Here is a 72,089-nt window from a genome sequence, read left to right as displayed (position 1 = left end):
GAAATATTCATATCGTATGCGATTTGAAAATGTGTGAAATGAAAACCTGATCAGAACTTCTTGACATATGGGACAAATTATGAGAAGAACATGACAAGTGGGACGTACACACAAAACTGAAATTCAAAAGGCCAAAACTAAAACTGGGCCAAATGTATTTGGGCACTAAAAAGCCAGGGCCCAAATTATAATGATACAAAAAAATTGAAAAAAATAATAAAGTGGCTGTAAATAGGCTAAGGCCCAAAAAGAAGCCCAATAAGAAAAAGCCCAAAAAAATAAAATCAGCCCATGTGATCAATTGAAATGGGTTGGGCTGATTTCAGCCATGATGTTTTGATTTCGTCGTAATTTTGCCACGTAGGACTGAGTTTGATTGCCAGCGATGATTTAGGATCGTCGTAAAGTTACGACGATCCAGGAATCGTCGTAAAGTTACGACGATTTTGACCAAAATGTCGTTGCTGTTCATTTCCGACGCTCCGTTTCCGCCGCTTGGTTTTTCGTCGTGCGATCGTCGTAAATGAAAAACCGTGACGATGTAGCGACGAAAAAATAGCGTCGTGTACTAGCATATTCCTTGTAGTGAGGGCTACGACAAAAACTGGACGCACTTCGTGTACAAAACGGACAATCTATCTCGAAGTATCACGGTTTCGAACGAGAACTCATCTCTTACAAAGGGATTTCATTTTTTTGAACTTATTTGAACTCCATACTTTTTGTGTGTTCAAAATTCACCATTCAAAGGCACACCACAAAATTTCAACAATTTTCGACTTCATTTGGTATTCTTCGTGCATTTACTTTTTTTTTACCTAGTTGACCCCGAAATTGAAAAGCACTACAAATGAACTCTGAAAATGTTGAAAGTTGGCATGCTATCATCATTTCACCCACATAGCATGTGTTAAAAAGTTGAGAGGGCTACGACAAAAACTTGATGCACTTCGTGTACAAAACGGACAATCTCTCTCGAAGTACCAGGGCTTCGAACGAGAACTCATCTCTTACAAAGGGATTTTATTTTTTTGAAATTATTTGAACTCCATACTTTTTGTGTGTTCAAAACGCACCATTCAAAGGCACATCACAAAATTTCAACAATTTCTGACTTCATTTGGTATTCTTCATGCATTTACTTTTTTTTGAGCTAGTTGACCCTGAAATTAAAAAGCACTACAAATGAACTCTGAAAATGTTGAAAGTTGGCATGCTATCATCATTTCACCCACATAGCATGTGTTAAAAAGTTGAGAGGGCTACGACAAAAACTGGATGCACTTCGTGTACAAAACGGACAATCTCTCTCGAAGTACCAACGTTTCGAACGAGAACTCATCTCATACAAAGGGATTTCATTTTTTTTATCTTATATGAACTCCGTACTTTTTGTGTGTTCAAAATGCACCATTCAAAGGCACATCACAAAATTTCAACAATTTCTGACTTCATTTGGTATTCTTCGTGGATTTACTTATTTTTTTTTGAGTTAGTTGACCCTGAAATTGAAAAGCACTAGAAATGAACTCTGAAAATGTTGAAAGTTGGCATGCTATCATCATTTCACCCACATAGCATGTGTTAAAAAGTTGAGAGGGCTACGACAAAAAATGGATGCACTTCGTGTACAAAACGGACAATCTCTCTCGAAGTATCAGGGTTTCGAACGAGAACTCATCTCTTACAAAGGGATTTCATTTTTTTGAAATTATTTGAACTCCATACTTTTTGTCTGTTCAAAATGCACCATTCAAAGGCACATCACAAAATTTCAACAATTTCTGACTTCATTTGGTATTCTTCGTGCATTCACTTATTTGTTTTTGAGCTAGTTGACCCTGAAATTGAAAAGCACTACAAATGAACTCTGAAAATGTTGAATGTTGGCATGCTATCATCATTTCACCCACATAGCATGTGTTAAAAAGTTGAGAGGGCTACGACAGAAACTGGATGCACTTCGTGTACAAAACGGACAATCTCTCTCGAAGTATGAGGGTTTCGAACGAGAACTCATCTCTTACAAAGGGATTTCAATTTTTTGAACTTACTTGAACTCCATACTTTTTGTGTGTTCAAAATGCACCATTCAAAGGCACATCACAAAATTTCAACAATTTTTGACTTCATTTGGTATTCTTCGTGCATTTACTTATTTTTTTTTAGCTAGTTGACCGTGAAATTGAAAAGCACTACAAATGAACTCTGAAAATGTTGAAAGTTGGCATGCTATCATTATTTCACCCACATAGCATGTGTTAAAAAGTTGAGAGGGCTACGACAAAAACTGGATGCACTTCGTGTACAAAACGGACAATCTCTCTCGAAGTATCAGGGTTTCGAACGAGAACTCATCTCTTACAAAGGGATTTCATTTTTTTGAAATTATTTGAACTCCATACTTTTTGTGTGTTCAAAATGCACCATTCAAAGGCAGATCACAAAATTTCAATAATTTCTGACTTCATTTGGTATTCTTCGTGCATTTACTTTTTTTTTTGAGCTAGTTGACCCTGAAATTAAAAAGCACTACAAATGAACTCTGAAAATGTTGAAAGTTGGCATGCTATCATCATTTGACTCAGATAGCATGTGTTAAAAAGTTGAGAGGGCTACGACAAAATCTGGATGCACTTCGTGTACAAAACGGACAATCTCTCTCGAAGTATGAGCGTTTCGAACGATAACTCATCTCTTACAAAGGGATTTCATTTTTTTTATCTTATATGAACTCCATACTTTTTGTGTGTTCAAAATGCACCATTCAAAGGCACATCACAAAATTTCAACAATTTCTGACTTCATTAGGTATTCTTCATGCATTTACTTAATTTTTTTTGCGCTAGTTGACCCTGAAATTGAAAAGCACTACTAATGAACTCTTAAAATGTTGAAAGTTGGCATGCTATCATCATTTCACTCACATAGCATGTGTTAAAAAGTTGAGAGGGCTACGGCAAAAACTGGATGCACTTCGTGTACAAAACGGACAATCTCTCTCGAAGTATCAGCGTTTCGAACGAGAACTCATCTCTTACAAAGGGATTTCATTTTTTTGATCTTATATGAACTCCATAATTTTTGTGTGTTCAAAATGCACCATTCAAAGGCACATCACAAAATTTCAACAATTTCTGACTTCATTTGGTATTCTTCGTGCATTTATTTAATTTTTTTTTTGAGCTAGTTGACCCTGAAATTCAAAAGCACTACAAATGAACTCTGCAAATGTTGAAATTTGGCATGCTATCATCATTTCACCCACAGAGCATATGTTAAAAAGTTGAGAGGGCTACGACAGAAACTGGATGCACTTCATGTACAAAACGGACAATCTCTCTCGAAGTATGAGGGTTTCGAACGAGAACTCATCTCTTACAAAGGGATTTCATTTTTTGAACTTATTTGAACTCCATACTTTTTGTGTGTTCAAAATGCACCATTCAAAGTCACATCACAGAATTTCAACAATTTCTGACTTCATTTGGTATTCTTCGTGCATTTACTTATTTTTTTTGAGCTAGTTGACCCTGGAATTGAAAATCACTACAAATGAACTCTGAAAATGTTGAAAGTTGGCATGCTATCATCATTTCACCCACATAGCATGTGTTAAAAAGTTGAGAGGGCTACGACAAAAACTGGATGCACTTCGTGTACAAAACGGACAATCTCTCTCGAAGTATCAGGGTTTCGAACGAGAACTCATCTTTTACAAAGGGATTTCATTTTTTTGAAAATATTTGAACTCCATACTTTTTGTGTGTTCAAAATGCACTATTCAAAGGCACATCACAATATTTCAATAATTTCTGACTTCATTTGGTATTCTTCGTGCATTTACTTTTTTTTTTGAGCTAGTTGACCCTGAAATTAAAAAGCACTACAAATGAACTCTGAAAATGTTGAAAGTTGGCATGCTATCATCATTTGACTCAGATAGCATGTGTTAAAAAGTTGAGAGGGCTACGACAAAAACTGAATGCACTTCCTGTACAAAACGGACAATCTCTCTCGAAGTATGAGCGTTTCGAACGAGAACTCATCTCTTACAAAGGGATTTCATTTTTTTATCTTATATGAACTCCATACTTTTTGTGTGTTCAAAATGCACCATTCAAAGGCACATCACAAAATTTCAACAACTTCTGACTTAATTTGGTATTTTTCGTGCATTTACTTATTTTTTTGAGCTAGTTGACCCTGAAATTGAAAAGCACTACAAATGAACTCTGAAAATGTTGAAAGTTGGCATGCTATCATCATTTCACCCACATAGTATGTGTTAAAAAGTTGAGAGGGCTACGACAAAAACTGGATGCACTTCGTGTACAAAACGGACAATCTCTCTCGAAGTATCAGGGTTTCCAACGAGAACTCATCTCTTACAAAGGGATTTCATTTTTTTTGAACTTATTTGAACTCCATACTTTTTGTGTGTTCCAAATGCACCATTCAAAGGCACACCACAAAATTTCAACAATTTCTGACTTCATTTGGTATTCTTCGTGCATTTACTTATTTTTTTTTTGAGCTAGTTGACCCTGAATTTAAAAGCACTACAAATGAACTCTGAAAATGTTAAAAGTTGGCATGCTATCATCATTTCACTCACATAGCATGTGTTAAAAAGTTGAGAGGGCTACGACAAAAACTGGATGCACTTCGTGTACAAAACGGACAATCTCTCTCGAAGTATGAGCGTTTCGAACGAGAACTCATCTCTTACAAACGGATTTCATTTTTTTTTGATCTTATATGAACTCTATACTTTTTGTGTGTTCAAAATGCACAATTCAAAGGCACATCACAAAATTTCAACAATTTCTGACTTCATTTGGTATTCTTCGTGCATTTACTTATTTTCTTTTGAGCTAGTTGACCCTGAAATTGAAAAGCACTACAAATGAACTCTGAAAATGTTGAAATTTGGCATGCTGTCATCATTTCACCCACACAGCATGTGTTAAAAAGTTGAGAGGGCTACGACAAAAACTGGATGCACTTCGTGTACAAAACGGACAATCTCTCTCGAAGTATGAGCGTTTCGAACGAGAACTCATCCCTTACAAAGGGATTTCATTTTTTTGAACTTATTTGAACTCCATACTTTTTGTGTGTTCAAAATGTACCATTCAAAGGCAAATCACAAAATTTCAACAATTTCTGACTTCATTTGGTATTCTTCGTGCATTTACTTTTTTTTTGAGCTAGTTGACCCTGAAATTGAAAAGCACTACAAATGAACTCTGAAAATGTTGAAAGTTGGCATGCTATCATCATTTCACCCACATAGCATGTGTTAAAAAGTTGAGAGGGCTACGACAAAAACTGGATGCACTTCGTGTACAAAACGGACAATCTCTCTCGAAGTATGAGGGTTTCGAACGAGAACTCATCTCTTACAAAGGTTTATTAAAATTCTTTTTGCATATTTGAGAATTTGACAAAACTATGAAAATGAGAAGTGTTTGAAATTGAATAAATAATTCAAAACTAAAAGGTTTAGTACATTCCATACATGCATTACATAAAAGGTTTAATACATTATTACATTATTGCACCAATATTCCTATCTATTATTTCTGTTTTCTTCTGGGTCGTAGCCATGGAGAATCTTCATCATTCAGTAGGATGCTTGGGGTTAGTTTTCACTTTGAAGGGCGGAATTTCATGAAACTTATTATAATCTACTGACATGTCTGTCTTGTCATCTACTCCCACGATGTTTCTTTTCCCTGAAAGAACTATGTGGCGTTTTGGCTCATCGGACGATATGTTCTTTTGCTGATTTATTTTTCTCGTTTTTGTAGACATGTCCTTCACATAGAAAACCTGAGTGACATCGTTGGCTAGGACAAATGGTTCGTCCATGTACGCAAGATTGTTGAGATCCACTGTTGTTATGTCGTACTTTTGGTCTACAACTACCCCGCCTCCTGTCAGCTTCACCCATTTGCACCGAAACAAAGGGATCTTAAAAGTAGGTCCATAGTCAAGTTCCCATATCTCCTCTATGTACATGTAATATGTTTGCAAACAGTGCTCATTCTCGTCTGTTGCATCAAAGCGGACACCACTATTTTGGTTGGTGCTCTTTTTATCTTGGGCAACCGTGTAAAATGTATTCCCATTTATCTCATACCCTTGGAAAGTACATATAGTCGAAGATGGTGGCCTGGCCAAACAGTACAGCTGATCTCCAACGGTGTCGTCATTCATGAGATGTGTCTGCAACCAACTACCGAAAGTCTTCTCGTGTTCCCCTTTAATCCAAGAGTCAGCCTTCCCCGGGTTTTCGGAGCGTAGAATATTCTTGTGTCTCACGATATACGAAGCCACCACGGTGGAATTGTGTAGAACTGTGTAGTGTGCTTGAGAGAAAGAATGCCCGTCCATACATACTTTTGCTTTCCTTCCTAGTGTGCCTTTTCCTGTCAGCCTACCCTCATACCGAGATTCAGGAACACCAATCGTCTTAAGGTCAGGAAGAAAGTCCACACAAAACTCAATGACCTCCTCTGTTCCATAGCCCTTGGAGATGCTTCCTTCTGGCCTAGCACCACTATTTCTTTAAGACTCCCATGAACCTCTCGAAGGGAACATATTGTGTAGAAACACAGGACCAAGAATTCTAATCTCTTCGACTAGGTGAACTAGGAGGTGTGTCTTTATACTGAAGAAGGATGGCGGGAACAACAACTCAAAGCTGACCAGACATTGGACCACATCAATCTGTAACCCTGATAGACTTTCTCGATCGATTACCTTCTGAGAAATTGCATTGAGGAATGCACATACCTTCACAATTGCCACGTGAATATTTTCCGGTAGAATTCCCCTCAATGCAACCGGAAGCAATTGCGTCATAAGCACGTGGCAGTCATGAGACTTTAGGTTTTGGAATTTTTTGTCTTTCATATTTACGATTCCCTTTATATTCGACGAGCAGCCAGTCGGGACCTTGATACTGAAAAGGACTTCAAAGAAGACTTCCTTCTCTTCCTTAGTAAGAGCGTAGCTGGCACGCCCTTGAAACTGCCCTGGATGCATGCCATCTCTTCCTTTATGACGTTCCTGGTCCTCCCGTGCTTCCGGTGTATCTTTTGACTTCCCATACAAGCCCAGGAAGCCTAGAATATTAACGCAGAGATTCTTCGTCAGGTGCATCATGTCGATTGCCGAGCGGACCTCATGGACTTCCCAGTAGGGTAGCTCCCAAAATATAGATTTCTTCTTCCACATGGGTACGCGCTTATCAGGGCCGTTAGGAACAGGTTGGCTGCCAGGACGCTTTCCAAAGATTACTTTTAAATCTTTGACCATATCAAATACTTCAGCACCAGTACGGATGACAGGCTTCCCCCGGGGTTCTGCCTTGCCATTGAAATGCTTGCCTTTTTTCTTTAAGGGATGCTTGGGCGGAAGAAAACGACGATTGTACGGGTACACATTCTTCCTACATTTGTCCAGATATATACTTTCTGTCTGATCCAAACAGTGCGTGCATGCATTGTATCCCTTGTTTGACTGTCCTGAAATGTTACTAAGAGCCGGCCAATCATTGATGGTTACGAAAAGCAACGCTCGAAGGTCAAATTCCTCTTTTTTGTGCTCGTCCCACACAAGTACACCTGGTTCGGCCCACAGCTGTAAAAGTTCATCAACTAATGGCCTTAGGTACACATCAATATCGTTGCCGGGTTGCTTTGGACCTTGGATAAGCACTGGCATCATAATGAACTTCCGCTTCATGCACAACCAAGGAGGAAGGTTGTAGATACATAGAGTAACGGGCCGGGTGTTGTGACTGCAACTCTGCTCCCCAAAAAGATTCATGCCATCTGTATTCAGACCTAACCATAAGTTCCTTGCGTCAGCTGCAAATCTCGGGAACTCTCTCTCGATTTTTCTCCACTGCCGACCATCAGCGGTGTGCCTCAACTTATCGTCTTTCATACGATCTTCCATGTGCCATCGCAACAACTTCGCATGATCTTTATTTCTGAACAGACGTTTCAACCGTGGTATTATAGGAGCATACCACATCACCTTGGCAGGAACCCTCTTCCTGGGTGGCTCGCCCTCAATATCACCAGGGTCATCTTTTCTGATCTTATACCGTAATGCAGTGCATACCGGGCATTTATCCATATTCTTGTACTTCTCACCGCGGTAGAGGATGTAGTCATTAGGGCATGCATGTATCTTCTGCACGTCTAATCCTAGAGGGAAGACAAGCTTCTTTGCTTCGTACGTGCAGGCGGGCAATTCGTTCTTTCTTGGAAGCATCTTCATCATCAGTACCAGCAACTTTTCGAATGACGAGTCAGTCACACCGGTCTCTGCCTTCCACTTTAGCAATTCCAGTGTGCTACCCAGCTTCTTCTGGCCATCTTCACAAGTTGGGTACAACAATTTGTTGTGGTCCTGTAACATCTCCTCGAACTACAACCTCTCCTTTTCTGTGTCGCAACCTCGCCGTGCATCAGAAATGACCCGGCCAAGATCATCAGCGGGCTCATCTGGTTCCCGTTCTTCATCCTGATCTTCTTCTTCATTGTCTTCCATTGCGGTATCAGCATACTCAGGGAACATAGATCGGTAGTTTTCATCATCGTTCTCTTCTTCTTCATCGTCGTCTTCCATCATAACCCCTCTTTCTCCGTGCTTGGTCCAAACATTATAGCCCGACATAAAACCGGACCGAAGCAGATGGCTCTGAATGACTCTTGAGGAAGTGTAATCCTTCTCATTCCGACATTCAACACATGGACAAAACATAAAGCCACCACCATGCTTGTTCGCATCGGCTGCATCTCGAAAAGAATGCACGCCTTCTCTGTAAGCGGTTGTGCGTCGATCACCGTACATCCATGGATGGCTCATCTGCGTTATACGACAGTATATCAAATACAATCACGATCCTAGAAATTAGTACCGCACAGTCTAAACGAGGAAATATAGTTGCTAACCTTTTAGAATAAGTAGAAATAAAGAGGAAGAGGTTTAAGCGTGGCTCAGGCATCTCATATCGTAGTTGTGTTCGGTGAACTGAAGCGGCATCGCTCTAACACACATTTCAACAAACACCTCTAGTGCATAAAAAAATGGAGAGCTAGCACACACCCACACTCTTCCATCCAAGAAAAATGCAAGGAAGAGGGGAGAGGGGGGCTGTGCTATAATATAGGCAGAGGACTTTAGTCCCGGTTTGAGACACAAACCGGGACTAAAGGTGGCGCACATGAGGGCTGCACACCGCGTAGCCCTTTAGTCCCGGTTTGAGACACAAACCGGGACTAAAGGCTCCTTACAGGCCGGGACCAAAGCCTCGTGGGCGGCATTGCGAATTGGGGCGACGTGACCGGGCCTTTAGTCCCGGTCCAGAAGGAGGCCGGGACTAAAGGGTCCAGGCCAAAGGCCCGTTTTCCACTAGTGAAAGGAGCGCTGCACGCGCCGGTTAGCAAACTTTGCGTGTAACCGACGCGTGTGGCAATAAATAGGCTTTCCTGTGCCCGTGCTACACCGCCACCTTTAATACTTCGGCCTACTATGTGGGCATCGTGTCCACCCCTTGCAAGGTGATGATGATACAAACACCTCTAGTGCATAAAAAAATGGAGAGCTAGCACACACCCACACTCTTCCATCCAAGAAAAATGCAAGGAAGAGGGGAAAGGGGGGCTGTGCTATAATATAGGCAGAGGACTTTAGTCCCGGTTTGAGACACAAACCGGGACTAAAGGTGGCGCACATGAGGGCTGCACACCGCGTAGCCCTTTAGTCCCGGTTTGAGACACAAACTGGGACTAAAGGCTCCTTACAGGCCGGGACCAATGCCTCGTGGGCGGCATTGCGAATTGGGGCGACGTGACCGGGCCTTTAGTCCCGGTCCAGAAGGAGGCCGGGACTAAAGGGTCCAGGCCAAAGGCCCGTTTTCCACTAGTGAAAGGAGCGCTGCACGCGCCGGTTAGCAAACTTTGCGTGTAACCGACGCGTGTGGCAATAAATAGGCTTTCCTCTGCCCGTGCTACACCGCCACCTTTAATACTTCGGCCTACTATGTGGGCATCGTGTCCACCCCTCGCAAGGTGATGATGATACAACGAATGGAAACCTGAGTCACCAGGCCAAGGTAATCACCTAAACTGTAGGAGTCAAAGCTGGGCCGGCCATTCTACTTATTTCTTCTTTTTTCAAAAACACTAAAAAGGTGAGACAACTCGGATTCGACCCCCCCCCCCCCCAAATCCCAATTTATGAACGAGGAGCTCTAACCACCATGCCATAGCCCTTCTAGTCTGCTAAATTATTTCACTTCCGCATTTTATTTGGTTTCTTTAGGTTCCCCAAAGCCAAAATTTGGGAAGCTTCCACAAGGTTCCAAACCGGTTTTCACGGTTCGTAGTTTAGTTTATGGACGGTTTTATTCAGAAATTTTATTTTTCTTCCTTCCATTTTTTTAAAATGCGTGTTTTTTAACGATTATTTTCAAATTATATGAACATTTTTCAGATTCCATGAATTGTTTTCAAATTCGATGATATTTCTTTAAATCGTTATACTTTTTCAGATTATATGAATTTTTTTCATATTCGGTGAACTTTTTAATTAATCGTCAAACTTTTTTGAGATTACATGAATTTTTTTCAATTCAATGAACTTTATTTCAACTAGACATTTTTTCGAATCAATGATTTTTTTTCTAATTTTTACGAACTTTTACAAATATTCTATGAACTTTTCTGAATATCGATGAATTTTTTGAAAATAATGATGAACTTTTCGAAAATTGATGAACTTTTTTTGAAAATGGATGAACTTTTTCAAGAGTTGTGAACTTTTTTGCAGTTCTATGAACTTTTTCTAAAATCGAGGAACCGTTTTTCAAATTGATGAACTATTTTGCAAAAATTCTGAACATTACTCAAAAGCAATGTACTTTTTTATATTGGCGATCTTTTTGTTCTAATTTGTTGTTGAACTGTTTCAAAATCGATGAACATTTTGCAAATTTGTGAAAATTTTCAAAATTTTGTGAACTTAATTCTTATTTTGCATAAATTTAAATTCGTGAAGTTTTTTAAACTCACGGTTTTTAAGTTTGGACAAATCTTTTCTATTTTATTAACTCTTCTAATTCATTTTTTTGTATTGTGCATTCATATTTTCAAAAAAACATTTTCTAATAAACTAAAATGCATAATAGGACATTTTGTCTTCAGATTAAACAATAAATGGAGTTCGGCGTAGTGACTGTGATCGAAGCTTTGGCTACACGGAATCAGATATCGAATCCTGGCTACACCATATTTTCAAAAAAAGATTGCGATAGGCCTTCCACGGTCCTCGTTGTGTTCCTGGGTTGGCCAACTAGACAAGGCGTGCGAGCCCTAGTTCGCTAGCCGGCGCCGCGCAGGAGCTCGCTGTTGTGCCACCCAACGGAGCTTGAGAAAGATATCGAATTGGGGCATTCTTTTTAGGGATCCCAAAATTTATTAAATTTAACCGAACCAGACTAATGTGGCCGGCCCAGCTTGGTTCGGTCCAAGTAATGTGACTCTAGTCTTGTCAAATATATAAGGCATTCTAAAATCACTAATTAAGCAATACTTTTTTCAGGGTCACTCCCACCTCTTTAGATTGAGTTATATTGCTATTGTTTTCCTGCATGTCAAGTATATGTTTCTATGACTATGAGATCATGTAACTCATTGACACCGGAAGAATACCTTGTGTGTATCAAACGTCGCAACGTAACTCGATAACTATAAAGGTGCTCTACAGGTATCTTCGAAGGTGTCCATTGAGTTAGAATGGATCAAGGTTGACATTTTTCACTCCTTATGACGAAGCGGTATCTCGGGGCCTACTCGGTAATACAACACCACAACAAGTCTTGCAAGCAATCACTACTGGAATTCAGTTTTTTGCCGTCTGCCACATCTTTGCCATGTGCTGGCTGATGGCAAAGAGTGTCTTTGTCGTCAGCTGCCACAAAGCAGACGACAAAGAACTGGTTGATGGCATAAATGTCTTTGCCATCAGTCACTTCTTTGCCGTCAGCCGCAGACGACAAAGATTAGGCAGCAGACGACAAAGCTTTGGACTGGGCCCACCTCGCCGAGGGGATGTTAGGTCAAACTACAGTCCCTTCTTTGTCGTCTGCTAGCGGACGGCAAAGAGTCTGGAGGCAGACATCAAAGAGTCTAGACCCTTTGCCGTCCGTCCGCAGACAACAAAGCCTTAGTATTCTGTAACGGCTGTCCCGCCCCCACCCTGGCCTTCTCTCTCTCTCTCTCTCTCTCTCACTACTGTGTAACGGCCGTCCCTCCTTCTCTTCTTCTCTTTCACTCCTCCCCTGACGGCCACCGCCGCCACCACCTTCGCGCCGCCGCCCCCGGCGTCGCCCCGGTGCCCCACCGCGCCCCCTGCCGCCGCCGCCCCACCGCCCCCGGTGCCCCACAGCCCCCCGGCGCCGTCGCCCCACCGCCCCCAGCGCCACCACGCAGCCCCAACACCCCCGGGCCCGCCTCGCCGCCCCAACACCCCGGCCCCGCCGCCCACGACGCCACAGCCGCCCCTACCAGTGAGCCCCCACACCCCCACCCCTATATATGGATGTGTGATTCCGATTGCTTTGCTAGTTGTGGATTGTGATAGCCCCTTCGGTTAACAAATTGTGTGGCATGCTAGCAAGAGCTATCGGTGAAAATGGATGGATCGATGGGTGAACAATCTCTTTGTGGCACGATATTTTCTACTCCCTCGGTCCCAAAATATAAAATCTTTTTTACACTAGGGAGTAGCTTCTTATCACACCTCCTCATGAATCATGGGACTGGATGACCAAAGAGTCATGTTGTATTTCCACAGAAAAATTGTCATTTGACACTACAAATTGGCATTGATTATATACACTCTATAAAGAAATTTTCATTCCAACGTTCTGAAAATGACACTCAAAATGTTCTTGGAATTGCTTGCGGTATATAGATTTTGTTGAGATTTGGTTATCCGGAATATGAATATGAGATCGAAAAATGTAAATACATATGCTTTATTGAACTTGATTATAACTTTTTGTAAAATATTTATAAAGTATAGTATGTAGCATTTTCCATGCATGTTGAGAGAAATATAAGTAGTGGAGTTCATGAGGTGGCACTACTGGAATTCCTATATTTGCCGTCCGCCAAATCTTTGCCGTCAGCCAGCGGACGGCGAAGAACCTCTTTACCGTGTGTTGGCAAAAAACAGACGGTAAAGAGGAGGCTGATGGCAAAATAAATATTTGCCATCAGCCACCTCTTTGCCGTCTGCTGACGGACGGCAAAGGTAGGGATGGCCGACGGCAAAGCTGTCCCACCCCACCCCTCCTCTCTCCCCATCCCACCCCGGCCCCACCCACCCCTTTGCCGTCTGCCTGAGTAGCTTTGCCGTCCGTGGCTGACGGCAAAGGGGATCAGTGGCAGACGACAAAGGAGATGGACCCCCGAAAAGTTAACGGTCGCCGCGCGCCTACCTCTCTCCTCTCTCCCACGCACTCTCTCTCCCACGCGCTCTCTCTCTCTCCCACGCACGCCCTGCGCCCCCCCCTGCGGGCCTCCTCCTCCTCCCTGCGCCCCCAGCGCCGCCGCCGCCCCACCGCTGCCGCCGCCCCACCGCCGCCGCCTCCCCCACCTCCCCACCGCCGCCCTGCGACCCCCCCCTACGGGCCTCCTCCTCCTCCCTGCGCCCCCAGCGCCGCCGCCGCCCCACCGCCGCCGCCTCCCCCCCACCTCCCCACCTACACACCCCACCGCCGCCCTGCGCCCCCCCCTCCACCGCCCTCTCCTCCACTGCCGGAGCTCGGTGAGTCCTTTTTTCCTTTTTTTCGTTTAATTCATTAATTAGGTTAGTTAGGTTAGTTGTTAATTACCTATTGTTAGTTAGGTTAGTTAGATTAGTTGTTAGTGGTTACGTACTGGTAATTAGGTTAGTTAGGTTACTTGTTAGTTGTTAGTGGTAATTAGGTTAGTTGTTAGTGGTATTACCCCTCGAGCTAGGTTAGTTGTTAGGTTAGTTGTTAATTACCTACTGTGTGTTAGGTTAGTTGTTAGGTTTGTAGTTGACCGTGTAGAGCCCTCCGGTCGCCGCCTATGCTTGCACTAGCCACAACGTTGGGGAACGTCGGTGAGCTTGTCACGCACCTGCCATGGCTACTATGCCATCGAGCTCACGTGCTGCAACAACAATGCTGCTGCAACCACCCCCATGCAGGTCGGTGCAGAAACATTACTGTTGGGACCACCCCCTTCAGGCACCGGTGATATTCGACTTCAACACCGAGGATATTACAACAGCTCGCAATAGTAGTTGTCGCACCGACACGACATCTCTACGACACCCCTGACACCCGTCACGATGCCCCGAAGCCCCGACACGACCCCCCGACACGACATCTCGACGACACCCCTGACACCCGACACGATGCCCCGAAACCCCGACACGACGCCCCGACACGACATCTCGACGACACCCCGGCATGAAATATTTTTTTATGGAACCTGGAAAGTTTTATAAAGTAGTATAGGTAACCTGGAAAGTTTTATAGGTAACCTAGAAAGTTTTATAGGTAACCTAGAAAGTTTTATAGGTAACCTCGACCCCCGACCCCCGACAACACTCACCCTCGACCCCGGCCCCCTACCCCGATCCCCGACGCCTGCGCCGTGGTGGCTGGTAGCGACTGTTGGGGCAGCCCCCCCAGCGGCGCGGTGGTGGCCGGCCACACCGGCCAGGGAGTGCCCGCGGTGTGGTAGTGTTGCAGCAGCAGCTGCGGCGGCAGTGGCGGCGCCCCTTCGTGGAGTGGCTGGAAGGCCGGGGTGGCCCACGACAGCGACGGCGGCCTGTAGGTAGTGGGGGCGACGCTCGGCGGCGGGGGTTGGGTCCCAGCGGGGCGGTGGTGGTGGTTTGCGGCAGTGGGGCGGTGGTGGTGTTGAGCGGCGGTGGTGGTGGAGGGAGCGACATGATCAGCCTGGAATCTCTGGATACCAAATTGGTAGGACTAGGGTTCCTACCGGGCCTCCGGCGTAGGTTGTAAGGGCAGGGAGGAGGGGAGCGAGGGCTGGAGCGGACGCGCCGGTGAGATGGCGCCGTCGCGGCTAGGGTTAGGTGCGGCGGAGGCTAGGGTTTCGGCTCCTTGGAGAGCCGGGCAACAGAAGATAATATCTATATATTTTAATATTTATTATTCATGTACATATTATTATTCATGTCAGTCATTCAATTTTTTTATGTTGTACTAATTTCTTTTAATCTTTATCATGGCAGGTGTTGAAAGATGGTGGGCGCGGGTCCAGAGCGCTCGACGGGTTCTTCCCAGGCGCCCCGCACGAGGGGTGGTACTTCCCTTCCACCCCTATCTCTCCGTAGAGCCTTGGCAGACAGTCTTTCGACACCAGCCGGGGGTTCTTCTTTGTCGGCAGCATTGCCCGCTGGTAGAGGTGCTGGTCGGGTAGGGAAGAAGGGGAAGGCTACAGGGAGAGGTGGTGGCCGCGGAAGATCCAGGAGGACTGTTGAGCCGTCCTCGCCACCACCACCAGCTCATTCACCCGAGCATAGGACTAGTATGGTCGACCCGTTTGCGGAGGAGGCTACGGGGACTCCGGTCCAGGAGCCTGGTGTTCACGGGCATTCGTCCCATGAGACTCCGGTCCAGGAGCAGCCTCGGGTCGAGGTGCATTCAGCCCAGGAGCAGCCGGAGGAGACTACGGTTCCGGAGGCTTCACCCGACGTGGAGAGGTCCGGATGGGAGCCTTGGCCGGATCGTACCGAGTTGCCGGATTGGACCGAGGGTCCGGGTGGCTCAGGGTGCGGGGATGGCGGGGATGAGCTTACGGATAGCGAGGGCGATGTGCAGGTGGACGGGGCCCTGACTACCGTGTACAAGCGTGGTAGTACACGTCTCCCGGTCGCCCCGGCTACCCGCGAGCAGAGGCCGGTGATAAAACCTGAAGGAGAAAGGTAAGTACATTTACCCTTTTTTTAGCTTTTGCCTTCAAGTTTGTTCAAATATCTAATGCGCTGACCTTATCATACTGCAGGGGATGGGTACACCCTCTTGGAGTCCGCAGGCCGAACTCCGTCCTTGGTGTGCTTTGCCGGACAAATTTCCCAGGGTTTGTCATGTTGCCTGGTGAGGGTCAGGTTCCTACACTAGGATTTACCTGGGAGCACTACCAGGCTGCGCAGGCCCCGCCGGAGGAGATTATAGATGGTGTCTTGTGCCACACGAGGGCCGAGATGGTGATCAGGAGCTTTTGGGTAAATTATCCTTTTACAGAATCTAAAATTAAGCATATACCTCATTATTGTACTAATCGGTGTTTTCACGTTTGATTGCAGACCTTCTATAGGTGTGAGGATGGATATGAGGAGGCAGCGGCCAGGGTTCTCGAGGTCGAGTGTAGGCAGTTACTACAGAACTTGCGCCACGAGGCTCGGCCGCAGGCTATTCGAGATTACTACGCCACGCGTGGTATTAAGAAGGAGAAGAAGGATTGCCGCGGAAAGTTTCTGAAGAAGGAGCAATACATGAAGGTAATTACCTATTCTTAAGTCCTTCTACGTAGTTTTCTTGATTTCATTCATAGGTGTAGCGCTGAAAATTCTTTCTAATAACTTACAGGTGCCCCCGAGATGGTGTGCGGATAAGATGGATTGTTGGGAGGCGTTGATTGATGAGTGGTGCACAGGCAGCTGGCGAGCCGTCCACGATAATGCGAAGGATCGGCGTAGCCAAATGGTTGGTGTGCCACACCATCAAGGCAGCGCCAACTTACTTCAGTTTGAACGAAACTGGGTATGTGATTTGCTTCATGATTCATGCAATTCATTCTTATGCTAATATTTTGTTCCTCTCTTTTAGGCGCATCACAATAAGACTGAGATGCCACACTTGTACGACGTTTATGGCATGGCCCATACTGCCTCGTACAAGAAGGCGAAGGCATTCTCTGAGTCTGACCTGGATGATCCCAGTAACTTCACCAACATATCATCCCACCAGAAGCTCGTGGCATACAGGGACGCGGGGAAGGCTACGAAAGGGGATGACTTTAACCCTAGCCAGGAACCTTTGGATCCAGAGCTGGTGATGATATCTGGTGGCGGGAGGCCCCATGGCTCGATAGCCATTGGAGATGGGATAATACGTTGTCCACTCACTCTTCCGGAGATCAAGGCGCGCCAGTCGAGCAACTGTCCTGAGATAACGCGTCGTCCACGGCCAGTCGAACTTGCCATCGAGGTTAGTTGTACGGACTAAGAACACTTTCATCCATTTCATTATGTGTGTCACCATAGATCATTACTGTGGTAACGAGGAATGGTTTTTCAGGCTGCTCTTCAGAAAGAGAGAGCGGCAAACCAGGCTGCTCTTGAGAAAGAGAGATTGGCAAGCCAGGCTGCTCTTCAGGCTGCTCTTGATGAGAGGGACCAGAGCACGACACGATTGCTTGAGGAGGAGAGGGCCCGGAATGAGGCGGGTCAACGGGCCCTGTACGAGCTTTTTGTGGTATGTTTTTTTTCACATTAGCCAAATCATGTGTGTAATGTCTGTTTCAATACTAACTAATACGACCCACTCTTCAGGGTCTGTGCGAGAAGAGCGGTCAAGTCCCTCCGCCGATGCCCGTCTTCTCTTCGATTGGCACGGTGAGTTTCATTATAAACTAGTATTAATAATTGAGTGTCATCATGCTAACTGAGACATTGCAAAATATCTTTTCTGCAGAATAACTCCCGAGCGGCATCGCACGACCCTTCTCCAGGGCAACCGTCTCCAAACGAAGCCGGCGCGAGCAACCGTGGTGTTTCTCCTCCTTGATGACCACTACGGTAAGTTTCTCCTCCAAACTTAGCTTGTTTCCTCTAAAATGAGATAATTAGCCAATTTAGCTCCAAGAAGACATAATTAGGTAATTTAGCTCAAAAAGACATAATTAGGTAATTTAGCTCAAAAAAGACATAAAGAGGAGGAGGAGGAGGCCAAGGCCAATTTGGCGTCCCAGCCGCCAGAATGTCATCGTGAGGGGCGTCGAAGTCCCGGATATGCCTGGCGCGTGGCATGCCAGGGCTTGGAATCGGTCGGCGTAGTCCTGGACCGTTGAGGTAAACGGTAAGCGGCCGAGGGCTGCCAGTCGGCTGCCACGGATGGGGGGGGCAAATATGAGGATTTTACAACCTGAATACCAAGGGACCACTATTAGAAGAGACCATAATAAGTAAATGCCGGCGCCATCTTTGACTTTTTGGATGGTCGGCGGCGCCATAAACTCGATAACCAGCACCGCCATAAGCAAGTTGTTTGTTTATTAGATCTTACACGGTTGTGAGACGGGACGTCAAGTCAACCAAGTACGTGTGTGTTCATAGTGTCCCCGGCACCTTCCTCATAGCTGAGTATGGATGCTGAAGTTAGCTGGAGTGTGGGTCGAGTGCGTGGTAGATGGAACTCCTATTTACCGCATTTCTTCTTACACTTCCAACTTGAAGAGGAAGAAGCATCTCTCTATGCATTTTCAATAGATAGGAAAAAGGATCTTGACCTGAGGCCTTCGACCAAAGAAAGGGAGACTTGGCGAAGTCACAGGTGGTTTTCCGTCCCTAGATTCATGGAAGGAATTTTTGAAGTTTGAGTGAACAAGGAAAGTAAGGAAATCGGGAAAGGTCTGATACAAAAGAAAGGGTTGCAAGGCTTAACGATTTAGAATATAACTGTTGAGGTGTCACTTGTTCCCCTAGGGCAGGGGTATATGCATGTAGCTTTCTTCTGTCACTTCTTTCAGATCAATGAAGTGTAAAAGTAATAAAGGGACCCTTGTGTACAAAGAAAGTTGTCACTCCAAGAACTCGAAGTCAAGCATGTTAGGGAATATCCAGATTAGTCTTCAACTAGAGAAAGGATAGGAATATCCTTTGCTGAGTTTTCTTCTCCAGAGGATGTAGCGGTAAAAGATTATATTATTTTCACGATCTAGTTACGTCTTTCCTCTCCCTATCTAAAGAGCACTATTAACATAGACCCTCTCCTGACTCTCTATCATTTTCAGAAAGTAGAAGATCCTTCTCTCTATTCTACTATCCGATCTCGTATGTTGAATTGATCAGAAATATGGTCATATCTTCGTTATCCCAATAGTAAACCTTCTTACTTCTCTTTGCATATCGAAAGACGCAAAAGATCTATTATTAGCTTATATATAAGTTGTCGAAGGTCCGTAAAAGCCTTGATGAGGAGAAGATGATATTGGAGTTGGATGTTGCCGAGGTGCGTGACGATCACAAGATCAAGATGAATGCAATGCACTTGAAGATTAGAAACATTAGAAAATATGCCATAATAAGCTCCTCCTCTTTCTTCTTCTTCTCCTCCTCCTCCTCCTCCTCCTTCTTCTTGATTTCTTCTTCTTCTCCTCTTCCTACTCTTTCTTCTTCTTCTCCTCCTCTTTCTTCTTCTTCTTCTACCATAATAAGCTCAAAATGAAAAGAAAGAAGAAGAAGAGATGAAGAAGAAGAGAAGAAGGAGAAGGAGGAGGAGGAGGAGGAGGAGGAGAAGGCCAAGGACCTTCTATCCTTCTCCTCCTCCTCCTCCTTCTTCTTGATTTCTTCTTCTTCTCCTCCTCCTCCTCCTCTTTCTTCTCCTCTTTCATATTATCCTTGCTTTAATTAACCCAACAATGACATAGTTAGCCCATTTAGCTCCAAAATACCGTAATAAGATCAAAATGGCATAAGAACCTTGGTTAGCTCATGAATATTATATACTTAGCTTCTTTTCCTCTAAAAGGACATAATTGGAATATTTAGCTCAAAAAAGACATAATTAGGTAATTTAGCTCCAACAAGAGGAGAAGAGGAGAAGAAATAGGCAAAATGAAAAGAAAGAAGAAGAAGAGATGAAGAAGAAGAGAAGAAGGAGGAGGAGGAGGAGGAGGAGAAGGCCCCTGGCCTTCTCCTCCTCCTCCTCCTTCTTCTTCTTGATTTCTTCTTCTTCTCCTCTTCCTCCTCGTTCTTCTTCTTCTCCTCCTCTTTCTTCTTCTTCTTCTACCATAATAAGCTCAAAATGAAAAGAAAGAAGAAGAAGAGATGAAGAAGAAGAGAAGAAGGAGAAGGAGGAGGAGGAGGAGGAGGAGAAGGGAGGAGGAGGAGGAGGAGGAGGAGGAGGAGAAGGCCAAGGACCTTCTATCCTTCTCCTCCTCCTCCTTCTTCTTGATTTCTTCTTCTTCTCCTCCTCCTCCTCCTCTTTCTTCTCCTCTTTCTTCTCCTCCTTCTTCTCCTTCTTCTTCTCTCTTTTTTCTTCTTCTCCTCCTCCTTCTCCTTCTCCTTCCCCTTCCCCTCCTCCTCCTCCTCCTCCTCCTTATTGTTTTTCTTCTCCTTGTTCTCTTATTGCTTCTTCTCTTTATTCTTCAATTTAGCTTATTTGTCATATATGTTGTTGTTCTTCTTCTACTTACTTTCTTATTCCCATTTTGCAGATTGGATGTACTACATGCATGGAAGCTGGCGTTGGAGTGCTTTAGTTTTCTTTTTTATTTGAGTTGATGAACAATGTGTTGGTTCTTTGTATGTGTTGATGAACAATGTGTTGATGAACAATATATGTGGAACTATATGTATATATATATGGATGAAACTTTGTATATGTTCGTTTCTTTCAATATATGGATGTCCATTGATGAACAAATGACATTGGTGAACTTTATATGTATATCATATATGTGTTGTGAACTATATATCATATATGTGCTATGAATTATATATATTATTGCTGTGAAATAACATAAAATAAAAAAAACAGTGACAATATGGGCTCTTTGCCGTCTGCTGGCTGATGGCAAAGGCCTTTGCCATCAGCCAGCAGACGGCAAAGGTGCCACATGGCACCCAGCTGTGCTTCCTGGGCAGTAGCAGCTGGCCATATAGGCTCTTTGCCGTCTGCCTGCTGGGGGGGGCAGACAGCAAAGAAGAGGGCACAGAGGAGGGGCAGGAGTGGAGAGAGGGGGAGGGGAGGACACGGCAGACGGCAAAGATATGCAATAGGGCAGACGGCAAAGATTGACCAGCAGGCAGACGACAAAGGGCCTCCGTTAACCCCTAACGGAGGCAACGCCTCTCGGCTACCGTCTCAAGCTCTTTGCCGACCTCAGGGAAGCTGACGGCAAAGACCTTTGCCGTCCGCTTTAGGGGGGCAGACGGCAAAGAATGTCCTATGCCGTCGTAGGCTGACGCAGAAAATTTGCCGGCCGTGACAATCTTTGCCGTCCGTGGTACTGTCTTTGCCGTCCGGGTATTTGTCTTTGCCGTCTGTGATGGCAGCCGGCAAAGAAGGTGCTTCCTGTAGTATGGTATGTATGGTCAAGTGACATGTGTTCATATTGAGACAAATAAAAATAGTATTGCAAGGATCAACTATATATATATATATATATATATATATATATATATATATATATATATATATATATATATATAGTATGTGGACCCTAGCTGCATATAGGTGGTTACTAAAAAAACCAATTGTAGGAATTATAACATGTCGCTTGTTTTAAAAATTATGGCAAAGATATTGAGATCAGTGGCGAATATAGAAAAAAATGGAGGGGGGGCTGAGCTGCCTTAGAAGTGCAAATTTGTATTAGGCTGAGCTAAAAAATGACTAGATTGAACTTTGAGACTAGTAGTAAAAATTATTTTAGCAGTGATGGAGGGAGGGCGACTCAATGTCAAGGGAGCCCTCTAGTTGGGTTTATAAGGCGGGCACATGTTTTTAGGTCGTCAATTTGACTAGGGAAACATATGTTATATTTTACAAAAATATATTTTTAGATTCGTTGTCAAATGATGACTCTAACCATATAATTTGTGATGCATATTATATATTTTTTATTAGTTAAATCAAAGTCCTAAAACCTCATGTGTGACTTATAAACCCAATTGAGATGCAACCTCCGCTCTAGGTATAAATGTGCAACTAATATCATCCAATAGAGATGAAGAAAATAACAAAAATAATTACACAACAATGACATAAGATTTGGAGTTCAAACTGGATACACATGCTCTAGTAAAAAAGTTATGATGTAATCATTGTGAATAGTTAATGGATACTACTGATAGCAGATTTTAGTTTCTTGGCAGATTTTAGTGATGATGATTATTAGTTTGTAAGATTCACAACTTAAATTATATATGTACATATTATTATTCATGTCAGTTATTCAATTTTTTTATGTTGTACTAATTTCTTTTAGTCTTTATCATGGCAGGTCAGCAGGTGTTGAAAGATGGTGGGCGCGGGTCCAGATCGCTCGACGGGTTCTTCTTTGACGGCCCGTGCGAGGGGTGGTACTTCCATTCCATCCTTATCTCTCCGTGGAGCCTTGGAAGACAGTATGACGACACCACCCGCAGATGCTTCTTCGTCGGCGGCATTGCCCACTGGGAGAGGTGCTGGTCGGGTACGGAAGAAGGGGAAGGTTACAGGGAGAGGTGATGGTCGCGGAAGAGGTAGGCGGACTGTTGCGCCGTCCTCGCCACCACCACCACCTCATTCACTCGAGCACATGACTACTATGGTGGACCCGTTTGAGGAGGAGGCTACGGGGACTCTGGTCCAGGAGCCTTGGGTGTACGGGCATTCAGCCCATGAGACTCCGGTCCAGGATCAGCCTCGGGTCGAGGTGCCTTCGGCCCACGAGACTCCGGTTCCTTAGGCTACGTCCCAGGAGACTCCTGCCACACACGCTTCAGCCGACGTGGAGAGGTCCGGATGGGGTGCCTGGCCGGATCGGACCGAGGTGCCGGATTGGACCGAGGTGTTGGATTGGACCGGGTGGCTGTTATGTTGATGGCGGTGATGAGTTTACGGATAGTGAGGGTGGCGTGCAGGTGGACGGGGCCACCGTGTACAAGCGTGGTAGTACACGTCTCCCAGTCGTGGCGGCTACCCGCGAGCAGAGGCCGGTGATTAAGCCTGAAGGGGATAGGTAAGTGAATTTACTCTTTTTTTAGCTTTTGCCTTCAAGTTTCTTCAAATATATAATGCATTGGCCTTATCATACTGCAGGGGATGGGCACACCCTCCTGGAGTCCGCAAGCTGAAGAGCGTCCTTGGTGTGCTTTTTCGAACAAATTTTTCGGGGTTTGTCATGTTGCCTGGTGAGGGTCAGGTTCCTACACTAGGATTTTCCTGTAAGCACTACCAGGCTGCGCAGGCCCCGCCGAAGGAAATTATAGATGGTGTCTTGTGCCACACAAGGGCCGAGATGGTGATCAAGAGCTTTTGGGTAAATTATCCTTTTACACAATCTAAAATTAACAATATAGCTAATTATTGTACTAATTGGTGTTGTCTCGTTTGATTGCAGACCTTCTATAGGTGTGAGGAGGGATATGAGGAGGAGGCGGCCAAGGTTCTCGACGCCGAGTGTAGGCGATTATTACAGAACTTACGCCACGAGGCTCGGCCGCAGGCTATTCGAGACTACTACGCCACGCGTGGTATTAAGAAGCATAAGAAGGAGTGCCGCGCTCAAAGCCAAAGTATCTGAAGAAGGAGCAGTACATGAAGGTAATGACCTATTCTTAAGGCCTTAGCACTCAAAATTCTTTCTAATAACTTATAGGTGCCCCCGAGATGGTGTGCGGATAAGATGGATTGTTGGGACGCGTTGGTGGATGAGTGGTGCACAGGGAACTGGCGAGCCGTCCACGACAATGCGAAGGATCGGCGTAGCCAAATGGTTCGTGTGACACACCATCATGGCAGCGCCAACTTACTTCAGTTCGGACGAAACTGGGTATGTGGTTTGCTTCATGATTCATGCAATTCATTCTTCATGCTAGCTTGAGCCCCTTACTAATACTTTGTTCCTCTCTTTTAGGAGCATCACAATAAGACGGAGATGCCACACTTGTACGACCTTTATGGCATGGCCCATAGTGCCTCCTACAAGAAGGCGAAGGCATTCTCTGAGTGTGACCTAGATGATCCAAATAACTTCACCAACATATCATCCCACCATAAGCTCGTGACATACAAGGACACGGGGAAGGCTAGGAAAGGGGGGGACTTTAACCCGAGCCAGGAACCTTTGGATCCAGAGCTCGTGATGATATCTGGTGGCGGGAGGCCCCATGGCTCGATAGCCATTGGAGATGGGATAATACTTGTCCACTCACTCTCCCGGAGATCAAGGCGCACCAGTCGAGCTCTTGTCCTGAGATAATGCCTCGTCCACGGCCAGTCAATCTTGCCATCGAGGTTAGTTGTACGGACTCAGAAAACTTTGATCCATTTCATTCTGTTTGTGACCATCGATCATTACTGTGGTAACGAGGAATGGTGTTGCAGGATGGTCTTCAGAAAGAGAGAGCGGCAAACCAGGATGCTCTTGAGAAAGAGATATTGGCAAGCCAGGCTGCTCTTCAGGCTGCTCTTGAGGAGAGGGACCAGACCATGACACGATTTATTGAGGAGGAGAGGGCTCGAAATGACGCGGGTCAAGGGGCCCTGTACGAGCTTTTTGTGGTAAGTTTTTTTTCCACATTAGCCAAGTCATGTGTGTAATGTCTGTTTCATTACTAACTAATACGACCGACTCTTTAGAATATGTGCGAGAAGAACGGTCAAGTCCCTCCGCCGATGCCCGTCTTCTCTGCGATTGGCACAGTGAGTTTCATTTCAATGGTCATTATAAAGTAGTATTAACAATTGAGTGTCATCATGCTAACTGAGACATTGCAAAATATCTTTTCTACAGAATAACTCCCGAGCGGCATCGCACGCCACTTCTCCAAACAAAGCCGCCGCGAGCAACCCTGGTGTTTCTCCTCCTTGATGACCACGACGGTAAGTTTTCTCTAGTTCATTTTTGACATAATTAGATAATTTAGCTCCAAGAAGAGGAGAAGAAATAGGAAAAATAAAAAGAAGGAAGAACAAGAAGAAGAGAAGAAGAAGGAGAAGGAGGAGGAGGAGATGAAGGAGAAGGAGGAGGAGGAGAAGAAGAAGGAGACCTCCTTCTCCTCCTTCTCCTCCTCCTTCTTCTTCTCCTTCTTCTTGATTTCTTCTTCTTCTCCTCCTCCTCCTCTAAAATGACATATTTAACCCAAGTTAGCTCCAAAACGACATATAGTTAGCTTGGCTTCCACCTAAATGACATAATAAGCTTAGTTAGCTCCAAAATGACCTATTTAGTAAAACAAAAGACCTATACTTAGCTAAGTTCTCTCCTAAATGACATAATAAGGCTTACGTAGATCCAAGATGACCTATTCCCCCTAACTTAGGTATTAAATGGCCTATAATTAGCTTAGCTAGCTCCAAAATGGCTTAATAAGCATAGTTTGCTCCGAAATGACCTATTTTACCCAAGTTAGCTCCGAAAGGACCCATAGTTAGCTAGGCTTCCACCTAAATGACATAATTAGCTTAGTTAGCTCCAAAATGGCTTAATAAGCATAGTTTTCTCCGAAATGACCTATTTTACCCAAGTTAGCTCCAAAATGACCTATAGTTAGCTAGGCTTCCACCTAAATGACATAATTAGCTTAGTTAGCTCCAAAATGGCCTATTTAATAAAAAAAATGACCTATGCTTAGCTAAGTTCTCTCCTAAATGACATAATAATGCTTACGTAGCTCCAAGATGACCCATTCACCCTAACTTAGCTATTAAATGGCCTATAATTAGCTTAGCTAGCTCCAAAATGGCTTAGTAAGCATAGTTTGCTCCGAAATGACCTATTTTACCCAAGTTAGCTCCAAAATGACCTATAGTTAGCTAGGCTTCCACCTAAATGACATAATTAGCTTAGTTAACTCCGAAATGACCTATATTACCCAACTTAGCTCCAAAATGGCTTAATAATCATAGTTAGCTCCAAAATGACAAATTTTACCCAAGTTAGCTCCAGAATGACATATAATTAGCTTGGCTACCACCTAAATGACATAATTAGCTTATTTAGCTCCAAATGGCCTATTTAATAAAAAATGACATATAGTTAGCTAAGTTCTCTCCTAAATCACACAATAAGGCTTACGTAGCTCCAAGATGACCTATTCCTTCTCCTTCTTCTTCTCATTCTTCTTCTCTCCTCCTTCTTCTCCTTCTTCTTCTCCTTCTTCTTATCTTCTTCTTTTCTTCTTATTCTCCTCCTCCTACTCCTTCTCCTTCTCCTTCTCCTCCTCGTCCTCCTCGTCCTCCTTCTTATTTTTCTTCTCCTTCTTCTCTTCCTGCTTCTTCTCTTTCTTCTTCTACTAGCTTATTTTCCCCAACAAAGACATACTTAGCTAATTATCCTCCAAAATGACATAATTATCTTAGTTAGGAAAAATCATCATAAGAACCTTTGTTAGCTCATTAAAATGACTAATTTAGCTCCAAAATGACATAATAAGCTCAAAATGGCACAAGAAACTTGGTTAGCTCATGAATATTATATACTTAGCTTGATTTCCTCTAAAATGACATAATTAGCCCATTTAGCTACAAAAAGACATACTTAGATAATTTAGCTCCAAGAAGAGGAGAAGAGGAGAAGAAATAGGAAAAATGCATAGAAGGAAGAAGAAGAAGAAGAAGAAGAGAAGAAGAAGGAGAAGGAGGAGTAGGAGAAGAAGGAGGAGAAGAAGGAGAAGGAGGAGAAGACCTTCTCCTCCTTCTCCTTATTCTTCTCCTTCTTCTTGATTTCTTCTTCTTCTCCTCCTCCTCCTCTTTCTTCTCCTCATTCTTATTCTCCTTACCTTATTTTCCCCAACAATGACATAATTAGCCCATTTAGCTCCAAAAATACATAATAAGCTTAAAATGGCATAAGAACCTTGGTTAGCTCATGAATATTATATTCTTAGCTTGTTTTCCTCTAAAATGACATAATTAGCCCATATAGCTCCAAAAAGACATAATTAGATAATTTAGCTCCAACAAGAGGAGAAGAAATAGGAAAAATGAAAAGAAGGAAGAAGAAGAAGAAGAGAAGAAGAAGAAGAAGAGAAGAAGAAGGAGAAGGAGGAGGAGAAGAAGAAGGATGAGAAGGAGAAGGAGGAGAAGACCTTCTCCTCCTTCTAATTTTCCTTCTTCTTCTCATTCTTCTTGATTTATTCTTCTTCTTCTCATCCTCCTCTTTCTTCTCCTCTTTCATATTCTCCTTACCTTATTTTCCCCAACAATGACATAATTAGCCTATTTAGCTCCAAAATGACATAATAAGCTCAAAATGGCATAAGAACCTTGGTTGGCTCATGAATATTATATACTTAGTTTGTTTTCCTCTAAAATGACAGAATTAGCTCAAAAATATCATATGTTGTTCTTCTTCTGACTTTCTTATTCACATTTCTACAGATTGGATGTACTACATGCATGGAAGCTGGCATTCATGGAGTGCCTTATTAGTTCTAGTTTTCATTTGAGTTGATGAACAATGTCGAACTATATGTATATGTATCTATGAATGAACAGTGTAAAACTTTGTATGTTGGTTCTTTCGATATATGGGATGTACATTGATGAACTTTATATGTATATCATATATGTGTGGTGAACTATATATATGTGTTGTGAAATATATATCATATATGTGATGTGAAATATATATATATATGTGTGTGTGTTGTGAAATATATATATATATATATGTATATATATATATATGCTGTAAAATAATAAAAAACAAACAAAACATAAGCTATATGGGCTCTTTGCCGTCTGCCAGCTGATGACAAAGGGCTTTGCCATCAGCTCGCAGACGGCAAAGGTGCCACATGGCACCCACATGTGCACCCTGGGGGACAGCAGTAGCTGGCCATATAGCTTCTTTGCCGTCTGCTGCCCGGAGAGGCAGACAGCAAAGGGGATGAGGGAGGCAGACGACAAAGGGGATGAGGGACGCAGACGGCAAAGGGGATGAGGGAGGCAGACGGCAAAGCCTCCATTAGCCCTAACAGAGGCGTCGCCTATCGGCTGCCGTCTCAAACTATTTGATGACTGCTCGGTGCCAGATACTGACGGTAAAGAAGCTACAATGCCATCGTAAGCTGACGCAGAATCTTTGCCGACAGGTGTTCTCTTTGCGGTCTGTGGATTAATCAATGTCGTCGATGGAGTCCTCTTTGCCGTCTGTTATGGCGGACGACAAAGAAGATGATTCCTGTCACTACAAGAAATAAAGTCAATTATGACTCGCTATATTGGTCATTGATTCGTCATTATTGTCGTTTATTGTCCTTTTTTTGATCAAATTTACAAGGTCAACAGTTGGCCGTCAAGAATGAACAAACATGACCTTTCTAAAATTTTGGTCATAGCCCTCTATTGACCAAAATTTTAATTTGGTCATTACTCATTTATGTGAGTCACGTAGGATCTGACGTGGCCAAGCGGACGTGGCATTGCTAGTGACCAAATGGAATCATCATAAATTCCTGATCTCAGTCCACCAATCTAGCTTACATGGGCCTGGCCCAATACCTATTTTACTGTTGAAAATGTCTAATTTGTTTGGGTTGAAACAGTTTTTTTGCTAGAAGCACGCATACCTCACGATAGGCCCATTAAAAAGCAAATACAACAGAATAAAAGATTGCAAATAAAATATATATTTCATTTCAGTAGCATATCACATCAAATACAATACATCATCCACCGACTCCACCCGTTAAGGTTCAAGGCCTAACAAGTGCACATTAAAATAATTTTACATGTGCACAACATAATACTTCTACAAGTGCAAGTGCACAGAAAAAGAACCCGACAAGTGCACGGTCGCACATAAAGAGAATTCGACAAATATTAAATGAGAACCACAAGTTTCTTTTCATCATCTTCCTCTACACATAAGGCCACTCTTGCCATTGCCGCCTGCAAGAAGAAAATGATGATAAGGCTTAGAAAGCAGACCAAGAAAACTAGTAAAAATGCACGTGCAATGCACGATAACCAACGATAAAGCAGTAGAAAATTGTTTTCTCATTCATCTAGTTATGACTTATGAGGTCATAAAAAGTATCACATATATAGACTATTTGTCACCCAGGGTGAAGAATTCTTATTCCTCACCCTAGTCCAATCTCACGAACACAACTTGGAAACGTAAGAATCTAAATACTTGTGGTAAGATTACTATAGGAGAAAAGATAGCGGTCACCCATGGTACAGAACGGAGCAAGGTAATCTTACGGGATGCATGCTTCTTAGTTACGCCATGCTTGTGACAAACCGGTATGGTGTCTCAATCAAAATTAAAATATAAAACCGAGATATGTTGTTGTAATCTTATGACAACAAATACAGAGACCCTTTGACTTTTTGCTAGCTATACTAATAATCGTTCTCCATCTAGTCCACTAATCCTTCTGTACGAGGCATTTTTATGACTGTAAGCAAATGTTGCACAAATTAATTGTGCACACAAGGCACTTTGTGAAGCACCGTTCTAAGAAATTTCAGAACCAGCTTAAGAATTTCATGTCAATGTAAAAGGGCGTATAGAAGGCATTTGGATAAAATCATAGAACAATGTAACAAAAAGATTACATGTAGAAGAGTAACTGATGGCCTAGGAAATATCTCACGTAATAAAACTCAAATTCATCCATGCGAGTTAAAAAATCAAATTGTTTGGAGAACTGTGAATATCAGTTGCCACTCCATAACCAGCATCAAGAAAAAAATCATAAAGCATCATTACAGAACTATATACTACCAAACTAATTATTTGGATGCAAAGTTACTCAGAAGCCCAACTTCTATGCCATCATACAGGTTTAAACTTGGTCTTCAAGCAGCTTAATTTCATACATATACTACTCTTTTTGCAGCAAATAAACATACTACTTTCTTTATAAAATACCATATACTCTAAAAAAAATTATGAAGATACTATTTTACAGTAATAATTAAATATATTCACTCTCACAATTCACAAAGATACTATTTTACAGTAACGTACAACATTTTTTTTCATACAATATACAATACCACATATTATTTTGCAACATGATACTACAATCTATATACTCTAGGCTGAAGTATACAAAGTATATGCAGCACCTGTCACGCAAGTATGTCTCAATTTGTTTGGAGTCCAAGAAAGTAGCAGTTTGTTGAAACTAACCCATACTGGCTGTACCATTTTCTAGTCAACTAATTAGGTTGTAGTTGGTTAGTTGCTATAAGATTTCCCCCCAGTTCACTAACCCGTTTGTTTGGAGAGAATTTGGGACACGTGTAGAACAAACACCTAGGTGGTAAAAAATATATATATTTCTTGATGTTTTTAGAAGCGACATATATTGACATAACAATGTCAAATGTAAGCAATCATTCACAATCATAACAATAATCTCTTTTACTGTTGTCTTTTTGGAACATATAATCATGTTCTGCAAATGAAAACTATTAGGGAACGAAAACAGATACCTAAGACCTTTGGTTGTTGAAGGAAGCAACGGTGGTGGTGGCTCTCCTACATCCTCGAAGACAGTGAAACTGGGACTCCGAAATATCCTCGTTTCCTTGTCATGTGTTCAAGGTCTGTTCAGAAGGGAGGCACTTAAATAGTTAGACAATAATAATACTTTTAATATTTCATTCATATCAACTCATATATTATGATAGAATAAGGTAATCGGAAATAAATAACAAGAAAATGACATGTAAACGAGGATATTTGTTTCTGATTACCTCATTCTATCATAATACTCAAAAACAACCTTTTTTGGTATTCCAAACTGCAAGAGTACTATGAACCATGTATCCATCTGTTTATATATAAGCATTTTACATAAGAATGGATCCACCAAATTGTGACAGAGAAACAGAATTGTACATAGAATTATAAGAAGGAAATAGACTAAACACATGTGATCAATCCCCACTAACCAGATCGTGTTAGTGGGGGGGGGGGGGTCGAGCACCCAAGGCAACAGTGGCCAGGCAGTGGTGGCCAGGGCGTCGGCAGGGGGCGCACAGGGCCGCGGTCGGCACAGCGATGCGGGCGGGGCAGGCGGCGAGCACGGAGGGAGCTGCGAGCGTGCAGCCAGCGAGGCCGCAACAGCACCAGCGAGGAGGGACAGCGCGCGCGAGGGCGAGTGGCAAGCGGGAGCCGGAGCGGGCGCAGTCACGGCCCCGGGCGACGGCGCGTGGCACAGCGAGCGGCGACGGGTGACGAGGCACGACGGGTTGCGGTAGCGGGACGGACCGGAGCTGGGTGAGAAAAGGAAGGAAGGGAGAACTTTCGGGTGGTGCTCACCACCGGTCGTAGTGGTAGCAGAGGCTTGGGGGGGTCGACGCATTCAGGCGAGGGAGTCCGGCCGGAGGTGGAGGAGGGGAGCCGGCGGTGAGGGGCGACGTGGAGGCCGGCGGTGAGGGGCGACGTGGAGGCCGACGGTGGTGGCACGAGGCGACGACATCGGCGTGGTCGAGCCCCTCCCCGATCCAGATGGGATCGAGAGGTGAGGGGGATAGGGAGAGGCGATGTGGGGAGAGTGGGGGTGTCGGTGTGTTAGGGTTTCGGGTAGTGGGGGTTAAGGGGAGTGGGGTGGGTCGGTTGGGGCCAGTTGGGCTGGCCGGCTGGGCCGAGGCTTTTGTTTTTTTCTTTTTAATTTATTTTCTGTTGTCTTTACTAACTTCTGTTTTGCATCTCTCTTTCACAAAAATTGAATACTGGTGATTTTTGCTCTCTATACATGACACATTTCATGATATTCTGGCTGGGCCGACATGTCATTTACTTTATCCATATACGTATAAAACAAATTTTTGCTCTCTATACATGACACATAGGCAAAAATGATGAGGTGTCGTCCAGTCACCTTCACACATATGTTTATGGTCTTATATTTGGTCATGATATCATTGAAATATGATCATAAATAATTGTACACACCTTAATGATCATTTTGTGCAATAGGATCATGACCTAATGGATGCAAAAGGTCATAACGTTATGGCTTTGGACCCTCTTAGACTTGCCATGACTAATTTTGGAATTTTGGTCATGGATCAATGACCAATTAAACCACCGTCATTTTTTTTGTCATAATTGAGCGTTTTTCTTGTAGTGTGTAGTGAATGTGACTAAAGAGTTAGCCACGAGACTTTGTATTATAGAACGAGTAAAGATACTTGTCGGTAATGAGATTCAAATAGGTATAGAGATACAAACGATCGAATCTCGGACAAATAACATACGAAGGACAAAGGGAATGTTATACGGGATTAATTGAATCCTTGACATAGAGGTTCAACTGTTAAAGATCTTCGTAGAATATGTAGCAGCCAATATGAACAACCAGGTCCCACTATTAGTTATTGACCGGAGAGTATCTCAGGTCATGTCTGCATAGTTCTCGAACCCGCATGGTCTGCGCACTTAAGGTTCGGTGACGTTTTAGGTATAGTTGAATTATGTATGTTGGGGATAAAATGTTGTTCGGAGTCCCGGATGAGATCCCGGACATCATGAGGAGTTCTGGAATGGTCCGGAGACAAAGATTGATATATAGGAAGGGTACATTTGGCTTCCGAAAGGATTTCGGGCATTACAAGTAAAGTACCGAAAATGACGAATGGGTTCCTCGGTTCCACCTGGAGGGGCCACCCACCCGGAGAGGTACCAATTAGACCCAAGGGTGATGCACCAGACCCTACTGGGCTGGGCAGTGATACGTCCATTTTGCATCATGTTTTCATGTTGATATTTATCGCTTCTTTGGCTGTTATTTCACTTCACGGTACAATTCTTATGCCTTTTCTCTCTTATTTTGCAAGGTTTACATGAAAAGGGAGAATACCGACAACTGGAATTCTGGCCTGAAAGTGGAGCAAAGTTGAGATACCTATTCTGCGCAACTCCAAACGCCGTAAAAATCAACGAGGATTTTTTCCCCGATTTATCAAAAATACTGGGCCGAAGAAGTGCCAGAGGGGCACCAGGGGGTGCCCACAAGCCTGCACGGCGCGGCCACCCCCCAGGCCGCGCCATGAGGGCTTGTGGGCAGCCCACTGGCCCACTTGCTCCCCTCTTTTGCTATATGAAGGGTTTCGTCCAGGAAAAAAATCAAGGAGGAGCTTTTTCGTGGTTTCGCCGCCGCCACGAGGCGGAACTTGAGCAGAACCAATCTAGAGCTCCGGCAGGACGATCCTGCCAGGGAAACTTCCCTCCCGGAGGGGGAAATCGTCGCCATCGTCATCACCAACACTCCTCTCATCGAAGGGGACTCATCACCATCAACATCTTCATCAGCACCATCTCATCTCCGAACCCTAGTTCATCTCTTGTAACCAATCTCTGTCTCGCGACTCCGATTGGTACTTGTAAGGTTGCTAGTAGTGTTGATTACTCTTTGTAGTTGATGCTAGTTGGATTATTTGCTGGAAGATTTTATGTTCAGATCCTTGATGCTACTCATTACCTCTCTGATCATGAATATGATTATGCTTTGTGAGTAGTTACTTTTGTGCCTGAGGATATGGGATAAGTCATGCTAATAGTAGTCATGTGAATTTGGTATTAGTTTGGTAATTTGATGTGTTGTATGTTGTTTTTCCTCTAGTGGTGTTATGTGAACGTCGACTACATAACACTTCACCATTATTTGGGCCTAGAGGAAGGCATTGGGAAGTAGTAAGTAGATGATGGGTTGCTAGAGAGACAGAAGCTTAAACCCTAGATTATGCGTTGCTTCGTAAGGGGCTGATTTGAATCCACTAGTTTAATGCTATGGTTAGACTTTGTCTTAATTCTTCATTCGTAGTTGCGGATGCTTGCGAGAGGGGTTAACCATAAGTGGGATGCTTGTCCAAGTAAGGGCAGTACCCAAGCGCCGGTCCACCCACATATCAAACTATCAAAGTAACAAACGCGAATCATCTGAACATGATGAAACTAGCATGACAGAAATTCCCGTGTGTCCTCGGAAGCGTTTTTCCTCCTATAAGACTTTGTCCAGGCTTGTCCCTTGCTACAAAAGGGATTGGGCCATTTTGCTGCACCGTTGCTACTTTTGTTACTTGTTGCTTGCTACGAATCATCTCACCACACAATCACTTGTTACCAACAATTTCAGTGCCTGCAGATTTTACCTTGCTGAAAACCACTTGTCAGATCCTTCTGCTCCTCGTTGGGTTCGACACTCTTACTTATCGAAAGGACTACGATTGATCCCCTATACTTGTGGGTCATCAGGCAGCCAGCCCAAGAGGGCCTACTTCGGTCGAAGAGAGAAAGAGAGAGGAGGTGGGCCAAACCGACTAGGAGGAGGACTCCTCCTCCCCCTCCTTGCGCCGGCCGAACCCTAGGGCAAATCCTGTTGAGGAACGTCGCATGGGAAACAAAAAAAATTCCTACGCGCACGAAGACCTATCATGGTGATGTCCATCTACGAGAGGGGATGAGTGATCTACGTACCCTTGTAGATCGTACAGCAGAAGCGTTAGTGAACGCGGTTGATGTAGTGGAACGTCCTCACGTCCCTCGATCCGCCCCGCGAACAATCCCGCAATCAGTCCCACGATCTAGTACCGAACGGACGGCACCTCCGCGTTCAGCACACGTACAGCTCGACGATGATCTCGGCCTTCTTGATCCAGCAAGAGAGACGGAGAGGTAGAAGAGTTCTCCGGCAGCGTGACGGCGGTCCGGAGGTTGGTGATGACCTTGTCTCAGCAGGGCTCCACCCGAGCTCCGCAGAAACGCGATCTAGAGGAAAAACCGTGGATGTATGTGGTCGGGCTGTCGTGGAAAAGTCGTCTCAAATCAGCCCTAAAACCTCCGTATATATAGGTGGGAGAGAGGGGACCTTGCCTTGGGGCTCAAGGAGCCCCAAGGGGGTCGGCCGAGTCCAAGGGGGGAGGACTCCCCCCCCAAACCGAGTTGGACTTGGTTTGGTGGGAGGGAGTCCCCCTTCCTTCCCACCTCCTCCTTTTTTTCTCTTGATTTTCTCTTCTTGGCGCATAGAGCCCTTTTGGGCTGTCCCACCAGCCCACTAAGGGCTGGTGTGCCACCCTCAAGGCCTATGGGCTTCCCCGGGGTGGGTTGCCCCCCCCCCCGGTGAACTCCCGGAACCCATTCGTCATTCCCGGTACATTCCCGGTAACTCTGAAAACCTTCCGGTAATCAAATGAGGTCATCCTATATATCAATCTTCGTTTCCGGACTATTCCGGAAACCCTCGTGACGTCCGTGATCTCATCCGGGACTCCGAACAACATTCGGTAACCAACCATATAACTCAAATACGCATAAAACAACGTCGAACCTTAAGTGTGCAGACCCTGCGGGTTCGAGAACTATGTAGACATGACCCGAGAGACTCCTCGGTCAATATCCAATAGCGGGACCTGGATGCCCATATTGGATCCTACATATTCTACGAAGATCTTGTCGTTTGAACCTCAGTGCCAAGGATTCATATAATCCCGTATGTCATTCCCTTTGTCCTTTGGTATGTTACTTGCCCGAGATTCGATCGTCAGTATCCGTATACCTATTTCAATCTCGTTTACCGGCAAGTCTCTTTACTCGTTCCGTAATACAAGATCCCGCAACTTACACTAAGTTACATTTCTTGCAAGGCTTGTGTGTGATGTTGTATTACCGAGTGGGCCCCGAGATACCTCTCCGTTCACACGGAGTGACAAATCCCAGTCTTGATCCATACTAACTCAACTAACACCTTCGGAGATACCTGTAGAGCATATTTATAGTCACCCAGTTACGTTGCGACGTTTGATACACACAAAGCATTCCTTCGGTGTCAGTGAGTTATATGATCTCATGGTCATAGGAATAAATACTTGACACGCAGAAAACAGTAGCAACAAAATGACACGATCAACATGCTATGTCTATTAGTTTGGGTCTAGTCCATCACGTGATTCTCCTAATGACGTGATCCAGTTATCAAGCAACAACACCTTGTTCATAATCAGAAGACACTGACTATGTTTGATCAACTGGCTAGCCAACTAGAGGCTTGCTAGGGATGGTGCTTTGTCTATGTATCCACACATGTAAATGAGTCTTCATTCAATACAATTATAGCATGGATAATAAACGATTATCTTGATACAGGAATTATAATAATAACTATATTTATTATTGCCTCTAGGGCATAATTCCAACAAATCCCTAGGACGCCACCCCTCCCCCTCCCTCCTATATATAGTGGAGGGTAGAGAGGCTTTTGCACCCAAGCCACGGTGCAACCCTCTCTCCCTCTACTTCGTAACACCCCGTAGGTTATTCCGATACGACACGGAGGAGCCCTGTCGGAGTAACTCCACCACCATCGCCGTCACGCCGTCGTGCTGCTGGAGAATTCAGATGCCTCTCCCTCTCTCTTGCTGGATCAAGAAGGTGGATATCGTCATCGAGATGTACGTATGCTGAATGCGGAGGTGTCGTCCGTTCATTGCTAGATCGGCGCGGAGTTCGTGGGACGGATTGTGATTTGGATCGCGAAGACGTTCGACTACATCAACCGCGTTTCGTAATGCTTCCCGCTTAGCGATCTATAAGGGTATGTGGATCCAATCTCTCCTCTCGTAGATGGTCATCACCACAGATAGATTTTATGTATACGTAGGAAATTTTTTGTTCCCATGCAATGTTTCCCAACAATTCGTGCCTCTCGCGACAGCAAAACCGTGTCTCTCGCGAAAGAAAAAAAAACAAAAAACATATTTTTTCCGTTTCTGAGAAAGACGACCGTGCCTCTCGCGAAAGCAAATCCATGGCTCTCGCGTAAAGAAAACCGTGCCTCTCGCGAAAGCAAATCCATGCCCCTTGTGAAAACAAAATCGTGCCTCTCAGGAAAAAACAAAAAAAACACATTTTTCTGTTTCTGAGAGGCATGACCACAAAAGAAACAGTGCCTTTCGAGGAAGTAAAATTGTGCCTCTCGTGAAAAAAATACAGAAAACACATTGTTTTTTTTTTAGTTTCTAAGAGGCACGGCTGGGCCTCTCGCTAAAGCAAGTCCATGCCTCCCGCAGAAGCAAAATCGTGCCTCTCACGAAAGCAAATCTGTGTCTCTCATGCAAGAAAAACCTTTCATTTCTGGAAAGGAAAAAAATGCGAACCATGGTAACGCGGAACACCGAAAACCGCCCAAAAAAACTCACCTAAAAAACCACAAACGCGTGCAAAAAGAAAAACGAAGTCAGAGGAAACGCTCAGAACGCGACGTGACGATGGTTGAGAATGCGCCAAGTAACGACACGTGGGATTGATTGTTGGAAGGCTCCTGAAGGAGCACTCGTCAACTAGTTGCTCTCGTTCTTTTGGGGTTACAACCAAAATCACAATTAAATAAATCTCGTTATCTACGATCTCTGTATCCAAACAAACTCTAAAGATGCAACCTGTCATAATTACATAATTTATTTATTTTTACGTTCCAACTCTTACAAATTATCACATAAAATTTGTGTTATTTAATTTTCTATTGGATAATTATTGCATGGGTTGCTGACAAGTAAGCCGAGTCGGAGATAAAGACATTTACTTAAGTAACACAAATGCCACTAGCATAGCAACAACATGTTTTATGTGATCAAACACCGTAAAAAGTATGTTTCATGACTTGGATTTTCGTACTGCTGTCCAGACTGTACCCTGGAAGGTCAAGCCACAGAAAAATACAGTTGGGGAAGTGGATACTGTGAATAAATGAAGACTGGTAATGGAAAAGCAAACACGCATGGTGGTCACATGCAAAAAAAAAAACGCATGCACATGAAAAAAAAAACTTCTTTCCACAATATTGCATACATAAATTCAACCGCAGGTTGAAGTTCTTAGCAGAGCTTGCTTGCTGAAGGAGCTGCTTATCTTGGAAGAGTGAAAAGTCGTCACTCATCCATCACCATGGCAGCCCGGCCGGGCCCTTTGACAGAATGGCCATGGCATTGGTTGGGCAGCTTCAAGGTATGTTATATTCTGTCTGAAGTCACATGATACTGTTTGTCTCTCTGATATTAGTTGTGAGAATCTATTTAAATTCACAAATTGAGGAACATCCTCTCATCGAGTGACCAAAAAGTAAAGGGAACTAACTACTTCTTCACTGATATTAATCTCAACAACAACAAAATACTTCAATGGTCCCTCCCTATTCCTTGGCGGCTAGGACAAATTCTACCTTCCAGGCTTCGCCGGTGTCCGTTGATTTGCCTCCCCTCCGCCTGCTGCTTCGAGTTGTAGTATATGTTAGATTTTTTTTGGTCTTCAGAGGTGCGGTGTTCAGACGGATGGCGGTGCTTTTTTTTCCGATAAATGGAGTTTTTTGACTATCAAGAGCACATTCTGACCACTGCATAGGTAAGATGCACGCAGCTGAACTAACTCACGCACACAAATAAACACATCGACAAATAGCAAAATCATATAGTACCAAAGCTATGTCTAAGCGAGGAAAAAGAAGAAGACATCGAGCGATCAACAATGACCGACAAACTGCAACAACGACCATATACACACCAACTATCCCTTGACACTACAAGAACAACAAGATTCTTCAAAAACAACGTCTTCAGAAAGGAAACGGCTTTCAGGCGTTGCCGTCACCGGATCCAATCAGCAAAGGACAGAACCTAGGTTTTAACCTGAACAATAAGTATGTCTGAACATATATATCGGTGCAATGCCTTCAACAAGATGACAACGTAGAGCATTCGTCATTGACATGTATAACAACCCGGGTCAAACCAAGGGTTTTTCACCCTGGAGGTCGACACTGGGTACTCGAGAAGTACCACCAAATCGAAGTCATCTATGTGATATCTCCGTCTATTTGCCTCATGCATGGAGAAAAAAAATCGCACGGAAAAAGTCTAGGTTAATGAATATGTTTGGTTCTAAGCTATTCAATTTTTATAAACAAATTCCCAAGGAGCAGAAAGAAATGTGAATTGCAATTCAAATGTCAATGACCAAATCTTACTACTATACGAGTGGATCTATGCAAGACCTTGTTTGACGACTTATCTGTAATCCCTAATTATTTAGGTTTGAAAGTTTCTGCAGCTCTAGGTCTGTAGTTCTAATTTTGAAAGATAAGCCCTGTATGAAAGACGAGGAATAATCTGACCATTTTCCCTTGTTGGTTGCCCCATCATGCTGGCTGTGCGATAGGTCGGCCACGCGTCCAAGGATTGCTTTGACCCCGCAAGATATTCTTGATTTAGGTTAATAGCTCGATGCACAGGGCTAGATCAAAACTGCCCTGGACGTCTGCGGCGGTTCGGTCCTCGGTGAGGCATAGAAAAGGTGGAACACGATCTGACTGCGTTTCTACGAGGTTTTGAGGCCATGTATATATGGGATTGGAGTTTAGCTGGGCTTTACGTGATTAGGGGGGCAAAATTAGACATTCAGTCGATGTTTCGGCAGACTGCCTAGCACTGTAAGAGGAAAAACCTGATCGTTAGGGGGGTGTAGCCCCCTCATCCCCCTTTGATAGTTGATACGTCCCTGCACTACACAATCATATCCTGTACGTCAAGCCGTCGTTCATAGATTGCATCCTATCTTTAAATGCAAAATGTTCGGATTGAGAGCCACCAAAACTCAAAGGAGTCTTCCGAGTGCGTCTCACAACATGTCTCTAGACGCGAACAGCAGTCACCGAATCAGGAGTGAGGTACCGTCGCGAAGACCTTTCGATTGTTGACGCAATCGACAATGATGATACTGTCCCTGGCAGGCGAGCAACACTATAAGCCGACTGCACTGAGCCGCAGAGGGCCAGACGTGTCGCCTCGCTGTATCATGGGTCGGACCCCGAAATTCAGTCCAGATCCAGCCGGGTGGGCACGGTAGATCCGTGCAGTATTTCTGTCCACCGCAGCTGGCGCAGCATTGATACGCGTTGTATTGTTTGGATGGCGTTGCATTGCCAGTCCTTTGAGATGATCTGAGCGGACCGGACCAGACCGCTGTTGGGTGTACCCTAGCTAGCTCGCTCTTTTTCTCTCTGTTCACGGACAAAAGTGGAAGACGGAGGCAATGGAAACAACAGATTTTTTCACGGCGCACGAACACCGTCACAGGCGCACCAACGCCCTACTTTCTTTTTATCTATGCTGGCTCAGCTTACATCAACAACTACAAGGCCTTTTATAGCCACACAGCAACGCAACGTCCAAGCAACTCCTCCAGCCGATCTCTATGTGCATCTACACATGTAGCTTGATCCGTACGTCCCGATCGCACGGACGACGTGTTCCAACGGCATAACCTCCAACTTGCATGCAGCTAAGTCGGTTCAACACGCTCCTATGATCCCCTCACCCAGGCTGCGCACACGACGCGCTCCTACGCGCACAACGCGGCCGGCGTCCAACGGATCACAAACAACCTCCAGCTCAACCTGTACCTACACGATGGCCAACGCTAGAACAGACTCACGCGTCACCAAGTCACACATGTGATGACCGAACAAGACGTGGTTTATTTTCCTATCATTCTCCCCCTAAACCACGACCTCACCGTCGCCAGAGTTGTTGCAGCTCCCGTCATTGTCGTCGCCAGGGCCGTAACCCAGCCTGCGGACCCGACGTGCCCGACACGCCCGGCGCGCGCCATACACGCGCCCGACGAGTCCGACCCGTCGCGGCGGCTTATTCTTCATTCACCCCTCTAAGCCGTGGCTCAGAAGAGCCCAACGTTCTCAACGTCGACGTCCGCCAGCAGCGCTTGCTCCCCCGCCGGCTCCTTCCTCCGCTGAGGGCAGTCCCTCTTGAAGTGGCCGCGCTCGTTGCAGTTGTAGCAGCGCCCGCGTCGGTTCCCACGGCTGCTCGACGCCACGCTCTTGCCGTCGTTGTCATCGTCCCGCGCACCGCCTCGCCGACGCTCCCGCGCTCGCCACTGCTCCGCCGTGAGCATGAGATGGCCGCCCGCCCGCTCGCCGCCCGCTTGTCCACGTCGTCGTAGCCGCTCGTCGAAGGCCTTCAGACGACCCAACGCCTCCTCGAATGCCATGGTGGGGACATCACAGAACTGCTCGATTCCGGCCACCGCCGCGTACAGATGGTCCGGCACGGAGTCGAGTAGTTTCTTCAGCAATGCGTCGTCTTCCAGCGTCGATCCGAGCCCCGCGAAGCGTGCCGCCATGCCACCGAGCTTCCCAGCAAACGAGTCTAGTGTTTCGTCCTCCGCCATGCGCAGCAGCTCGAACTCTCCTCGGAGAGTGCCCAGCCGCGCCGCCCGGACTCGGTCCGCCCCGACGAACCTCGCCTTGAGGCTCGCCCACACCTCTGCCGCCGTCTTCTTGGACGCAACCTGCAAGAGAAGATCCTCAGAGAGCGCGCGGAACAGGTACGCCCGCGCCGGCTTGTCCTTCTTGGCGATCACGGCCGCCGCTCCGTCCTCCAACGGCTCCACCGCCTCCCAAAGCCCGGCGGCGTCCAGGTCCGCCTCCACCTTGATTGCCCACATGGTGTAGTTATCACCAGTGAGCATCGGGACCGGCGTTGACATCATGCTCCGCGACCCGCCGGCGTATGGGACGAGCGCCATCTCCGACGAACTTCTCCCTCAACGTGGCTCCGATACCAAATGTTGGGTGTACCCTAGCTAGCTCGCTCTCTTTCTCTCCGCTCACGGACAAAGGTGGAAGACGGAGGCAATGGAAACAACAAATTTTTTCACGACGCATGAACACCGTCACAGGCGCACCAACGCCCTACTTTCTTTTTATCTGTGCTGGCTCAGCTTACATCAACGACTACAAGGCCTTTTATAGCCACACAGCAACGCAGCGCCCAAGCAACTCCTCCAGCCGATCTCTACGTGCATCTACACCTGTAGCTTGACCCGTACGTCCCGATCGCGCGGACGACGTGCTCCAATGGCATAACCTCCAACTTGCATGCAGCTAAGTCGGTTCAACACGCTCCTGTGATCCCCTCACCCAGGCTGCGCACACGACGGCGCTCCTACGCGCACAACGCGGCCGGCGTCCAGCGGATCACAAACAGCCTCCAACTCAACCTGTACCTACACGATGAACGCCAACGCTAGAACAGACTCACGCATCACCAAGTCACACATGTGATGACCAAACACGACGTGGTTTATTTTCCTATCAACCGCGCCGGCAACCATCAGGAGATGGTGGCCAACGTGCATGGATACGAGCCTTCGCTATAGATGACGCTTGCAGACCAGGACGTACAATCAAATCAATCATGGATCAGATCCTTAGAGAAAAAGGTGGACGACATGGGAGAAGAGCCACCGCCACCATCGGCCGCCCAGGGCCTTCCCGGACGCACCGAGTAGCCCGGCGAGGATGGGACCAAGGGAGGGACGGACAAATGTGCTGGCGGCAGGGATGGAACGCCCCCGGGTCGCCCTAGTGAACGACACGGGGACCGTTTCCTTCTGATCCGAAAATGAATGGGGCGCCTCTTCTTTGAGTTTGCCTTTCGAGCTGCGATCCTCTTCGATTTCGTTCGATGTAATAGACGGAGCTCTGATATAGATTCATGTCGTCTAGTTGGGGCGATGAAGTTTGGCTTTCTCGGCTTGTTGTGAGATTTAATGTAATAATGTTAGGTGTTTCAGATATATTCAAGGGTTCGACATAAAAAATTTCACCAAGTGACTATCACAACACGAAGTCATGAAGTCGCCGATGAAGGAACTTAACGTGCCGTAGCCTGCACCGTATCGAACATCTGTCCTAGACGCTCCTGATCCCTCTGTCTATCCAGGGTGTGCAAGTATTGCATCAATACAAGAAACTTTGGAAAACGAATCAGTGACACGACGTAAGAAGACCCTTCCGATCACCACCTTATTACGTTCGTCCAACGGATCCATAATAGGACGACAAACATCATCCAAAAATGATGTCTTTGCCTTCTAGTTTATAGCGCTCTGGCCTGAAGGAAGCTGACAAGATCTGACACTTTTCACTGAGGTCCGAGGGCCTCCCGGACAAAGCCCTAGAGTGACCTAGCTGTCGTGCAGGAAAAGAGGATGCGAGTAACCTTCTCCAGGACTTCACACAAGGGACGCAATCCATGAAACCACAACAACTTCCAAACGATCACAAATCTATGTACCACATGCTATACGCCGCACATCCATCAACTTCATATGATATTCTAACCATGCACCGCACATATGTAGTACCTGGTCTTGGCGCCTGCGGCGTTGCACACTGCGCACAGTGTGGTCACCAAGGGGTGGGGAGACATGAACCTAGTATACGCCGCCATGTTACCAGCAATGCTTCTGAGGATGTTCCACAACCAGATCTGGATCAGCTTGTCTCGCCACCAGACTGCACGGAGGAAGCACATCATTGTAGACCGCGGCCTTGAATTCGATCAGGTCGACCGGGAGAGATCCTGGTAAGTGCTATATATTCACAGCCTGCTATTCACTTCTATCACACTCAAATTACCTGAAATCTAAAAGATGCTATGTTGCGTGTAATGCTAATGAGTTACCCTTACCATTCTACACAGGGATGACCAGGCCATCCTTGCTACGCTGTTTTTCTACTTGGCCTATGCGGCCATCCCGAGTGTCAGACTCATGCCAATGTGGGAAACAAAGGGAGCTATCATCATGGCGTTGCTTCACGTAGGGCCTATTGAGTTTATCTACTACTGGTTCCACAGGGCGCTGCACCACCATTTCCTCTACTCCCGCTACCACTCACACCACCATGCCTCCATCGTCACAGAGCCTATAACAGGTATGTAACGTCATTCAGAGATGAGAGGGTCAATAACAACGATGCATAACGCCACCAACTTATTCACAAACAAGGATTGCACACAAAAAAAGTCGCTTCATTACTAGTGGCAATAAGTTCACAAGTATCTAGATTATACTTGATTCGGGTAACCAATCATTGTGCTAAGTTCACAAGTGTCTAGAATATACTAGACGATACCGCACACGTTAATGTGGAATCAGAGATTTAATTTCTAAATAATGTACACAATGTAGATTAACTTTGAGACTTAAACTATGCTAAGAAGAAACAAAAAAAAAGCAAAAAAAGAAAGGAAAAGAAAGAGTCAAACTATGTCATGAATGAAATGCAGCGGCACTAAAAATCCATGATATATGCATGTTGCATGGTACAGAGACTCTTATGCTCAAATTGGACGGATGTTAGTTTACCAGGTTAGCAAATCCAGTGGCTAACACAATTTGGATGATGTGGAAGCACACATGTGCACAAAAATAGCAGGTAATGACTTGTAGTGCAGTTTGTCTGTATAAGATATATGGATATTGCAACCAATTTGTGTTCTTTTTTTAGGGGACCAACCAATTTGTGTTCTAAAACTGCCAAAAACCACTAGATATTTTGTACGGAAATGCTAAAAATCTGATGTCAGATTTTTAAGATTGGCAAATAAAACGTTTTTATGGCAAATTACCGTGTTCTGTTTTATGGCAAAGGAAATGTTAAAATCTGATGTTATGGAAAATCTGATGTCATATAGATTTTTAAGCGTAGCAATTCCCTTCGGTGAGCATGACAAATCCTGGGGGAAAACTGAATATGCCAGGAGTTGCCATGCTTGCTGAAGGAAATTGCCAGGCTCGCGTCACGTAATTTGACATAAAAAATATTCAATTTTGTATGTTTAAAAATCTGATATTAGACCTTTTTAAGATAATAACCACTAGATATAAATGACATCTGAAAGCATCTGCACATGCATCAATGTCTCGTAGGTTAGAGTTACAATATCCATCCTGATCCAGGAGTATAATAAGAAATTATAGAAGAATCAGGACAACATTCAGAGACGAAAAAAACTATAATCTGGTTCAGATTTGTCTACATGTTGTATTGCTTAACAAATCTCTAAGTGATTGCTACATTAACAATTAGTGTTCCGTTTTGCATAAAGCATATTGATTTGGTTTTTATGAAGCTTTAAACCTAAAGAAATTTTACCATATGATTGGCAGCTGTCGTCCATCCATTTGCTGAAACCTTGGCTTACTTTCTGTTATTTTCGATCCCCATGCTGATACCAATTTGTATGGGATATGGTTCGGTGCTCGGTGTTGTCCTATACCTGGCTTACAACGACTTCATAAATAATATGGGACACTGCAATTTTGAGATGCTCCCAAAGTGGATCTTCCAACGGTTCCCTCCTCTCAAGTATCTCATGTACACTCCATCGTAAGGATAACATTTTGAGCTCAACCTTACAATCATGTTAGTGATCAGACTTTAGGTCCATTATGTTCTTACTCAAATATTACCATTGGATACTGCAAACATTAACAAAAAGTTGAAATGGCTAGTCATAGCTTAATAAAACCACAAACCTAATTATTCAAAGGTATTTTCCATTTTCTCCATAGGTATCATTCTCTCCATCATACACAGTTTGGTACAAACTACTCATTGGCTATGCCAATCTATGACTACATATTCAACACCATGGACAAGTCAACCGACGAGCTATATGAGAGAACACTGATTGGAACAGAGGAAACACCCGATGTTGTTCACTTGACGCATATGACCACCTTGCAATCGATTTATCATCTAAGGGTTGGGATCGCCTCTGTAGCCTCTCGGCCCTCAGATAACCATGTATGGTATATGTGGATGATATGGCCAATGGCATGGCTATCAATGGTACTAGCATGGGTTTATGGATCATCTGCGTTTGTCGTCGAAAGTCTCAAGCTGAAGAAGATCAAGATGCAAACATGGGTGATACCAAGATACAACTTCCAAGTAATGGATTTTCCATGTTGCATGAATCATATACCTTCATAGTGTTGCAAACTGATAGGATTTTCTCCATATACAGTATGGCCTGATTAGGGAGAGGGAACCCATCAACAGGTTAATTGAGCAGGCAATATCAGAAGCGGATGAAAGAGGGGTCAAAGTGCTCAGCCTTGGACTCTTAAATCAGGCATGTTGTCAAAACTTTTCTTGCCTAACCACCATCGTCTTCAATTTGAGTGAGATTTTGATGAAATTCTCTGAATAATAATAATTTTCGTAGACACAGAAATCTTTACCTTTCGATAAAAATATTTCAGTTATTTCACTTATACACAAGAATACAAATATTTTCCAAACAATTTTTTTTAATTTCGATTGAACGTCTCGGTCCTTTGGCTGGAATGCAAACCGATATCACTGAAATTCGGTAATCCTCATAGGTGTTGGAATATTTCTGTAAGTACAATTTAAAACCACATGCTAATCTCGCTCTTCATACTTTGTTCCACGTGACACCTAGCTTTTGAACGGGTCACAAAACATTTAGAAATGTTGGCAAAAAACTATGTAAAGACAACCTTTTGATTACTCAGGACAGTTTGTGGAACTAATACGGTTTTTGTAGAAGTAATACGGTCAAGTTCGGTGATGGTTCAGCTGTGGAGATTTGCGGGCAAGGATCTGTCCTCTTTGAGGGTCTCACAGGCGAACATCGCATACTCACCGGAGTGTACTACATCCCACGGCTGCGCAACAACATCATCTCTATTGGGAAGCTTGACGAGAATGGATGCAAGGTGAATATAGAGAGCGGAGTGATGACGATCTTCGACAACCTCCGAAACGTGCTAGCTCGTGTTAATCGCACACGGAATAGGCTCTATATCCTCAACCTTCATCAATCTCAACCGGAGTGTTGGCTTGCCAAGAGTGATGATGATTCGTGGTTATGGCATGCTAGATTTGGACACGTTAACTTCTACGCCTTGAAGAAGATGTCAAAGATGCAGATGGTATCCGGGATGCCAGTTATCGACCATGTTGATCGAGTATGTGACGGGTGCTTGGTTGGAAAAAAAGCACCGCAGGCCATTCCCTGCTCAGTCTACCTATCGTGCAAGTGATGCACTCGAGCTGCTCCATGGTGATCTATGTGGCCCTATCACCCCGGCAACTCACGCTGGAAAGAAGTATTTCTTCCTTGTGGTAGACGACTACTCGAGATATATGTGGGTCATTCTCCTACGATCTAAAGATGAGGCGTTTGAAGCGTTCAAGAAATTGAAGGCTGCAACAGAGATGGAACACAAGCTGAAGGTTCGCGCTCTACGGACAGATCGCGGCGGAGAGTTTACGTCGAATGAGTTCAACGACTACTGCGAGAAGATTGGCATAAAGAGGTTCCTCACGGCACCTTACACGCCGCAACAGAATGGGGTCGTTGAAAGGCGCAATCGAACCGTTGTTGACATGGCAAGGAGTTTACTCAAGAGCAAGAACCTGCCAGGGACTTTTTGGGGAGAAGCTGTCTCGACGGCGGTCTATCTTCTCAACCGGGCTCCAACGAAGGCGGTGATCGGCAAGACTCTGTATGAAGCAATTTACGGACGTAAGCCGAATGTGTCTCATCTACGGACATTCGGGTGCGTGGCACATGTGAATACGGCGGAGCCGCACCTCTCAAAGCTTGCCGATCGTAGCACCAAGATGGTGTTCATCGGATACGAGAGCAGTTCTGGCACCAAGGCATACCATTTCTACGATCCACAAACCAAGCGTCTACGGATTTCACGCGACGTCGTGTTTGAAGAAAACCAAGCGTGGAATTGGAGCGCCGCAGCCGACGATGCTCCAAACAGTAACATATTTGCAGTTGAATTTCCAACTGATGATGATGCAGGGGAGGATGTCCAGGTGATTGGCAAGACACCCAACCAAGGTGACCACAATGGTAGTGATCATCATGGTGCCGACACCGACGACGACGCGCATAGGTCGCGAGGAGATAGCGACAACGCCGCGCACGACACAGGCGGAGATCTCGACGACAACATCGACAACGAGGCGCATAGTGACGATGACAATCAAGATGATGGTCACGGTCACGACGACTACGCCGACGACACGGATGTCGATGACACACCAAGGTCTCAGCCGTCTTCCTCAAGTGCATCAACATCGACACAATTTGTGTCGCCTCCTTCGCAAGCCACAATGGACTCCTCAGGGCCTCGTCGCTACAAGACCCTCAAGAAAGTCTACAAGTACACAAAGCCAGTTACGCTCGAGTACTCCGGACTATGTCTGTTCGGAGTTGAGGAGCCGGCGAACTTCGTAGAGGCGAGCAAAAGTTCTAGCTGGACGCACGCCATGGATGAGGAGATGAAGGCAATTGAGAGCAATGGCACGTGGACTTTGGTAACCCGACCTCCAAACCAAAAGACGATAGGTTTGAAGTGGGTTTACAAGTTAAAGAAGGACACGGAGGGTGCCATTGTGAAGTACAAGGCAAGACTCGTTGCAAAGGGCTACGTACAACGTCAAGGAGTTGACTATGATGAGGTGTTTGCACCGGTTGCTCGAATCGAGACGGTGAGAGTGCTCCTAGCTTTGGCAGCACAAGAGGATTGGAAGGTTCATCATATGGATGTTAAATCCGCTTTCCTCAACGGTGATCTCACAGAAGAAGTGTACGTGGAACAACCCCTCGGCTACGAGAAGAAAGGCGAAGAAGGGAAAGTTTACAAGCTCAAGAAGGCACTTTACGGGTTAAAGCAAGCGCCAAGAGCTTGGAACTCAAAGTTAGACCGAAGTCTGGTCTCGCTCGGGTTCAAGAGATGTCCCCTCGAGCACGCAGTCTATACAAAGAACTCCAAAGGCTCAAACCTGCTAGTTGGAGTTTATGTCGACGATCTGATTATCACCGGAGATAGCGTACAAGAAATTGAACGTTTCAAGGCGCAAATGAAGAACAAGTTTAGCATGAGTGATCTGGGATTACTCAGCTATTACTTGGGCATCGAAGTGAAGCAAAGCTCCGGAGAGATTTCCCTATGTCAATCGGCTTACGCGGTCAAGTTATTGGACAAGTGTGGCATGTCGGATTGCTACGCGACACAAGTTCCAATGGACCAACGTCACAAGTTGAGCAAGCGTAGCTCAAATCCGCCGGTGGACACCACAATGTATCGAAGCGTTGTGGGTAGCCTAAGATACTTGGTGCATACCCGACCTGACTTGGCTTATTCAGTCGGGATCGTGAGTCGTTTCATGGAGAAACCGACAACCGAACACATGAGCGCGGTCAATCAAATTCTACGCTATGTGAAAGGCACAATTAATTTTGGCTGCACGTACAGAAAGGAAAAGGAAGGATTGGTCCTTCGTGGATATTCAGATAGTGACATGGCAGGTGATGTTGATGACCGAAAGAGCACAACGGGCATGGTTTTCTACCTTGGCCCGAATCCGATTAGCTGGAATTCTCAGAAGCAAAAGGTGGTGGCACTGTCTTCATGCGAGGCAGAATACATAGCCGCAAGCACGGCGGCTTGTCAAGCAGTTTGGCTGAGAAGACTCCTAGCTATTCTTGCAAAGCGGGAGGTGCAAAAGGTGTCATTGAAGATTGACAACCAAGCTGCAATCTCATTGTGCAAAAATCCGGTTCATCACGAAAGGAGCAAGCACATAGATACCCGGTTCCACCATATCCGGGAGTGCATTGAAGAAGGGTTGATCGAGGTTCAACATGTGAACACGAAAGACCAACTTGCCGATATTTTCACCAAGTCCCTCGGTCGACAGAAGTTCATCGAGATGAGGAGGAAAGTCGGAGTGCAAGAAGTGAAGTCAAGCAACAAGATTAAGGAGCTGAATGTAGAAGTTAATCATGTTGTTTCTTTAGGATTAGGAAAGAAAGCCAAACCGAGTCCTAGTAGTATTAGGATTCCTAGTCCTAGTCTATTTCCATAGTCCCTTGTGGACGTGTATAAAAGACACCCTAGGGGTGTTGATTGTAACACCAGAAAAACGAAAAGCAATACAAAAGTTTACCAGGCTCGAGACGAGCCTGTAGCAATACTACATCGATCGGTTTCTCATTGAGTTACGAATCGCTGCGATCCGCCGGATACGTACGATCGCTAGCTTAGCTAGCTTTGCCAGGAATCCATCCAGGTGCTTGCTAGATTGCTTGCTAGCTTGCACGTACGTTTGTGTAACTCCTGGGTAGTTTTGTTCTACGGTTCAAAACCAACAGTTTTGACTAGACATTCTAGAAGAGTCAGATGCACCTTTTGTACACAAATGGTTAGCGCAAATATATTAACCCTCACATTCTTGGTCCCAGGAAAAACAACTCAATGGAAGTGGTGAATTGTTTACACAGAAATATCCAAAATTAAGAGTTCGACTTGTTGATGGAAGTGGCTTAGCAACAGCAGTTGTTCTCAAGAGCATCCCTTTAGATACAAAGCGTGTTTTTCTCTGTGGAGGCTCTTCTAAGGTAGCACATGCCACAACTACAGCTTTATGCGAGAGAGCTGTCCAGGTACCTACATATCACCTTCCTACTTTGTTTATTTCGTTTAGTATCTTACTTTTTCTATGAACTGGTCTCATTTCTTGAGAAGAATGACTTATGACTATAAACATACACAATTTTGTGTAGGTAATCGTGAACCAAAAGAAGGAATATGACATGCTGAAACTGCGGCTTGCAGAGAGCAGCACTACCTACCTAAGATTCTCCACTGATGAAATACCTCGGGTAAATTACAAGTTATACAGAAAGAGGAATGAAAACCCTCAAGATGCTTTCTAGCTAGGGTGCAGTTATTGTAAGTGGGGTATCTGTAATTAAGTATAACTACTAGATATATTAGAGAAGACCGTGAATGCTTATAAAACATTTCTACTCCCCCGGTCTTTCTTTCTACGGGAAACAGTAGCAAACATTATGGTGTAGTGTCATCTACCAGCAAATGACAACAAATTCGACTATAAACCTACGTAGTTACCATAGTATGAACGAAACAAACACTCTGATAAGAAATATGTTAAATGATTACTTCTTCAATACTACAGGTCTGGATAGGAGATATCATAGATGGTAAGCAACAAATGGGGGCACCAAGAGGAGCAACATTTATTCCTACATCACAGTTTCCCCTTAAGAAGATACGCAAGGATTGTACTTACTTGAGTAACCCTGCAATGAAGATCCCACAGGCAATGCAGAACGTCCATACCTGTGAGGTGCTACCAATACATATGTTCTCATTGTTGCGAAAATAGATGATCTCATTGCCTGATTTTGTATTTTTTGAGAAAAGTGAAATAGAACATTTGACATAGATTGCTTCTTACCCAAGATTAGAGTAGATAATCTAATAGAAACTAACATGTCTTGCTACTCACTTTATGAATAGAATTGGCTTCCAAGAAGGGTGATGAGCGCATGGCGCATTGCTGGAATGGTACATGCACTAGAAGGTTGGGGCATCCATGAGTGCGGAGATGATATGATGGACATCGAGAAGGTCTGGTCGGCAGCTATTAAGCACGGATTCACTCCTCTATAAAAAAGCTTGATTCTTAATAATCCTCCTATATATGTTACTCAATAATATTCACATGCAGTGTCATGGAGTGTCGGATGAGCTTATTGGCTTAGTAGCTTCATGGGCCAGACATGTATTTGGATAGAAAGCCCTAAACACGATATCTATAGCCAACACTAAAGAGCACATGAAATGTATGAATCACCAACTCATAGAAACTCATTAAAGCATTGGACACATTATCATTGATATTCATATTCGAATTGTAATTGGCCGTGGAATAAGGTGACTCAAAGAGAGATCCAACACAATTTGGGTTTTTACTATCAGCATTGGTATTTCTTCTAGATTTGGGTACTAAGTACTAACTTTGTCCCCCCACGCCCTAACCTCCCAGATCCCACAAAACTGTGAACCTTGTTGGGAGTTGGGTTTTGTCGCAATTGAGTAGCTAGTCAAGATTAGAGCGAGGGAGCAGGATTGATGATGACGATGGTGGTTGATGATGCACATGAATGCCCACTGCCCTTTGCGGCATTATTTAAGGCATGGCGAAGAGAGAAGGGTTCAGATGATGAGGTGGTGGTGCCTTGGTGGTGGTGCTGGTGGAGTGGGGCGGGTGGGTGGGGGGGGGGGGGGGGTTAGCCGATGGTGGCAGCAGGATTGCACTACGGGAAACGGTTATACGCCAACTGCTTTGAAGTTTTCTGAGTTCATTTCTGCGAACCAAACCTTTGCCTAGTGTCATAAAAAAAGCACTCGGCAAAACCATGAAACCCGGTAACTACACCAACCATGGTTGTGTATGCCGCAGGATAAACTTGACAAAATCAAGGCACTTGATAAAGTACACGAGAAGCGCTCGCAATAAAGAGAAATAAATGGTCGAGACGTGTCCTGCGGCCGCATATGGCCGCATCGTTACTGAACGGCAGTTTTACCAAGTATCATACGTCCAGCACTTGGCAAGGTTTTTCTTTTTCAGTGCACAAAATGTTCGCCTAAAAGCAAATCTTTAGAACTCGATAGAGTTTTTATCTTCTTCTTTTCTTCACTTTTAAACAAAGTATTTTCTTTCTTTTTCTTACATTTGGGTTATTTTATTTTATTTTCCTTTTTTCATCATTCGTCGCCCTATCTTTCCCACCCTTTCTCTTTCGTCATTATGTAGTACACAAGGACCGACACTATGCAGTTCTAACAACATTCGCTACCTTCTGCATAATATCAATCCTAAGACACCACTTTGGCACGGCGGACACTTCAAAACGTGCTCACCATTCAGGTGGAATGGTCAGCATCACAACACATGTCACGAAAGAATCCACAATAACAAGAAATATATATACAACAACCCTGGAGAGTCAAATTTAGCGAATGAATAACACAAAGGTATTTTAAGGAGGCGGTCATTGGAGAGGTCGGAGGCTGGGTGGCGACGGCCATTGGGGTCGGGTGTGGCGATGGGGATGATGATGGTGTGTGGATGTGGGCGATGGGGGCGGGTGGTTGGGTTAGCTTACAACGGGCGATGTGGGTCTGGGTCACTTCCAAAGTGGCCCCACAGGCCAGCAGGGGCAACTATCATCTCTTTCTGAAAATACTGACAGGACATTGCTCGGTCAATTAGCTAGAAAATAGGGTCAACTAACAGAGGTGCAACAGAATGGCATTAGTGATATATTATAAAAATTTAAGAGTTGCAAAAACGGATGTCAAATTTTAAAGTGGCATAAGAAAAATTGACAAAAATGGAAGTGGCAAAGGTAGAAACTTTCCAACGTTTATACATGACGACAATGACAAGTTGTGGCCTATGTGGTGCGGATGACTCTTGGCAACATTCTTTGCTTTATTGCAACATGTCACGTTGTGTTTGGGCTCTTTAGGATTCTGACTCGGTACATGTGTTGGATGGCATTAGGCAACCATAGGCAAAACGTTCGATTTTCTCTTTGCTGGACGCCCCTTCCTCATGATGTCTTTGGTAAAGTACTTGTTACCTTCACGAACAAATCTTTCAAAGCCCATTTGCCACTCACAATTTTGTTAAAAGTTATATAAGAGAACTTGATGACATACGTCTCAAATCAGTCTCAAACGTTCGTGCTAAGAGACATCTTTATATCCAGGTCAAGCATGGGACGAATATGGCCAGCATGATCGGACGTGTCCGTCACGTCAGACCCGGCTAATGCTGGTCCACCCGACCCCACATATAATCATTCATATCCCCTCCTCCGACCAAACCTTAGCCACTCCATTCCCCCCCCCCCATCCTTCCACTTCACTCTGCCTCCCAAACTCCAGTCCACCAATCTCCGGCCTTTCCCACCATGGTGGACAGCGAATCCGAGTCCTACACCTCCAGATCTGTCGACCATGAGCTCATCCCACGCGACCCCAACAAGGAAATGATTTTCCGGCTCACGCTCCGTCACTCCTGGGAGAAGGAAGCCCGACGACATCACTCAGTCTCCTTCCATTGGGCATTCATTGCCTCCGCCCAAACGACGCATGGATCCTCCACTAGGGGTGTCATCACTGCCTCACCAATGGTGGTGAGGTCCTTCTGGCGTCCGAACGCGCTGGCGGAGACGCAACCCCTCCATTGGTGCCTCGAGCTGGAGGACGCACTGTGGGCGTTGTCCGACACAAATATGGAGTGGTGTCTCCGTCATGCGAGGCAGCAGGCGCGGGAGGCGGCAGTGGCCCTCGTTGTGTTGGACGTTGACGAGACGGAGTCGCATTCTACGACACATGTATGGTGCACCAGTGTAGGTGCCGCAACCGCGTCATAGTTGACGTTGTCGACTCCTTCCATGAAGGATCCATCATCTGATTTCACATCCAACGGCACAGTTATGGTTGTGGACTCCGACGAGAAAGAGTAGGATACGAGAGATGGCGGAGCCTTGAATCCCGTGAGCCGGCTCTACCCCCGCCAGCGACCAAACCAACACTCTCGAGAGTGCAGCCGGCCGTCGGACACGGACACGATGGAGCCGGACAAGCTATGTTTAATATTAGGTGTATGTTGGATGTAACAGTATGGATTTGAGTTATCCAATTATTAAATGAATTAATTAAGCCTGACTGATCACTGTCCACGAACACGTCAGGGCTCATCCGCGGATCAGATGTAGATGCTCTTACAGTTTTGTGTGTGGGACGCTTCAGCCAAATACCTATGGTTTTTAGTTATCACATGCTCACATCACACATACTCCCTTGAGGCACTCTCATGTCGAGAGGCTTTAGCCCTTGCGCTAGATCTGTACTTCGCTAGAGGCATGTACGCAAGCATCATCACTTCTTAATCCTTCGGACCTTAATTGTGTCCTTATTATTGAGTAATAATAAAGTGAAATGTGTTTATAGAAAAAAAAAGAGCCAAAGGATCCTAACACTAAAAGCAAACTCCAACGTGGCTCCCATTTTGTCATCCTCTGTACGTTTCGGTTGATACGGACACAAAAATCGGTTCAACGCGCGGACCAAACGGACGCAACATTTATTTGTCCGTCGGGCGACCCGTTCCCAACCAAATTTGGGCCTTGTTTCTGTCGGCGTGGAACTCATTCCCATGACCCGCCCGTCGGCTGCACAACCACCCCCATTCCCCACCCCTTCATTCCTAAAATACTCATGCCCACTCATGCTCCCGTCCGCTCGCCATAGACGACGCGCCGACCCTCGACGCCGTAGGCGGACTAGCCTCCCTAGCCTCCACCAGCCTCGCCCCCCTCGTCACCGCCAAGGCCAAGCCCCGCGCCACCTGCAAGACGCTCGCATCGACCAAGAAGAAGTTGACACCTAAGGAGCGACGACGCATGCAACTTGTTAAAAGGAAAGAGCAGAGGCACGTGCAGGAGCGCAAGATCAAAGACAACTCCGCCGCTGCCCTGGCCACCGCCGCACAACAAGAGGAAACCAATGCATGAAACCCCGTGGCGACGAGGGAGGCACTGATCTACTTTGGGTTAATTCCTGGTCAACATGGGCTGAGCACCGTCGCCGCCGTGGCTGCGGCCAGCACAGGCTCATTGGACTTTCCTCGTGTGTCACTGCCTGAGTCGCCAAGCACGTCGATGATACTTGTGATCTGCGTTGGGTTTTCCATGAAGAGGAACAGGTTATCGCAACACAATGTGGGTAAGTATTTCCCTCAGTTATGAAATCAAGGTTTATCGAACCAATAGGAATATCAGCAGCTGCATACAAAAAAACAAACAACTTACACCCAACGCGGGCAGGCGGGTTGTCATCCCCTTGTACTTGTTATTTGCAAGCGAGTGAGGTGTGTAGATAATTATAGATAGCAGGATAAAATAAAAAACAAGTAAATGGCAGCAAATTATTGAAGATTTTGTAAATATGTTGTGAATAGACCCGGGGTCCATAGTTTCCCCTAATGGCATCTCTCATGAAAAATAGCATACGGTGGGTAAACAAATTACTGTTGGGCAATAGATAGAAAAGCGGATAGTTATGCGATGTTCGCGGCAATGATCATGTGTATATAGGTATCACGTCCATAAACAAATAGACCGACTCATGCCTGCATGTATTACTATTACTACACTCATCGACGCATGCATCTAGAGTATTAAGTAAAATAGAGTAAAGTATGGAGAACAATGACATGATGTAGATAAAGTAAACTCAAGCAATATAAATAAACCCCATCATTTTATCCTTAGTAGCAGCAACACAAAGACGCATCCTGTCCCCTTCTGTCACTGGGATATAGAAATTCACCAGGTTGATCCTACTACAACGCACCTCTCTCACCGAAGAAATATCAATTTAGTTGGCCGAACTATTTCAATATATCGGAGAGAATTACGAAGCTATCATAATCATGCACATAAGAATCATATAAGTAGTCACGGAAGACTCAATGATTTATCATGAATAATCGAAACATAAACCCATAATTCATCGGATCCCAACAAACGCACCGCACAAAAGCAATTAAATCATGTGGATCAAAGCGAAGATGTGATGATCATTGTATTGAAGATCAAGAGAGAGAGAGAGAGAAAGAGAGAGAGAGAGATTGCCATCTAGGTACTAGCTATGGACCCATACGTTTGTGGTGAACTTCTCAAACATCATCGTGAGGGCAGCAAGGTTAATGAAGAGGCCCTTCGTGATCGATCCACCCTCTGACAGGGTGCCGAAACGGAGCTCCAGATGGCCTACCGTCGGAACATAGATTTGTGGCGGCGTAAAAAGTGTTTCAGGACTGCTTCTGGGGATTGTAGGGTATCTGCGAATTTATAAGCTAGAGACCGGAGTCGGGAGGGCCTCGAGGGGCCCATAAGCCAACAAGGCGCCCCGAGGCCATGCTGGGTTGGCTTGTGGGGCCCTCATGTGGCCCTAGCCTTCCTCCGATTCTTGTTGGTCTTCTTTTGGTATAGAAAAATCTTCAAAAAGTTTCAGGTCAATTGGACTACGTTTGATATGGAAAACCTGAAAAGTGAAAAACATGCAGAAAACAACAACTAGCACTAGGCACTCGCTCAATAGGTTAGTGCTCAATAATAATATAAATTGGTAAATAAATACCCCAAAAGTATTCTAGGATGATAATATATTGACATGTAACTATCAAAAATTATAGATATGTTGGAGACGTCACTAGTAGAAAACAGGTCTTTCGTTTGACCCTTTAGTCCTAGTTTGGTTTTGAACCGACAATAATATGACCATTAGTCCCGGTTCCAACGGCTAGGAGCCATCGGTGGGCTCGGGCATCATTAGTCCCGGTTCGATTTGGACCTATAGTCCTGGTTTGTATCACAAACCGAGGCTATATGTGGACCTTTAGTCCCGGTTCATTATACAAAGCGGGACTAAAGAGTTTCCTATATAAACCTCTTCGTCCAGCCCGAGCTCATTGCTCTGTTTTCTGCACTCTCTCCTCTGTTCTTCCCCCTGCTCGAGCTCACCCTCCAATTTTCACCAAGATTTGTGAAGATTTGAGGCACCCCATCTCTCCAAGTGTTCACAAAGGTTAGCATCTTTGTCCATTCATCTCTCATTGCTAGATCAACTCGTGCAAATTGTAGTGATTAGTGGGTTTTAGTTTGGGAGTAATTATGTGGGAGTTTGTTTGATTTATATGCAATTCGGGCTCAAATTAACTTCTTAGTTTGCATATGTGCAGGTGTGATACGTTTCCAACGTATCTATAATTTTTGATGGTTTCATGCTATTATCTTGTCAAACTTTGGATGTTTTATATGCCTTTTATATCTTTTTTGGGACTAACTTATTAACTCAGTGCCAAGTGCCAGTTCCTGTTTTTCCGTGTTTTTGACCCTTTTCAGAGGAAGATTTGAAACGGAGTCCAAACAGAATAAAATCCCCGAAAATATTTTTTCCGAAACAAAATAAGATCGGGAGACGTGAGAACCAAGGCAGGGGGTCCCCAGGGACCCCACAAGCCCCTCAGCCCCGGCCAGGGGGGAGGCCGGGCCTCATGGGCTTGTGGGCCCCCTGAACCTCCTCTGCCCTAGGTTTTGCGCCTATATATTCCCTAAAATCCCAGAAAAAATCAAGAGATCATCAAAAATACTTTTCCGCCGCCGCAAGCTTCTGTATCCGCAAGATCCCATCTGGGGCACGTTCTGGTGCCCTGCCGGAGGGGGATTCGGACACGGAGGGCTTCTTCATCAACACCATGACCTCTCTGATGTTGCGTGAGTAGTTCACCATAGACCTACGGGTCCATAGCTAGTAGCTAGGTGGCTTCTTCTCTCTCTTGGATCTTCAATACAAAGTTCTCCATGATCTTCATGGAGATCTATCCGATGTAATCTTCTTTTGCGGTATGTTTGTCGAGATCCGATGAATTTTGGATTTATGATCATATTATCTATGAATCTTATTTGAGTTTCTTCTGATCTCTCTTATGCATGCTTTCATATCCTTGTAATTCTCTTCGAGTTGTGGGTTTTGTTTGGCCAACTAGATCTATGATTCTTGCAATGGGAGAAGTGCTTGGTTTTGGGTTCATACCGTGCGGTGACCTCACCCAGTGACAGAAGGGGTAGCGAGGCACGCATCGTGTTGTTGCCTTCAAGGGTAAAAAGATGGGTTTTTTCATCATTGGTTTGAGATTATCCCTCTATATCATGTCATCTTGCTTAAGGCGTTACTCTGTCCGTCATGAACTCAATACACTAGATGCATGCTGGATAGCGGTCGATGTGTGGAGTAATAGTAGTAGATGCAGAAAGTATCGGTCTGCTTGTCTCGGACGTGATGTCTGTATGTATGATCATTGCCTTAGATATCGTCATGACTTTGCGCGGTTCTATCAATTCCTCGACAGTAATTTGTTCACCCACCGTAATACTTGCTATTTTGAGAGAAGCCTCTAGTGAACACTATGGCCCCCGGCCAGGTCTACTCCACACCATATGTTCAGCCTTACACTTTTACTTCGTTGCAATTTCCGCCTTTAGATCTCACTTTGCAATCAATCTTGAAGGGATTGACAACCCCTTTATAGCGTTGGGTGCAAGCTCTTTTGTGTTTGCGCAGGTACTCTGGACTTGACGAGATTCTCCTACTGGATTGATACCTTGGTTCTCAAACTGAGGGAAATACTTACTGCTCCTGTGCTGCATCACCCGTTCCTCTTCAAGGGAAAAACCAACGCAAGCTCAAGAGACGACAGAAGGATTTCTGGCATCGTTGCTGCGAAAGGACTTTTGTTGTCGTAGCAGAAGAATTCCTGGCGCCGTTGCCGGGGAGGATCAAGTCAAGAACTCATCCAAGTAAGTGTCGCAAACTCATCTCTTGCATTTACTTTTTTGCCTCTCGTTTTCCTCTCCCCCACTTCTGAAAAACAAAAATTTACAAATTTTTTGCCTTTTTCGTTCGCCCTTTTCTCTCGCTTGCTTTCTGTTCGCTTGTGTGTTATGTGCCTTCAATATGCTTGCATCTTTGCTTGCTAAACATCTAGTGATATGGATCCTCATCCACTTGCTAATCTCTTTAAGAGATCCAATTATGTTGATCCAATTGCTAGTGAGTTGAGTGCACTTGACTTTCTCTATGGAGTTTTGCTTGAGATGTGTGAATCTGAAAATCATGATGAAGAAATTTATGAAGTGATTCACGAGGGCTCCTTGAATGAAAAGCATGATTGCAATGATTTCACTATAAATTCTATTAGTGACAATCATGCTAAAAATATGCAAAACCCTACGCTTGGGGATGCTAGTTTTGCTATGTCCTCTACTTGTTGCAATGATCATGAATGGGGTGATGATTTTTCTTATGATCTTGAAAATTTGTTTAAACCTCATGATGAATATGATATTTGCAATAATATTGAAAGTGGGTTTGGAGAAGTCATGACTTTAGTTGATGATAATCCCACTATTTTTGAAGAGCGTCAACTTTGCATGCATGTGGATCATGAAAAGAATATCATTTGTGATAGCTATTTTGTTGAATTTGATTATGATCCCACATGTAATTGCTATGAGAGAGGAAAATATTGTGGTAGAAACTTTCATGTTACCAAATCACCTCTCGTTATGTGGAGATTGCTATTGTCTCTTTCTTCTTCCTTGCATATGGCAACTATTGGTTGTCTTGACACTATGTTTTCCTATAAAATGCCTATGCATAGAAAGTATGTTAGACTTAGATGTGATTTTCACATGCTTTATGATGCTCTCATTGTGCTTCAATTCTTGTCTTTTGTGTGAGCATCATTGATTTATCAATGCCTAGCTAAGGGCGTTAAACAATAGCGCTTGTTGGGAGGCAACCCAATGAATTTATCTTTTTCTTTCTGTTTTGTTGCGTCCACACCATCATAATTCTGTTGTGATTGTGTTTTTTGTGTTTATTTTTGTGTTTGAGCCAAGCAAAACCTTTATGACTAGTCTTTGTGAGGGTTGTTTAATCCTGCTGAAAAAAGACAGAAACTTTTTGCTCACGAGATGATTTTTCATTTTTATTCAGAAAGAGATTTTGAGTTGATTCTTTTTGCTGCTGGTTTGTATGCCTTTTTCCCAGGCATTCATAAGTTTTCAGAATTTCTGAGGTACCAGAAGTATACGAAGTATACAGATTGCTACAGACTGGTCTGTTTTTGACAGATTCTGTTTTTATTCAGTTGGTTGCTTGTTTTGATGAAACTATGGATAGTATCGGGGGGGTACTTGTTGGAAATATTCCCTAGAGGAAATAATAAAATGGTTATTATCATATTTCCTTGGTCATGATAATCGTCTATTGTTCATGCTATAATTGTATTAACAGGAAACAGTAATACATGTGTGAATAAATAGATCACAATGTGTCCCTAGCAAGCCTCTAGTTGGCGATGATCATGGTTTCCTGGTCATGGACATTGGATGTCATTGATAACGGGATCACATCATTGGGAGAATGATGTGATGGACAAGACCCAATCTTAAGCGTAGCACTAGATCGTATTGTTCGTATGCTAAAGCTTTTCTAATGTCAAGTGTCTTTTCCTTCGATCGTGAGATTGTGCAACTCCCGGATACCGTAGGAGTGCTTTGGGTGTATCAAACGTCACAACGTAACTGGGTGACTATAAAGGTGCACTACGGGTACCTCTGAAAGTGTCTGTTGGGTTGGTACGAATCGAGATCGGGATTTGTCACTCCGTGTGACGGAGAGGTATCTCTGGGCCCACTCGGTAGAACATCATCATGAGATCAATGTGACTAAAGGAGTTAGTCACACGATGATGTGCTACGGAACGAGTAAAGATACTTACTGGTAACGAGATGGAACAAGGTATAGGTATACCGACGATCGAATCTCGGGCGAGTTCTATACTGACAGACAAAGGGAATCGTATACGGGATTGATTGAATCCTTGACATCGTGGTTCATCCGATGAGATCATCGTGGAGCAAGTGGGAGCCACCATGGGTATCCAGACCCCGCTGATGGTTATTGGCCAGAGAGGTGTCTCGGTCATGTCTACCTGTCTCCCGAACCCGTAGGGTCTACACACTTAAGGTTCGATGACGCTAGGGTTATAGGGAATTGTTATACGAGGTTACCGAAAGTTGTTCGGAGTCCCGTATGAGATCTCGGACGTCACGAGGAGCTCCGGAATGGTCCGGAGGTAAAGATTGATATATAGGACGGATGGTTTCGGACACCGGAAGTGTTTCGGGCATCATCGGTAACGTACCGGTACCACCGGAGGTGGCCCCGGGGGTCCACCAAAAGGGGGCAACGACCCCGGGAGGTTAGATGGGCCAAGTGTGGGAGGGAACCAGCCCCTAGGTCGGCTGGTGCCCCCCCCACTCAGCCCATGGCGCAGGAAGAGGGAAGAGGGGGGAACCCTAGCGCAGGTGGGCCTAAGGCCCACCAGAGGGGTGCGCCACCCCTCCTCCCCCCTTTGGCCGCCGCACCTCCCCCCATCTAGGGCTGCCCCCCCCCAGGACAGGGAAACCCTCAAGGGCGCAGCCCCTCCCTTCCCCTATATATAGTGGGCACTTTTGGGCTTTTGGAGACACAGTTTTACCTCTCCCTCGGCGCAGCCCTGCTCTTCTTTCTCCTCCTCTCTGCCGGTGCTTGGCGAAGCCCTGCCAAGAGACCTCGTCTCTCCATCGGCACCACGCCATCATGCTGCCGGAGATCTTCCCCAACCTCTCCCTCCTCGCTGGATCAAGGTGCGGGAGACGTCATCGGGCCGCACGTGTGTTGAACGCGGAGGTGTCGTGGTTCGGCACTAGATTGGAATCACACCGCGATCTGAATCGCCGCGAGTACGACTCCATCAACCGCGTTCTAGTAACGCTTCCGCTTAGCGATCTTCAAAGGTATTAAGATGCTCTCACCCCTCTCTCGATGCTGGTCTCTCCATAGAAAGATCTGAATATGCGTAGGAATTTTTTTGAATTTATGCTACGTTACCCAACAGGGGAATCAAAGCCAGGTTTTCTATGCGTAGATTCTATGCACGAGTAGAACACAAAAGGTTGTGGGCGATGATTTGTCAATTGCTTGCCGCTACTAGTCTTATTCTTTTCCGACGGTATTGTGGGATGAAGCGGCCCGGACCGACCTTACACGTACGCTTACGTGAGGCTGGTTCCACAGACACACAAGCACACCGTGCATAAAGGTGGCTAGCGGGTGTCTGTCTCTCCTACTCTAGTCGGATTAGATTGGATGAAAAGGGTCCTTATGAAGGGTAAATATCTTTGGCATATCATCGTTGTGGTTGTCATGTAGGTAAGAAAGCGTTCTTGCTAGAAACCCAAATCAGCCACGTAAAACTTGCAACAACAATTAGAGGACGTCTAACTTGTTTTTGCAGGGTTTGACATGTGATGTGATATGGCCAAAGTTGTGATATTGCATGTATGATGTATGAGATGATCATGTTATTGTAATAGGTTTCACGACTTGCATGTTGATGAGTATGACAACTGGCAGGAGCCATAGGAGTTTTCTTAATTTATTGTATGAGATGCAACGCCGTGTGCTTACTACATTTACTTCATTGCTAACAGTTAGCTATAGTAGTAGTGATAGTAGTAGTTGGCGTGACGACTTCACGGAGACACCATGATGGAGATCATGATGATGGAGATCATGGTGTCACGCCGGTGACAATGATGATCATCCGATGCCTGAAGATGGAGATCAAAAGAGAAAAGATGTTAATGGCCATATCATGTCCCTATATGATTGCACTGTGATGTTTATCATGTTTTTCATCTTATTGCTTAGAATGACGGTAGCATAATAAGATGATCCTTCTTAAAATTTCGAGAACGTATTCCCCTAAGTGTGCACCGTTGCGAAGGATCGTTGTCTCGAAGCACCACGTGATGATCGGGTGTGATAGATTCTAACGTTCGCATACAACGGGTGTAAGCCAGATTTACACACGCGAAACACCTAGGTTGACTCGACGAGCTTAGCATGTACAGACATGACCTCGAATACAAGAGACCAAAAGGTCGAACATGAGTCGTATGGTTGAATACGATCAGCATGAAGTTGCTCACCATGGTGACTAGTCCGTATCACGTGATGATCGGACACAGGTTAGTCAAACATGGATCATGTATCACTTAGATGACTAGAGGGATGTCGATTTAAGTGGGAGTCCATACTTAATTTGATTAAATGAACTTAATTGTCATGAACTTAGTCTAAAAGTTGTATTTATAAATATTGTAGATGGCCAACGTCAACCTCAATTTCAACGCATTCCTAGAGAAAAACAAGCTGAAAGATGATGGTAGCAACTATGCGGACTGGGTTCGCAACTTGAAGCTCATCCTTGAAGCAGCTAAAAAGGCTTATGTCCTGGATGCGCCGCTAGGTGACCCTCCCGCTCCCGCATCAGCCCAAGACATTCTGAACGTCTGGCAAACACGGAGTGATGACTACTCTCTGGTTAGGTGTGGCATGCTATACAGTTTAGAAACGGGGCTCCAAAGGCGTTTTGAGCAACACGGTGCATATGAGATTTTCCAAGAGCTGAAGCTAGTTTTTCAAGCTCATGCCCGTGTCGAGAGATATGAAGTCTCAGACAAGTTCTTTAGCTGTAAGATGGAGGAGAACAGTTCTGTCAGATCTCATCCAACTCATCACCGTCCAGCAAGCCTACGATGAGATTACTCATGAACGGTGAAGAGCATCATAGAATTGTTGATGGAGGAAGGTTGATGATGACGATGGCGACGATTTCCCCTCTCCGGAGCCCCGAACGGACTCCAGATTTGCCCTCCAGATGAAGAACAGGAGGTGGCGGCGCCTCCTATCGTAAAACGCGATGAAACCTTCTCTTCGATTTTTTTCCGGGCGAGACGGAATAAATAGAGCTGACTTTGGGGGCGATGGTGCCACGTGGGCCCCACAAGCCCTCACGACGCGGCCTAGGGGGGTGGCCGCGGTCCAGGGTCTTGTGGCCCACTCGCATGCCCCCTCCGGTGGATCTTTGCGCAGGTATTTTTCTTTTATTTCAGAAAAAATCTCCGTAAATTTTCAGGACATTTCGAGAACTTTTATTTCTGCACAAAAACAACACCATGGCAATTCTGCTGGAAACAACGTTAGTCCTAGTTAGTCCCATTCAAATCATGCAAGTTAGAGTCCAAAACAAGGTCAAAAGAGTTCGGAAAAGTAGATACGACGGAGACGTATCAACGCCCCCTAGGGCACGCCCTGCGGGCTTGTGGCCTCCCGGTAGGTGTCCAGCCCCCTACTCCAAGTCTTCTGGGTTTCTTCTGGTCCAAGAAAAATCATTCTGGAGATTTTATTTCGTTTGGACTCCATTTAATATTCCTTATCTGCAATACTCAAAAGCGTGAAAAAAAAAACAGAAACTGGCACTAGGCTCTAGATTTATAGGTTAGTCCCGAAAATAATATAAAACAACATATAAATGCATATTAAACATCCAAAACAGATAATATAATAGCATGGAACAATAAAAAATTATAGATACGTTGGAGTCGTAGCATTGGCCTATTTGCTTGTGGACATGATGCTTATATACACATGATCATTGTCGTGAATATCAGATAACTATGCGCTATTCTATCAATTGCACAACAGTAATTTCTTTTACCCACCATATGCTTACTTTCATGAGAGATGCCACTAGGGAAAACTATGGCCCCCAGATCTATTCACATATAAGTTTACAAACGCTAAAATACCTTGATGTTCTTATTTACTTTTTATTTTATTTTGCAATTTACAATTATCTACTACCAATCACACTAATTGTAAGCTTGGAAATAATGAGTCCAAGGAGATTGACAACACTCTTGCCCGTGTTGGGTGCAAGTGTAGCAGCTGAAGACGGGGGTTGGTTTTTACTCCTATTGGTTCGATAAACCTTGGTTCTTAACTGAGGGAAATACTTACCTATATTGTGTTGCATCACGCGTTCCTATTCACGGAAAACCCAACGCAGATCACAAGAATCAGATACTTTATATGTTATCTTATATTATTTTTGGGACTTACCTATTAACCCAGTTCCTAGTGCTAGTTAATAAAAAATTTGCGTGTTTTGGACTTTTTCCGAAAACCAATACCAAATGGAGTTCAAACATGTTGAAACTTTTTGGTGATTTTTTTAGACCAAAAGTGACCCTAGAAGCTTCGGGAGGAGGCCAGAATACACACGAGGGAGTGATGACCCACAAGTGTAGGGGATCTATCGTAGTCCTTTCGATAAGTAAGAGTGTCGAACCCAACTAGGAGCAGAAGGATCTGACAAGTGGTTTTCAGCAAGGTATTCTCTGCAAGCAGTGGAATTATCGGTAACAGATAGTTGTTTGGTAAGATGATTCGTAGCAAGTAGCAAGTAACAAGTAGCAATAGCAACAAAGGTGCAGCAAAGTGGCCCAATCCCTTTTGTAGCAAGGGACAAGCCTGGACAAACTCTTATAGGAGGTAAAGCGCTCCCGAGGACGCATGGGAATTTCTGTCAAGCTAGTTTTCATCTTGTTCATATGATTCGCGTTCCCTACTTTGATAGTTTGATATGTGGGTGGACCGGTGCTTGGGTGCTGCCCTTACTTGTACAAACCTCCCACTTATGATTAACCCCTCTCGCAAGCATCTGCAACTACGAAAGAAGAATTAAGACAAAGTCTAACCATAGCATTAAACTAGTGGATCCAAATCAGCCCCTTACGAAGCAACGCATAAACTAGGGTTAAGCTTCTGTCACTCTAACAACCCATCATCTACTTACTACTTCCCAATGCCTTCCTCTAGGCCCAAATAATGGTGAAGTGTTATGTAGTCGACTTTCACATAGCACCACTAGAGGAAAAACAACATACAATGCACCAAAATATCGAACGAATACCAAATTCACATGACTACTTATAGCAAGACTTATCCCATGTCCTCAGGAACAAAAGTGACTACTCACAAAGCATAATCATAATCTTGACCAGAGTGGTAGTGAATAGCATCAAGGATCTGAACATATAATCTTCCATCGAGTAATCCAAATAGCATCAACTACAAAGAGTAATTAACACTACTAGCAACCTTGCAAGTACCAATCTGAGTCGTGAGACGGAGATTGGTTACAAGAGATGAACTAGGGTTTGGAGATGAGATGGTGCTGATGAAGATGTTGATGGTGATGAGTCCCCTCCGATGAGAGGAGTGTTGGTGATGACGATGGCGATGATTTCCCCCTCCGGGAGGGAAGTTCCCCGGCAGGACGACCCTGCCGGAGCTCTAGATTAGTTCTTCTCAAGTTCCGCTCGTGGCGGCGGCGATTCCTCCCGAAAGCCTCCTCTTGATTTTTTCTGGAACGTAACCTTTCTTATAGGAAAAGAGGGGAGCCAGAGGGCCAGCAGGGAGCCAACAAGCCCCCTAGGCGCGGCCAGGGGGTAGCCCGCGCCTAGCAGGCTTGTGGCCTCCTCGTGGCTCCCCTCTAGTACTTCTTCGGCCTAGTATTTTTTATAAATTCCAAAATAATTCCTCGTTGATGTTCACGGCTTTTGGAGTTGCGCAGAATAGGTATCTCAAACTTGCTCCTTTTTCAGGCCAGAATTCCAGCTGCCCGCATTCTCCCTCTTCATGTAAACCTTGCAAAATAAGAGAGAAAAGGCATAAGTATTGTACCGTGAAGTGTAATAACAGCCCATAAGGCGATAAATATCAACATGAAAGCATGATGCAAAATGGACGTGTCAACTCCCCCAAGCTTAGACCTTACTTGTCCTCAAGCGAAAACCGAGATCAATAAATATGCCCACATGTTTAGAGAGAGAGAGGTGTCAACCAAACAAGATACGGACATGCAGGCATCATGATCATAGTCAGAACAGCAATACCATCATATAATCTCTCATGCTAAAGTGATAATTCCTCCACAAAGTAAAGTATGGATCAAGAACCTTATTGAGAATTAACAACCAATAGCCTTTAGTCATTGAAGCAGTTGCAATTTATCATAACATCGGAAAGAGTCAAATAAGAGCTTGTAAAGCAAATCCACAAACTCAATCATCTTTTCGTCTTCTACAATTGCTACAACTCACGTGGTACTCATGAGATCAAAGTTTCAGTTGGACACTGAGAAAGATAGGGGCTTATAGTTTTGCCTCCCAACTACTTACCTCAAGGGTAATGTCAACAATAATAGTTCATGAATACTTACTTCCAAGTTGACATATGAATATAGATCTTTCCCTAGCATATGACGTTAGCCAAGATAAAGGCGAGATAAGGAATTGGTGTCGATCACCATGACACTTTTAGGGACAAAAAAAAGTAAAGATACAAGATAGGCCCTTCGCAGAGGGAAGCAGAGGTTGTCATGCGCTTTTGAGGTTTGGATGTGCGACCTCTTAGTGTGAAGGAACGTCACTTTATATTGCCTCCTGTGATAAAGAACTTTATTATGCAGTCTGTCGCTTTTATGTCTTCCTCATCACAGGTTTGTACAAAACTTATTTTCCACACACTAATAGATCATACATATTTAGGGATAAATTTCTATTGCTTGCACCAATGACAACTTACTTGAGGGATCTTATTCAATCCATAGGTAGGTATGGTGGACTCTCATGGCAAAACTGGGGTTGAAGATTTATGGATGCACAAGTAGTATCTCTACTTAGTGCGGAAGTTTTGGCTGATATGAGGTGGAAGCAAGCGTCACATGCTAAGGGATCTCTAATCATATAACATTGTTCGGAACCAAGCAAACATAATTCATTATGTTGTCTTCCTTGTCTAACATCTACTTCTAAGCATGTAATAGTTTAGTGAGTGTTCACAATCATAGATGGTGCCCAAGATGATATATTTATATGTGAACCTCTCTTTCTTTATTACTTCCTATTAATTGTAGCAATGACCAAGGTCTACGTTTGTCCACCCTCAACAAGTTTCAATCAACATTCTTTTTATATGTGAAGCCATCAGTTCCCATAAGATCATTACATGATCTTTCATGCTTTTGTTCTTTTATCATTCTCTTGATCATGGCATGAGGCAAGGCCCTTAACTAAAACACTCTTTATTATATGACTCATGAGCTCGAATACATCAGGGGTGACACAAAGCAAAACTCAAGCCTAAAACACTCAGAACTTTATTCTACTAGAGGAAGATAAAAACAAAAAGGATCGAACTAAGAAAAGGTAAAGGCAAAAGATGTGATGGTGATACGATACCGAGGCAACTCCCCCAAGCTTGGCACAAGCCAAGGGGATTGCCCATACCCGTGCTTAGTTGTCTTCCTTTGGAGGTGAAGGTGGTGGAGTGATCCTGTCTTTTGATTCCAAGAGGGCCATCAATATTTTATTTATAACTTGGAGCTCTATGATATGTTTCTCCAGCAAAACAACTTCACAGGTGAGATAAGTATTACGAACACGAGTTATTTCACATAACCTCAAGAGCTCGATCAAGGATGGAGGTAAAAGGTGGAGGTAGGGTTGAAGAAAATCCTCTTCCTCCGCTTCTTCCTTGTTGAGTACAGATTGCCCTTCGTCCAACGCTGGATTCTTCTCCTTACTTTTGCCCTTAGTTTCTTCAAGCAGGCTTTCCTTGGTCTCCATGACCTCCATTCTTTTCAGATCAGCATTTACTCCTTCATAGACTTGAGAGAGATCGTTCTCCCCAATAGATTCCTGAGACGACATCCTTGCCCAAAATCTGCGGCAAAAATAGGCTCGAAACAAAAAAACAGAGGAAAAATTGCGTGATACGAGGGTCAGACCTTTCGGGAGAATATATAATGATTTTTTCCCGACCAAAAGGAGTACTCCGCAAGAAAACGGAGTCCGGGAGGCACACGAGGTGCCCACAAGACCCCTAGGCACGGCCAGGGGGTAGGCCGCACCTAGCAGGCTTGTCGCCTCCTCGTGCGCTTTCCGGACTACTTTAAATTTTTCTATTTTTCTAAAAATTTCAAAACGGAGAAAAATTTCCTACTGGAAAAGTTTTGGAGTCGGTTTACTTACCGAATCACATACCTCTTCATTTTCGGAGTCTGAAACAGGCTGATAAATATCCCTTATGTACTCCTCCGGAGTTATGGTATTGATAATATTGCTTTCAACATTTATGGGAGTACGTGCGATATAATGATTGATTCTTTGCCCATTTAACACTCTCGGAAAATTACCTTCCATGTTGTTGATCTTGATTGTTGGGGAACGTCGCATGGGAAACAAAAATTTTCCTACGCGCACGAAGACCTATCATGGTGATGTTCATCTACGAGAGGGGATGAGCGATCTACGTACCCTTGTAGATCGTACAGCAGAAGCGATTAGAGATCGCGGTTGATGTAGTGGAATGTCCTCACGTCCCTCGATCCGCCCCGCGAACAATCCCGCGATCAGTCCCACGATCTAGTACCGAACGGACGGCACCTCCGCGTTCAGCACACGTACAGCTCGACGATGATCTCGGCCTTCTTGATCCAGCAAGAGAGACGGAGAGGTAGAAGAGTTCTCCGGCAGCGTGACGGCGCTCCGGAGGTTGGTGATGATCTTGTCTCAGCAGGGCTCCGCCCGAGCTCCGCAGAAACGTGATCTAGAGGAAAAACTATGGAGGTATGTGGTCGGGCAGCCGTGAGAAAGTCGTCTCAAATCAGCCCTAAAACCTCCGTATATATAGGTGGGAGGGAGGGGAGGAGGCAGCCTCAAAAACCCAAAGGTTTGGCCGAAATTGGAGGTGGAGGAGTCCTACTCCAATCCTACTTGGAGTAGGATTCCACCTTCCCACTTGGAAACTCTTTCCACCTTGTGTTTTTTCCTTCTCAAACCTTATGGGCCTTAGTGGGAACTTATTCCAGCCCACTAGGGGCTGGTTTATCTCTTCCCATAGCCCATGAGACCCCTTGGGGCGTGACACCCCTCCCGATGGTCCCCGGCACCCCTCCCGGCACTCCCGGTACACTACCGATGAGCCCGAAACTTTTCCGGTAATGCACGAAAACCTTCCGGTAACCAAATGAGGTCATCCTATATATCAATCTTCGTTTCCGGACCATTCCGGAAACCCTCGTGACGTCCGTGATCCCATCCGGGACTCCAAACAACATTCGGTAACCAACCATATAACTCAAATACGCATAAAACAACGTCGAACCTTAAGTGTGCAGACCCTGCGGGTTCGAGAACTATGTAGACATGACCCGAGAGACTCCTCGGTCAATATCCAATAGCGGGACCTGGATGCCCATATTGGATCCTACATATTCTACGAAGATCTTATCGTTTGAACCTCAGTGCCAAGGATTCGTATAATCCCGTATGTCATTCCCTTTGTCCTTCGGTATGTTACTTGCCCGAGATTCGATCGTCAGTATCCGTATACCTATTTCAACCTCGTTTACCGGCAAGTCTCTTTACTCGTTCCGTAATACAAGATCCCGCAACTTACACTAAGTTACATTGCTTGCAAGGCTTATGTGTGATGTTGTATTACCGAGTGGGCCCCGAGATACCTCTCCGTCACACGGAGTGACAAATCCCAGTCTTGATCCATACTAACTCAACTAACACCTTCGGAGATACCTGTAGAGCATCTTTATAGTCACCCAGTTACGTTGCGACGTTTGATACACACAAAGCATTCCTCCGGTGTCAGTGAGTTATATGATCTCATGGTCATAGGAATAAATACTTGACACGCAGAAAACAGTAGCAACAAAATGACACGATCAACATGCTACGTCTATTAGTTTGGGTCTAGTCCATCACATGATTCTCCTAATGATGTGATCCCGTTATCAAGTGACAACACTTGCCTATGGCCAGGAAACCTTGACCATCTTTGATCAACGAGCTAGTCAACTAGAGGCTTACTAGGGACAGTGTTTTGTCTATGTATCCACACAAGTATTGTGTTTCCAATCAATACAATTATAGCATGGATAATAAACGATTATCATGAACTAAGAAATATAATAATAACTAATTTATTATTGCCTCTAGGGCATATTTCCAACAGTCTCCCACTTGCACTAGAGTCAATAATCTAGTTCACATCACCATGTGATTCCAACGAATCCAACACCCATATAGTTATGGGGTCTGATCACGTCTTGCTCGTGAGAGAGGTTTTAGTCAACGGTTCTGAAACTTTCAGATCCGTGCGTTCTTTACAAATCTTTATGTCATCTTATAGATGCTGCTACTACGTGCTATTCGGAAATACTCCAAATATCTACTCTACTATACGAATCCGTTTCACTACTCATAGTTATTCGGATTAGTGTCAAAGCTTGCATCGACGTAACCCTTTACGACGAACTCTTTAACCACCTCCATAATCGAGAAAAATTCCTTAGTCCATTAGTTACTAAGGATAAATTTCGACCGCTTCTAGTGATTCAATCATGGATCACTCTCTGTACCTCTCAACATACTTTGAGTCAAGGCACACTTCAGGTGCGGTACACAGTATGGCATACTTTAGATTCTACGGCTAAGGCATAGAAGACGACCTTCGTCTATTCTCTTTATTCTGCCGTGGTCGGGTTTTGAGTCTTACTCAAATTCACACCTCACAACGCAACCAAGAACTCCTTCTTTGCTGGTCTATTTTGAACTCTTTCAAAAACTTGTCAAGGCATGCATCTTGTTGAAACTTCTATTAAGCGCTTTCGATCTATCTCCATAGATCTTTGATGCTCAACGTTCAAGTAGCGTAATCCAGGTACTCCTTTGAAAACTTCTTTCAAACAACCTT

The 72,089-nt window shown here is 44.7% G+C and overlaps 1 protein-coding gene across 1 annotated transcript; it reads left to right on the top strand.

Moving 5' to 3' along the window:
- The first annotated feature begins 37,931 nt into the window (after positions 1–37,931).
- Positions 37,932–51,380, top strand: LOC123412029 (very-long-chain aldehyde decarbonylase GL1-7-like). The gene is made up of 10 exons (XM_045104989.1): positions 37,932–37,991; positions 43,203–43,426; positions 43,544–43,776; positions 45,015–45,234; positions 45,420–45,801; positions 45,878–45,952; positions 50,147–50,347; positions 50,468–50,566; positions 50,884–51,054; positions 51,228–51,380. Exons 1-10 carry the CDS (start codon positions 37,932–37,934, stop codon positions 51,378–51,380), a joined length of 1,818 nt encoding a protein of 605 aa, XP_044960924.1.
- The last annotated feature ends 20,709 nt before the right edge of the window (positions 51,381–72,089 follow it).

Source organism: Hordeum vulgare, chromosome 7H (assembly GCF_904849725.1).
Source record: "Hordeum vulgare subsp. vulgare chromosome 7H, MorexV3_pseudomolecules_assembly, whole genome shotgun sequence".
Classification (NCBI taxonomy): Eukaryota; Viridiplantae; Streptophyta; class Magnoliopsida; order Poales; family Poaceae; genus Hordeum; species Hordeum vulgare.
Note: the sequence above shows the minus strand (reverse complement) of the source record. Positions and strands in the feature narration are given on the sequence as shown.

Excerpts from the sequence above, each read along its gene's own strand:
- LOC123412029 (XM_045104989.1), top strand. The coding sequence starts at position 37,932 with ATGGCAGCCCGGCCGGGCCCTTTGACAGAATGGCCATGGCATTGGTTG. Across the intron at positions 37,992-43,202 it reads ATTGGTTGGGCAGCTTCAAG|TACCTGGTCTTGGCGCCTGC; the intron begins GTATGTTATATT and ends GCACATATGTAG. Across the intron at positions 50,567-50,883 it reads CCACTGATGAAATACCTCGG|GTCTGGATAGGAGATATCAT; the intron begins GTAAATTACAAG and ends TCAATACTACAG.